Consider the following 72,089-nt stretch of genomic DNA (forward strand, 5'->3'; position numbering starts at 1 on the left):
TGAATCATAGAATTTTGAATCAAATTATTTTTGAAGCATATGGTTTTGGATCAATAATATATTCAATTAAATAAAGTTTTTGTTTAAAAAGAAAATTTTGGATCATTATATATTTTGAACTATTTAGTATTGAATCATAAAAGATATAATTAAGGATTATAAAATATTTGATTTAAAATATTTTTAGATCATAATAAATTAAGGATCATGAACAAGATATAATTAAGGATTATAAAATATTTGATTCAAACAACATATTTTCCTTATTATTCTCATAGCATACGATATCCGCACAATAATTAGTTAGAATATAATAACCTAAGCCTATATATATATATATATATATATATATATATATATATATATATATATGTGTGTGTGTGTGTTTTGTTGTATCTGAAATATACAACTAGTTGATATATAAATTTTATATTATAAATATCTAATGTATTTAGATGTATGTTTCACTTGGAATAAATAACTAGGTGCATTAGATAGGTGTGATATTAAGAAAAAAAGTTTTTGTTAACTAAAATGTTGAATCCATACTAATATATATTTGTAGAGGATAAAAATTAATAACCTTACTATAATTTCTAAAACTTTTGACACTAGAACACAGTTATAAATTAAAATAACTTATAAATGTTATAGTTTAGTATTAAAACTATTATACTAGCACGATTAACATACATTAATGCTGTTACTCTAAATTGATGGTTTGAATAGGTACCAACATACCTTTAGGGCTTAAAATCCTTATCTAAAACTTTGAAACACATGAAAATATCATTCTTAATAAATGAAGTTTTTTTTTGCCACATGTTCTATTCTTTTTCATTTGGACACATGATATTTTCTAGAATTTTTTAATTTTCTATTTTTCACTTGTCATTTTATTGTAATTTTCATTTTATTAAATTAAAATTTCACATTTAATATATAAGGTAATATATATATATATATATATATATATATATATATATATATATATATATATATATATATATATAAGGTATTTACTAGAAATGATTTATATATGTAATGTATTCAATGTATTAAAGTCTTATTAATTTTAATAATTTAAATTTTTTCTCATTTTTTTTATAAATTCAAACTTCTCAAATTGTTAAAATTTTATTTTTTTTAAATAAAACCATGTAATACATGGGTCTCACACCTAGTTACGAATATGATCTAAGATGTATGGAATTTTTTTAAATATAAGTAATCAAAAACTAATATTTACATTTATCATAAATCAATATGTATTTTTCTTATAACATTGAAGCATTATTTTGCATATTATTTTATGTCATATTGCATTTATCAGATAATTTAGTGGCTGTATTTTACCAAGCAATAATTATTGTATTTTACCAAACGATAATTATTATCAAATGTTGCTTAAAGACAACGTGTTTGTAAATAAGAGTAGTAGAGTTGACAACCTAATTAAGTGAGAGATGCTAAACTACAAACAAAAGCCTACGATAGTCTAAAGTAGGATTTTCGACCAAAAATACTTCAAATAAATAATTTCTAAATGGAAAATAAAATAAAAATATATTTCCAAACCATTTGATAAATCAAATATCTCAAATTTTGTAAATTACTATCCGAACCAACATTTGAACAATTGGAATCTAAAGTTCGTAAATATGGTATTACAAATTGTACAAATAATATAAAATTGTATTTTTCAAATTCGTATATTTTTCAACACCCTTGCTAACTATCCTCCAAAACACCACAAATACATCTTTGAAATATCCCCAAAAATATTACTTATGCCAAAAGATTCTATATTTTTTAGGGTGGGCTCCTTTCTTATGACATCTCTTTCCTTGGTTTTAATTATAAAAGAACAACATTTTATGAAAAATCTCTGTTAGTCCAAAAAGAGTTGACCTTCTCTATCAACTATCAAATATCATTAAATTCTTTTAAATAATTAGAAAGCAGAGGTAACTTTGGGTAATTTATTACAAAATTAACTATCATAACTTTGACTCCATATTTTATGTATTTATATATTTGTCCCTTGTAATTATTATATGGGTAAATTGTATATAAAAATGTATCTATTTATTTAATCTTATTTTGGAATATATATTTTAAAAATCTTTCTATTCTAATAAAAAAAAGTTTTATTTTTCTTTTGCCAAGTGTCCCACTATTAGCCCTCTTATTTTACGTCAGCCCATTTGTCAACCTATTGATTCTCAGTTTCAAATGTAAAATTTCTCATTCAAATTAAATAAAATTAATAACATTAAAATTAAAATTAAAATAACATTAATACATAATATAAGGTGATATAATTTTACATATTTATTTATATCAACGATTATAATTTTATATAACTAGATAAATATCTTTTAATTAATAATTTATTTAAGATAATTGATTAATAATTTTCAATTTTTACTATGAAAGTTTAATTAATTTTATAACCATGATTTTCACAGTTTATAAACTAGTTAATCATAAATATATATATATATATATATATATATATATATATATATATATATATATATATATATATATATATATATCAAGTTAAAAATTTATAAAATAAAGGACTTGATTAATTATGATAACTTTCTTTTGGTAGCCAGGGTCTTCATGCTAGAAAGTAGAAACAATAATTTACTTTTGTAATTTATGTTCTGTGGATGTGTGAGATGTGATAGTTTTAAAATTGAAAATAATGTCTAAGGTTTTATGACTTTGCTTCTTAAAACACCATTATATACAGGAGCTCTATGTTGGTTGATTTTTTTAAATAGTCAAAATTGCCTTGGAATTTAAATTTATTTTTAATTGGACTGTGGTGTAGATCAAGTAGAATTGGTTCAGTAGAAACAACTCCATTTTATAGAAAGGTATATCGAAATTTTATTTTAAATACAATTGACAACTAAATTGTCTTCTTTGAAAAAAAAACTTTATTAATGTAAATAATAATAAAAACTATAAATCCATATTTATTTTTAAAATCATATATATATATATATATATATATATATATATATATATATATATATATATATATATATATATATATAATGTTGCAGAAGATGCTAATCATTTTCGTATCGATCGACTAGCGAGTAAGTAGAAGTCTGATTAACGGGGAGTACTCAAATTGGGTAAATTATAATTTTTTTTGATAAAATTATATATATATATATATATATATATATATATATATATATATATATATATATATATATATATATATATATATATATATATATATATATAACAAATATCATAAGTTCATTAATTTTTATAACAAGTAGACAAGTATTAATAACAATTATAATTTTTTATAGAAAAATAAAACAAAATTCTTGAGTTTGGTCGGATTTAACTGAGTTTCACCGAGGATTTCCAAATTTGACTGAGTTTTTCCGAATTGAATGAGTTTGACTGTTCCCGAGCTTTTATCCGATGTTTAGAAAACCTCTCGGCATATGCAAAATCTGTCGACCATTTATATGAAATATATTAAAAAATCACATCAAACTTCTCAGTTAAAAAAAAAAAAAAAACTTTCAACTTTTTTAAATAAAATATTACATGATTAAAAGTATTTAATTAAAAGAGTATTATTAAATAAGTATTTCTAGAAACAGTATTGTAACAAAAATGCCAAAAATAAAAAATATAGTTTTTTCAAGATTTATTTTTCGAACATACTATAGATGTTAAAATTTTACATATATATAATTATAAAAAAAATATAAATGTACTATATTATAAATAAGAAAGATTAGCTGTGTTATTCTCCCACAAACTACATTATATTTAATGGTAAAAAGTTAATTTGAGTATTCAACCTCTCATTAACAACAACGAGGTCCTAAGTTTCTATTCCAGACGTATACACTAATCCGCCGATTAAAAAAAAGATTTTTTTTAATATATATAACTAGAAAAAAATATAATAAAAAACAATAATAATAATAATAATAACAAAATCTACACGACATGCTTGCCAGCTATACTACTTTGGACACGCTACAGAAACCATTCCAGGTGTCAACTGTAATGAAGACTATACGAAGACCGAAAGAGAAGTACACAAGGTTGACTTTAGGGTAAAAAATGAAAAAAAAAAAAAAAAAAAAAAAAGTAGTGGGGAAGTGTAATAAGTTGTAGGGTTATCCGTTTGGGAATTGTAATTTGTAAATACAATTAAGACTCGTAGGACCAAAATTGATTAGAAAATTTAATGTGGAGGGAGACACGAATCAACGTTACCGACCTCCATGCTTTCTCGCTTGCTTTCTACTACTTGGACGGTGTGTACGTTCTTGCTTCTACTTTCTTCTTTTTCAAACATATCTATTATACATAAACAACACATTACGTAATCATTTTACAATCCACCTTAAGGATTGCAATCGAGTATCTTTCAATAGGATATTCGGTTTAAATTTTATAATCTCTCTCTCTATATAATATATGGGATTTGATATATAACTTTTTATACCCAATACCAAATTATGGATAAAATGGGTTTTGTCATAATTTAAGACATCCATTATCTAAATTAAAAAAAAATATTTTTTATTCCTAAACTACTTTTAAAACCACTTATGCTCATAACGAGACTTGATCCATAAAAAAAAAACAAAAAAAAAAAACATTAGATACCATTAGGATAAAATAAGTTTTGTTAATTTGATTTCGTTTGACGAAACAAACATTTATTTCCATTCTAATAGACAATTCATTTGGTTTTTTTCTTTTTTTTTTTTTAAAAAAAAAGCACAAAACAAGTACACCTAGTATGTTAAGAAATAATTTATACACATATTGAGTTTGACACAAAATGTTTGAAAACTTTTAGCGTTTGATAAAATATTATATTAACAAAAAGTCTTGTTTAGCACAAAAAGTTTTTACAGTTTAGTTTAGAGAAAATGCTTTAAAATTAAAAGTTATTTCACATAGCGTTTAACAAAATACAAAACGCTAGCAGTTACTTTTGCTCAACGATATGACATTATTCATCAACAAATATACGAACAATCAAAAATTAATATTCACATTAAAATTTTGTACGTACAACTTTATGACATTATTCATCACTGAATATATGAACAATCACATATTTAATGTTCACATTAGAATTTACTAAATTACTATATATATATATATATATATATATATATATATATATATATATATATATATATATATATATATATATATATAGAGAGAGAGAGAGAGAGAGAGAGAGAGAGAATAGCAATATAAAATTGAATATATTTATATTATAATTACTACAATACTATACATATTAAATTCATAATAGAATAGTAATATAAATTAGTGTTTTCACGTTCTCACATTAAATAGTGTTCTCATTTGAACTTAACCGTATATATATATATATATATATATATATATATATATATATATATATATATATATATATATATATATATGAATGAGTTCTATGAAAAACAAATAACTAGGGCAACATCTACCGGAACCAATAATCAAATGACACGTGTCCATTTCTTTCTTCACAAGTAATGTATTATGGAAGTTATTGTGAAAGTGATGCGTTGTTATGTTTTCATTGGTTCAAATATGTGTTGCCCTAATCATTTATTTTCCATATAACTCTTCCTTATATATATATATATATATATATATATATATATATATATATATATATATATATATATATATATAGGAATGAGTTCTATGGAAAACAAATAACTAGGGCAACATCTACTGGAACCAATAATCAAATGACACGTGTCCATTTCTTTCTTCACAAGTAATGTATTGTGGAAGTTATTGTGGAAGTGATGTGTTGTCATGTTTTCATTGGTTCAAATATGTGTTGCCCTAATCATTCATTTTCCATATAACTCTTCCCTATATATATATATATATATATATATATATATATATATATATATATATATATATATATAGTCCGGTTCATGTGAGGACTCATTTTAAAGTTTGGACTCGTGAAGACATTTTTAAAAAAATTGAAAAAAAAATTTTAAAAAAAAATACAAATCATAAAATTGAGCATAGATTTATGTCTGAGAGATTGGAAAAAAAATTGCATCATTAAAATTGATCTATGATTTGATTTTAATTTTAATTATAATGATCCTTTATATATATATATATATATATATATATATATATATATATATATATATATATATATATATATATATGTAGACACACACACACAAAGAGAGAGAGAGAGAGAGAGAGAGAGAATCAAATGAGAACACCAAAAAGGTTGAGAATGCGAGAATAGTTCTGGATCAACCAATTTATGAGATTAATTTACTAATTTAATATTTATATTAAATTGCAACTCCTAAAATCTAGGGATAATGATTTTAGTTACTTAAAATTTTCATATAATTTAAATGTTTTCGGTATTTAAAATATAAAAAAAGATATTAAGGTAATTTTGTCAGCTTGATCCTTAAAATCAGCCACCATCATCTCTCACGTCTCTATACCTATGCTCATGTCCTTTTGAAAAGAACCCTAATTCATACATCTTCTTCACCGATCAAGCAACCCTACATTCGTTAAAAATAGTGAACCACCACCATAGCCATCATCATCGTCCCAACGCACCGCCACTACCACTTACCATCTCCGAACAACCACCACCACCAAAGATGTCGTCGTTCATGTCCGTCAAACCAATGGTCTATCCTTCTTCGCCGCCAGATCGTTCTTCCAAAGCATCATTGGCAACCTTTTTCGGGTGATTATGTCCACTACACTTTCTAATATTACCCCAATTCATCTTCATATTTATTTATTTATTTTTTTCCTGAAATTAGGGTTTTTTAACCATCGATTTTTGGTCCATTAAGGATTTTGTAGATCGATTTTGTCATCAATGAGTTAATGAAGTGCTCCACCATAAATTGCCTAATAATCAACGAAAGAGATAACCATGCAAACTAGAAATTGTATTCAAAGGAAAAGGTTGTGCATGAAACATGTTTGCTGAACTTCGTGAGAGAGGCTTGGTATTATGGGACTCAACGATTTATGGGTTTTCCTAGGGTCCTTGGTGAAGGATTTGAGTCAGATGAGAATGAAAAACACATATTATGTTCTATCTTTTGCTTAGATGTAAATTATATTACATGTAACTATATTCATTAGTGATTAATTGTATATTCATTTGTGAATAAGAGTATTCATTTGTGATTACATATATTCATTTTTGAAAAAATGATAAAATTTTAGACAATTTTTTATTTTAAATTGATGAAAAACACATTGGATTCATATTTATGTGTACTATTTGTGAATAGAAGTATATATTCATTTGTGATTGTGAATAGAAGTTTAATCATTTGTGATGGAGCACGAACCTGTTTTCTATATTAGTTTTTGAACAAAAATTATATTTGTAAATACAAGTGTATTTATTTGTGATTAAAGTTGTATTCACTTCTTTTAGAAGAGAGAAAAACGTAGGTTATTAATTTTGGAAAAAAGTGATAAAAACTAATTTTTTTTGTTTCGTGAACTATTTTTTTTTTTTTTTTAATTTTTTAAGTAATTAAAATCATTATTCCTAGATTTTAGGAGTTGCAATTTAATTTAAATATTCAATTAGTAACTTAACCTTATAAATTGATTGGTCCATAACTGTTTTTTCATTCTCAACCTTTTAAATGTTCTCATTTGATTATTTCCATATATATATATATATATATATATATATATATATATATATATATATATATATATATATATATATATATATATATATATATATATATATATATATATCACTTCATTAGCATGTCTCTTCTAAACATTTTGTCTAGAGATGGCAAATCGGATAATCAGGTCGTATTCTTGTCTGACACGACCCAACACGATAATATTTTATGTAACACGAACACGACACGACACAATATCATGTTTTTTTAAAATAATATAAAAACGAACTAATTAAAAAACAAAAAACATGACACGACGTGACAAATATAATATAAAATAATAATTTGTTTATTTAATTAATATCTAATCATATATACACGGGTAGACCCAAGAATTTTCCAAAAAAGGGGCAAATATTTTTGAAGAGTAAAAATATAATTTTGGATGGTTAAAATATAATATTTTTTTTGAAAAAAAACTTATTTTTTTAATTATTTTTTTTGTTGTGGGGGCAGTTACCCCCACTGTAGGACCGCCAGTCTGCCACTACATATATAGTATAATAAACATGACAAACAAATGTTAAATAGTGTCAGTTAACGTGAACACGACACAACACGACTTCATGTTTTTTACACTTGATATGAACGCAAATTCAAATTTCAATACCATCTAATTTCACTTGGTGTCGTATAGTTTTGTTGTGTATTGTTATCGATTACTATCCTTAATTTCGTCATCAACAATTCTCTTCTAGACATTTTGTCCAAGAACGCTATGCCAATTCGAAAATGTTAGCTGACCCAACATTTAAAAAGCACTATATTCAAACATTTCTTTTTCTTAAACTTTCACTTGCATATGCATCCTATCCGAAAACATTTCTTTTGAAAAATCAAATCACTTCATTTGAGGCACATGAATCAACATATTTCGTTTTGTTCAAGATTGTTCTTTTTTGGATATACCGATTTAAGTGAATTTTGTCGATCAAGACGTATTTTAGCTAATGATTATCTGTTATATTTTTGTTTATTGTCATTTTTTTTCCAAATTCGGTTGTACCTATCAAAACTATGAGTTACTTTAAAATTATATTCTTTTTGAAAGACTAAGGATTAATTTTATTAGGATCCTAGTGCTAGAAAATGATCCAATGGATCAATTACAAAAAAAAAAAAAGGAAAACATATGAGTGAACAATTGAAACATGGGAAACGCACAAAGTACTCTAATGAGTAATCGATATACCTAGACCTGACAATGGGGCGGGTTTGGAGCGAATCGACCTTGATCCAAACCCTTTTAACAAATTTCAAAATCCGATCCAAACCCGCTCCGTAACCCGCAGGGTTTTAAATAATCAAACCCATACCCTTATCCATCAAATCAGCAGATATCCAAACCCGCCCCGTAACCCGTAAGTTTTTTTGAATAATCAAACACATTTTACTTAAATCATAAAATCACATTTATTAAATAAAACTAAGTTTTAATTTAGAAAACACATTATGTACTCGAGGACTTTGTATTGGAATTAAAATCATTATTTTAGTTACTTCCAATTGGTTTTTGATCGTCGATTGCATTGATAGAGAATAGCAATTACAAACTTTCTTTCGGTTGATAAACGACCTTATTGATTTATAAATGAAATTGGTGATTACATGATGAAATATAAACGAAATAAAATCATGACTTTTGGGAGAAGACTGAAAGTCTAGAAGTTGAGTCCTCGAGTCATATGTAAAAACAATTTAGTCTTTGGTCTTTTCTCTTTGGACTTCTGATTGGAATTTAATGTAAACTTTAAGCAATATAAAATATAAATTTATATTTCCAAAATTTATATGGGGCGGGTTATAAACGGAGCGGATCGGTGATGATCCATACCCGACCCTTTTAATAAAATGGTTAGCAGGTACGGGTCATTAACGGGTAAACGGATCAAAAACCATGCTCCAAACCCACATAATTGTTAAGGGTTTTGATCGGATCAGGGTCAAAACCCGCTCCATTGCCAGGCCTAGATATACCTCTATTTTCTTATCGATAAAAAAAAATTTGTTTTTATCTCATTAATCACGGTAGTAGTAGAAAAGAATTTGTTGTTGAACCATATGGTTGATAGGAAGAATCGATATACCCCTTTTTTTTATAGAAAAAAAGAATTTGTTTTTATCTCATCAATCACGGTAGTAGTAGAAAAGAATTTCTTGTTGGAATCATATGGTTGATACTTGATAGGAAGAATTTGTTGATTTTATCTCATTAATTTTTCTCGAGTAAGATGATCTCCCGATGTGATTTTCTTTTCGATACTAGAATTTTATTAAAGAAAGAGTAAAACCTAGCAAAGAAACAATTACAAGAAAATAGCTAAAAGATGATTTTGTAGCCAAACACTCCCAGTTTTTTATCTTTTTTGTGTCTATTGACATACCACAAAAAAGAGAACTCCACTATACTATCAAATAAAAATTCTTTACAGAAATATTTATCATTAAAAATATTAAATCATGAAAATGACCCTCTTGAACTTAGTTACCGCAACCATTTCTCTACCGCAACCTCATCAGCACCCGGAGTCAGCTACCGCAGTCATTAGCTAGATTGCTTTATTTGTCTTTTATGTAATACACTCTATTATCCAGTATGCCTTGCACGACTACTTATAGAGTTGTAATCTAGTGTAGTTCTAAGTCTATAAATAGAGACTTATTCTCTAGTATTGAATACCTCTTGATCACCGATAACTTATGCATTTCATCTGAATACAATTTCTAAAGTTATCATTCTATCACTCTTCACTCTCCACTTCTTACTTAAACATATCTGATTATAATCACTCTTCGGAGCAAGTCTTTGTGACTTACTCACTAAGTTTGATCTCACTTACTAACTTTGGTTTGAATGCATTCCAAGTTATGAATCAACTTACGTGTATACTTGATATAACAATTGCTGTCATTTATATTACTTTACTTTCTGCATCTAACTCACTAACTTCTAACTATTAATATTATTTTTGAGCTAACAGATCCTTCGAGATTAACTATTCTGCTATATACTTGTTCTAACCATTTTGTTCAAGTGCGTCTCAAAGTTTTTCTCTCAACAATTGGTATCAGAGTTATAGTGGTTGCTTTTTGAAAATTGGAACTCTGATTTTTCAAAGAGCCCTCTATACCACTGAAGCTTATTTCTAAACAAAAAAAAAAAACTTCTAAATGGCACAATCGTTATCACTGAATGTTTCCAACAATGTTGGTAGTTCCAATCGAGCCCGAATACTAGTTGCAAATGAGTATCATCACTGGTCTCAAAGGACGGAAAGATATCTCAAACGACTTGGTAGAGATATCTGGAGATCCATAGAAGAAGGACCCCATGTCCCAGTCCTTACCCCAGTTCAAACTGACGGAGCGACAACAAGGCTAGGAGGAGGTCAACCAGCCTTGAACCGTCCCACAAAAGATGATCTAGACAAGATGGAAAATGATGCTATTGCCTTTTATGAAATCTCTTGTGGAGTTGCCCCTGACAAGTTCGACATCATCATAAATTGCAAATTGGCAAAGGAGATTTGGGATGTTCTCAAGAACTTGTACAAAGGTTCAGAGCAGGCTCAAGACAAAAAGCTCACTACAGCACTCAACGAATTCAATAACTTCAAAGCCCACTCCGGTGAAAGTTTGGAAGACTCATTTAAAAGGTTCAACTTGATTGTAACAAAACTGTCCAATGCGGGTACCATCCGCAGCAATCATGAAACAAATCTGCAGTTTCTTAATGGCTTAGGAAGACACTGGACAACAACCAAAATGATTGTACAAGGTGACAGGAAGATTCACTCATTATCTCTTTATAAGCTTTATGGAGAATTGCAAGCTCAAGAGTCCACTGTACTCAAGGACTATTCAGACTTCGGAGGTCCACTCGCATAAGTAGCTCAATCACCTCACACTCAAACCTATCCCACCTCGTATGACTCTCCACCGCAATCATATGAAGCTGACTCAGAATATGACGATGAAGAAGAGTTTTAGAATGCCATTGATCTTATCAGTCAAAAATTCAATCACTTACCACCTTCATTTCGCAAAACCAACAATTCAATCGACCACCTTTCAACCGCAACTTTCAAAACAATCACTTCCGTTCCACCAAAAACCCTCACCCTCCACCATAGTCTCAGCAAACTCAGTCCAAAGAAGTACCACCGCAGTCCCAATCAACTAACTCTGGTACCTCTATAGAAGACAAGAGTGACATTATCATATGTCACAAGTGCAACAAGGAAAACCATTTTGCTAAGGATTGCAAGGCAAACGTAGTGAAAGATAGAGCCTTCTATCTCAGAATGGCTCAAGAACTGGAAGCTAAAGAAAAAGGAAAGGCCTACGTTGCTCAAGTGAAGAGGAATCATCAAGTGTGGTCATTAGGAGATGAAGATGAAGATGATCTCAGCAAAGGGAAAGGCAAGATCTGTATTGTAGCAACTGCTGATGAAGACGGCTCAACCAATCTAAAGAAGAACCATTGCTATATGGCTAAAGATGGAACTCTCAGCATTGTGGAACATGTAAAACTCATGATTTAAACTTTAAATTACAACATGCATGATTGTCAACCTTTCATAGACACACTCAATGACACTTGTGCTGCCGTCCTTACAGACTACAATAAAGCCCTAGATGAGAAGAACATCGCTTCGCAGGAGATGTTCCATGTTTGAGGACGTTTGGACAATAAGAGACTCAAAATGGAAATGTTAGAGAAGGATTTAATGTTAGAAATAGATGCTAGAATGCTTAGTGAAACCCAATTAGAAATAGCCTTAAATCAGAGAGATCTAGCATAGAATGAAATTGTACGATTAAATCTTTTAATTGAAAAGCTGTTTAATGAAACTGAGGCCATTGAGAATCTTGTTAATAATGGGAATGTTGATAACACCTTTAACCGGGGTTGGTCCAATGGTTACCCAACCGCAACGGACTCCTCACCTCGGTTCACACCAGAACGTCCTGATGTCCCACCAGACCGCAACTTCTCGTTTCCGGTCAATGACAAAACATTTCATGAGGATATCCAAGCCCACTTTGGAAAACTTCATGATCTGAGTAATAATTGTGTTATAGAAGAAATTCTTCCTGAATTTTCTACTCATGTTGACAACACAGATTCTCAGACATCGTCCGTAGTCGATGAGGAAATTGTTATTGAAAGTCCTGAAGTCTCTTTAGATTTCCCATCCTTACAGTCTGACCGCAGTCACGTACTGCAATCTGTCCCATTGCCTAATATCAATTGTCCCAAAGAAATATCCACCAAGACTTACTCTGCGGTAGTCTAAAGCACTACACCGCTGATCGAAGTCAAAAGTTCTGTGACCATTGAGCCAATTAATCATGAATTACCAATTGAAAATTTTGAATTTGGTCAATGTTCTCAAAGTCCTGATTTCTCAAGTTCGGATGAATCGAGTCACTATTTTTCAAAATCATCAAAAGATTCTAGGAAACCGCAATTAAATATCACTGACTGCGGTTCTCCTAAGACCGAAGCAAAAAGAGTTTTTAAAGAAGAATTTCGTTCTCGTGGCAAGCAACGGGAAGTTTGCTCAAAACCTAAGAAATCTGTGAAATGTCCTAAATCAAAAAGTCCTGAAAATTTTGTTTTCTCAAATTATCATTTCAAGAAAACTGTTTCCAAGAAAACAAAAAGGAATGAGTTCACTATTTCTGACAATACTCGAAAAATATCCAAACCTAAGGATAAGTCTTTTCGATCAAATGATTTTCAAATCTATTCTCTCAATGATCTGAAAAGGAAAGGTATCCTACCTACTCCAACCTTTCCAGTGTCAGTTTCAAAATCTCAAAAGTGGAAAGGAATTTTTCCAACTCCGACACTAAAAAGGTCATCTCGAGTGTTTAAGAAATCACATCACAAAAGCTCGGCACGTGCCTTCACACCTGCAAGACCTGCACAAAACAAATTTTCAAAACACACAAACCCAAGGGTCAAATCTCACAATCATCGGAATGGACAAAAGCATACTTTTTCTTCAAAATCACAGACCAGGTCAAATGTCGGGGAAAATGACAAAAAGTTCTCATGTCAATGTCAATGTAAAAAATTCCAAAGAACTTCAAACACCCAGGATTTCAGGGTCACTTCTAATCTCTCCAAAAGTACTCGTGATTATTCACAATCTCACAAAACTCCAAAGAACTTCGAACACCCAGGACTAGGCTTGAAAGTTGACTTAAAACCTGTCCCTGCCACCTCGCATCATGCATCGATTAACACATCGTATGTGACCCCGGGCTTCAAACTCGCTTGGGTGCCGAAATTAACAACTTAGTTTTTGTAGGCTTTGTGCAAGGAGGATCAAGAAGAAGAATGGTTGATCGACAGTGCCTGCTCCTTGCACATGATCGGAAGGTTAGAGTACCTTCGGGATTTCAGGCCTATATGCAATGGTGGAAATGTCACTTTTGGAAACAATGCTAATGGCATCATACAAGGCTATGGTGTTCTCACCACGGGGAACTTTTCCATTCAGAAGGTTGCTTACGTAGAAAGCCTTAAACACAATCTCATCAGTGTTGGCCAACTATGTAAAGCAGGACATCGAGTGGAGTTTGATGATCAATTCTGTTACATAATGACAAGTGACAGAAGCACTTGCTTAATCAAGTCACGATCCGAATGCACAATGTATCCTCTGGATGTCTCTCTCATCATTGGTAAACCGCGGCTGTGCTTTCTTTCTAAAGCCGTATCCGAAGTCAGCTGGCTATGGCACCGCAAGCTAGCTCATCTCAACTTCCGGTACATCAACAATTTAGTCACTGGAGAACTAGTCTGCGGTCTCCCTATTCTCAAATTCAGCAACGATACTCTTTGTGCAGCCTGTGAATGTGGAAAACAAGTCAAAGCAAGTCACCCTCTGATAATGGACTCGTCTATTTCTGAACCACTGGAGTTATTGAACATTGATCTCTACGGTCCTTCAACTGTAGCCAGTCTCCACCACAAGAAATACATATTAGTTATTGTTGAGGACTTCACTCGCTTCACATGGGTCTTCTTCCTTAGACTCAAATCTGAAACACCGCAGATTCTCATAAACTTCATCAAAGAAATATAACTTCAGATCAAGCTTCCAGTAAGACGCATCCATAGTGATAATGGAACCGAGTTCACTAATCATCTCCTCAACAGTTTCTTGGTGTCCAAGGGTATTTCTCACAATTTCTCAGCACCCTACACATCGCAACAAAATGGTGTCATAGAAAGAAGAAACCGAACATTAGTAGAAGCAGCCAGATCCATGCTTAACTTCGCCCACCTTCCTCTCTACTTCTAGGCTGAAGCTGTAGCAACCGCATGCTTTGTCCAAAACCGAAGCATTGTGTGCAAACGCCTCAACAAGACACCATATGAGCACCTTAACAACCGCAAGCCAAATGTTCGTTTCTTTCATATTTTTGGGTGTAGATGCTTCGTGATCAACAACAGAGACCAGCTTAACAAGTTTGCACCTAAGTCTGATGAAGGCATGTTCCTTGGTTATTCCACTAACAAGGTTACTTATCGAGTGCTTATCAGGCGTACAAGGCTAATCATTGAAAGCTTCGATGTGAAATTCGATGATTCTCACATCCGCGATGCCCCTCCATCCACTGAAACCACCACAATCTTGGAATGTGACATTCCTGCCTCTTCCTGTCCTTTAAATCTAGTTGAAGTTAATTATGATGATCTCTTCGATCCTGTTGAAACGGAAAAACTATTCGAAGTTCTTGTGTCTCTCGCAGCTCAACAACAACACACTGATATTTCTGGACCATCTCCATCCGAAGTAGTATCTATCAATACTTCCACCTCTCCGGTTGAGGGGGAAAGCCCTACTCCAGATCTAGCCGCAACCATCAAGGTTCCAGTACTTAATGTTGTTCAAATTCCTTCTCGCAGAGAAACATTACCATCAAATGTATCTTCGGATTCGGATGATGAACTCATAGAAAATATTGACACTAGAACCGATCCAAGAATTGTCACTCTCCCATCCGCAGTCCAGGGGGAACCCTCTTAGGTTCCAGATAGACCCCCTTCAACAATCCAGGGGGGAACCTATCAAAGAAAATGTCTCTCTCGCTCCAACAAGTCAAGATGATTCAGCAAGCTGTTCATAAATCCAGGGGGAACTTCTTTCCCAATCCGAAGCAACCTCTGATATTGAAAACATTCCTTCAATCGCAACTGCTGATCATCTGATGCCTCGTCTACATGTATGGACGAAGGATCACCCACCAAGCCAAATTATTGGCAACCCATCCGCAGGTATCCAAACTCGATCTGCCAAAGATTTGTCTGATCATTGTCACTATGCAACATTTATGTCCGCAATCGAGCCTCGATCTATCAATGAAGCATTATTGGAACCAGATTGGATTTCTACAATGCAAGAAGAACTGGAAGAATTTGAAAGAAACAAAGTGTGGCAACTTGTTCCCATTCCACAAGGTCACACTATTGTTGGTACAAGATGGGTTTTCAAGAACAAGCTAGATGAATCTGGTGCGGTTATCAGAAATAAGGCAAGGCTAGTTGCTAAAGGCTATAGTCAACTGGAAGGTGTTGACTACGATGAAACATATGCTCCGGTAGCAAGAATGGAAGCAATCGGAATCTTCTTAGCATATGCTTTTCACAAAAACTTCAAAGTACACCAAATGGACGTTAAAAGTGCTTTTCTAAATGGGGAACTAAAAGAAGAGGTTTATCTTCAACAACCTCCCGTATTTGAAAGTATCGAGTTCCCTGATCACTGCTACAAGCTTCAGAAAGCAGTCTACGGTCTGAAGCAAGCCCCTAGAGCTTGGTATGAAACTCTCTCTGAATTCTTAGTCTCTTCAGGCTACAAAAGAGGAGTGATTGATCCACATATATTTGTACAAGCATAAGGTGAGACCCGTTTGCTTTTCTAAATCTGGCTTCGTATGAGGAAGTTATAATTTTCTAAGTTTCGACTTAGCAGTATGCAACCTAAAACTCAAAATTTAGATCGAGTGATTTTTAGCCGAAACAATCTAAACGAGAATCGAAGATCTCTTCGATAGTAGTTCAACGGTAAAATGACAGACAAAAACGGAAGTTGGATGAAGAATTTATGAGTTTTTAACGGACTTTCTTGTCCCGGTCTGTTAAAAATATAACTTTAAAATAAAGTCAAAATTAGCCGATGGAATCTAAACGAAAGTTGGAGAGCACAGTCGCACCTACGCGTGGATATAAAGAACGTGAAAAATGGAGTTCGTATGCGAAAGTTATGAAATTTTGAAGTTTGGACAATGGGAGTACGCCCAACGTACTTGTGTTGGTGTTCCGGGGTCCGTCATCCATCCATATTCCTTCGCATGAGAGACACGTGTCATAGCTTTTCCGCGTCCGAAGTTATCCCTTAGTACGCCCAGCGTACACCACCGCCACGCAGTACGCCCAACGTATACAAAATTTACGCCCATCGTAATCTGGGGCTTCGCATAGTATAAATAGGGGTGCAAGGCTGCTGATTTATGTTTACAATTTCTATCCTCCCACCCTATACTTTTTTCTATATTGCAAAATTACCCCCTAAGCCTATTATATCATCCTAGCATCATAAGCAAGCCCCGAAGAGCCCGAAGATCCCGAGAAAAAGAGTTATCGAGGCGAAACTCTGCCCAAGTGAAGCCCGGTTTTTGAGAAAAACACCCAGGTTTAATCTGAAAAGATTATTTTAAGAAATGAGGTGCTGCCTAATCATCGTCTTATCAAGTGAGTGTATAGTCACTTTCTTATTACACATAGATATGAAGTATTTTCTATAAAATACGTGCTGTGTGTAATTATATTGTTTGTTTATTTGAGATGGTTGTTGAATAGATATTTTATACAAGTTTTAAACTATATATGTATTTTATCTACAAATATGTTAGGAAAGACATGGGTAGTTGAAATAGTTGATTTGTGTTAAAAAATGATGAGAGACCTCGATTTTGTTATTGTTTCAGTCATCTAGTGGAGTATAGATGACGACCACGGATCTTTCTAGATAGTCTAGTGGAACACTAGCAGGCTCGCAACTTGTAGGTGTTTGTGAACTTAGTGCTCAATGGTAAACTCCACCCCCCACATGGTTGCCTTTTTTGACATAAATTGCTGAGGAATCCCCTAAAGCAGTGTTGTCACTCCGATGAAAATCCTTAGGCTGGGTCCCTTATGAAAGGTGTTTAGGGACATAAAGTGAGAACGGGTAATCAGGGTTATTGTTGTTTGATAAAATTAATAAATTTATTGTTGGTTGTTGAAAATTAATAAATTTATTATTTGTGGGTTTAAAACCGTATATGCTTACCAGGCTCCCAAGCCTGACCCGTTCATATTTTTGTATTACAGGTAGTGGACCCATAGCATAGTTTGGAGGTTGAAGAGAGATTTTTGGATTATAGGCCAGTAGATGTAAATATTTGTTGTAAGGCTTATAAGTACTATTTATGCTTTTGGTCTGTATCAGAACATGACATCCCGAGGTTATGTTATATAATGAAAACATATTTCTTTAAGAAATGTTTTGATAAATTTTAATTATATTTTGTTTTGGGAACAAATTCCACAACATCGATTGGAAAATTAATCTGATTTTATTTTAAAAGAATAAACTAAATCGGTTTTTTCTGGCCGAGAAAATTGGGGATGACACAGTTGGTATCAGAGCATTAGTTTAAGCGAACAAGGAATTTGTAAGATTTCTAGACTTAAACTTAGAATGTTAAGTGATGATCGTGAGATGAGTGTCTACCATATTTTAGACACGAGCACTAGTATATTTTAGGAAAGATGCCTAAAATACTTTTATGTGCTAAATGCTATATGTTTACCATATATGCCATTATTTTTTCAGATCTATGGTCTGTTGCCGACCAGATCTGGAAACCTTATGTGTTTAGGATTCTAAGCGTACGACTACGATATTAGAACTAGCATGTAAACATTTCGGGGTAATAAGGAGAATTTAAATGTCTATCATGAATAAAGATCTAAATTCACCTAATTTTGTGTATAGATCAAATGGCGAGAACCCGAAGTGGAGCTGGAAATGCAAATAGAAACCAACAACCTCAACCCTAAGTGGTGGAATAGGTGCCGATAGCAGGAGTTGCACCAGAACCCATCACCATGGCTGGAGTACAAGCCATGATTCATGAAATGATGGCTGAACAAAGGGAGGAAATGAGGCAACTATTGCTGAACAACAGGAGTGAACCTTTAATGCCTGTTGAACAACCTGACTTAAATGACTGACAGTCAAAGGATGGAAATTATAGTTGTACTGTCAGTCAAGTTGAACCTACAGTGGTAGAAAGGAATAACCCGGAGAGGGAAATCGACAGAGATGGGCGTATGTATAAGAATTTATTGGGAGCCAAACCGCCAAGTCTTTCTGGAAGCCCAAAGCCTATAGAAATTATGGACTGGATCTCCGAAATGGAGATGATATTTGAAAGTTGCAACTGTAGCGATAAGCAGAAAACTGTTTTTGCAGTCAGACAACTGAAGACCAGAGTTTTAAGCTGGTGGAGGTTATTGGTAGACACGATGCCACATGGAGAAGCCCTGAAAATGTCTTGGGAAATGTTCTTGGAGAATTTAAAGATGCAGTACTGCTCAAAGATAGACCTGATAGATCTAAACAATGAATTTCAGAACGTGAAGAAAAGGAAAATGAGCATAGACGACTATGCTACTACATTTACTGAAAAGATGAAGTTATTTCCATACTTGGTGCCAACTGAACTCGCAAAAATTGAGAGGTTCGCAAAAGGACTGCCAGCGAAATTTGGCCCAACGGTCAAGATGGCAGCTACTCTGAAGACAATAGTCCGAGTAGCTAAAAATGTAGAAACCCAGTTAAAAGGAAGGAATCAGGAGAGGGCAGAGGTTGGTGAGAAAAGAAAGTTCGATGGATCATCTAGGTCCAATAAGAAAAGTAAGTTCTCGAAGTCTGATTCGAGAGGAAGAAGAGGCGAAGTAGAATGGTGTGATAAATGTAAGAAGAAACATTTTGGGAAATGTGGCGAGGGGGTCACTTGTTTTAAATGTGGAAAGTCAGAGCACTACGCTAGCAAGTGCACAACCAACAAAAGGGTGTGCTATGGATGCCATGAAGAAGGGTAGATTTTAATGGATTTCTAGAAGAAGATAGAGGTAGCGAAGCCCAATCTCCCACCAAACCCAAAAGCCAGAGCTTTCTAAATAACATTGGAAGCTGCAAAGGATGCAACAGATGTCGCTTCAGGTACTTTTCTAGTAAACGGATTGCCTGCCAATTTATTGTTTGATTCCGGAGCGAATTACTCCTTTATATCACATAAAATTGGTGAAAGACTGGCATTGCCTATAGAAAAGCTAGATGATGACCTAATTGTAGAAGTTGCTAGTGGAAAATTCATACCTGTTAGCGATTATATTAGGAATATCGTCATTGACCTGAATGGAAACGATTTCCAAGAAAAGTTGTTACCCATCGAGTTAAATGGTTTCGACATCGTTCTGGGGATGGATTGGCTTAGCGCCAATGATGCTGAAATATTGTGCAAGTAAAAGATAGTAAGGGTACACCCTCCTGGAAAGGAGTCGTTTATGGTATACGGAGATAACCGCAGAGTAAATTGTGGAATCATTTCCCTAATGAAAGCCAGAAAATGTTTATCTAAAGGTTGCACTTCATACTTGGCATTCGTAATCGATGCTAAGAATGAGAAAAAGGATATGCAAAGTATACCAGTGGTGTGTGACTATCCGAAAGTTTTTCCTGAGAATCTTCCTATATTGCCCCCTGATAAACAAGTGGAGTTTAGAATAGACTTGTTACCAGAAACAACACCAATAGCAAAATCCCCATATCGATTAGCACCGACAGAGATGAAGGAGCTTATGAAGAAGCTTCAGGAGTTGTTGGACAACGGTTTTATTAGACCTAGTTCATCACCTTGGGGTGCTCCGGTGTTATTCGTGAAGAAGAAAGATGGGAGCATAAGAATGTGTATAGATTATAGGGAGCTGAACAAGGCAACAATAAAGAACAAGTACCCGTTGCCAAGAATTGATGACCTGTTCGATCAGTTGAAAGGTCCAAGATATTTCTTGAACATTGATCTTAGGTCAGGATATCATCAACTAAAGGTAAGAGAGCAGGATATTGAGAAGACTACGTTAAGAACAAGATATGGACACTACGAGTTGTTGGTTATGTCATTTAGACTAACCAATGCTCCAGCAGCCTTCATTGATTTAATGAACAAGGTTTGTAAACCATTCCTAGATAAATCCGTGATAGTGTTTGTAGATGACATTCTGATTTACACGAAAAGCCAGGAGGAGCATGGCAGACACTTGCAAGAAGTGTTAGAAGTATTAAAGAAGGAGAAATTGTATGAGAAGTTCTTTAAATGTGATTTTTTGGATTTAAGAAGCCCAATTTTTTGGTCATGTGGTTAAACAAGAAGGGATTATGGTTGACCCAGCTAAGATTGAAGCTATAACAAAGTGGGAACAACCAAAGAGTCCTACGGAGATCCGAAGTTTTCTAGGATTAGCTGGATATTGTTGAAGATTTATCCAAGGCTTTTCTTCGATAGCTGCTTCATTGACAACTTTGACCCACAAGGGAGCTACTTATGCTTGGAGTGAGAAGCATAAGGAAGCATTCGAGAAGCTAAAGAAGAAATTATGTGAAGCACCGATTCTTTCTCTACCCGATGGAGTTGAAGACTTCGCAGTGTATAGCGATGTGTCAGGAGCCGGGTTGGGATGTGTTCTAACTCAAAGAGAAAATGTGATAGCATATGCATCTCGACAATTGAAAGAACATGAAAAGAACTATCCCACTCATGATTTGGAGTTGGCAGAGGTAGTATTCGCCCGAAAGATATGGAGGCATTATCTTTATGGCACAAAGTGCAAACTTTTCACTGAGCATAAAAGTCTTTAATATCTCTTTAATCAGAAGGAATTGAACATGAGGCAACGACGCTAGCTAGAGTTACTCTAGGACTACGACTGTGAGATACTTTACCACCTTGGTAAAGCAAATTTTTTCGTTGATGCTCTCAGTCGGAAGGTAAACCTTGAAAAGAAAATGTCAAAAGCATTGAGAATTGAAGTTGTCTCGGTAATTGTGGAAAGTATAAAGAAAGCTCAGGAGGAAGCTTCAGAGAAAAATGACCGAAAGGAAGAACGTTTGGGCAAAACGTTAGTGTTCGGTACAAACAACCAAAGGTTGAAGGTATTCCAAGATAGGATTTGGGTACCTAAGATGGGAGGAATGAGAAATCTTTTGATGGAGGAAGCTCACAAGACCATGTACTCGATTCATCCCGGTAACACAAAGATGTATATGGATTTGAAACCCTACTACTGGTGGCGGATGATGAAGCTCAACGTTGCAAAGTATATGGCCGAGTGTGTGACATGTGCGTGGGTTAAGGCACAACATTAGAAACCATATGGGAGTTTAGAACCTTTACCTATACACATGGGTAAATGGGAAGACATCACTATCGATTTTGTAACTAAACTGCCCAGAACAAAAAGCGGTCACGACGTGATTTGGGTTGTTGTTGATTGATTTACAAAAAGTTCACATTTCATAGCCGCCAATGAGAAGTGGTCTATGGAAAAGCTTGCAAAGGCTTACGTGAAAGAGATAGTAAAAGGTCATGGTGTTCTTATGACGATTGTGTCAGACCGTGATAGTCGTTTCACGTCGAGGTTTTGGAGAAGTCTACAAGAAGAATTGGGTACGAAATTATGTTTAAGTACAGCTTACCATCCGCAAACTAATGGTCAGAACGAACGAACAATTCAAACATTGGAAGATATGCTAAGAGCATGTACCCTGGAATTCCAAGGTAATTGGGATGAACAGTTACCTCTGGTAGAATATTCGTATAATAATAGTTTCCACTCAAGCATTAAGATGGCACCTTACCAAGCTTTGTATGGAGAAAAGTGTCGAACGTCTTCGTGTTGGCTGGAAGCTAGGGAAAAGCAGTTTATGGGGCCTACAATAGTCCATCAGGCTGCTGAAAAGTTGAAAGTGATTAGGGAAAGGATGTTAGCAGGTCAAGATCGTTAAAAGAGCTATGTTGACAAGAAAAGACAACCGATATCATTCGAAGTTGGTGATTCGGTTTTACTTAAAGTCTCTCCATGGAAGGGACTTATAAGATTTGGTAAAAGGGAAAAGTTGAGTCCAAGGTTTATTGGACCGTTTAAAGTTCTTCAGAGGATCGGGAATCAAGCTTACAAGATAGAATTACCAGAAGAACTAGATGGTATTCATAACACTTTCCATGTGTGTTATTTGAGGAAGTTCATGGGAGAAGTTCCTGACATCATTCCAATTTTTGAATTAAGGTTGGATGAAAGCAAGAGGTTAATTGAAGAACCGGAGGCAATCGTTGACCGTAAGACTAGGAAGTTGCGATGCAAGATGGTCGAATTAGTGCTTGTGCGATGGAAACATACGAATGGGCCGACTATCACCTGAGAAACGGAGAGTGACACGATGAGTCGCTACCCACATCTGTTTGCTGATGCATGATTCCGGGACGGAATCATCTAAGGGGCAGAGAATTGTAACGCCCGTGTTTCTAGGCTAGGCATTAATGATGAGGTAATAGTCTAGCTTAACCTTTGTAACTTGTTTTGAAATAATAAAGATGTATTATTTGAATATTATGTGAATTATGAGCTTATTTACTTAATTATTATGATTTAATAAGTTGAGAATAAAAAATACGCGTCGAAAATAAATATTAAATAAACCCAATATCTATGAAGGAAATTGTAGTGGTCGTGACAAAGATTCCGGATACATAAAGAATGCCGAAATCCGAGTTATAACGAAGAAGTTATGAACTGTTGAAGTTTCGCGACAGAACCGGTACGACACTGCGTGACGTAAATAGTGAATTTACGAAATAACGATTTTTAGCCTTAGTGATCTAGAGAAAACTCGTAGACGTCGTTAAACCGAGAGCGTGCATAAAAAGAATGCCCAAATCTGACTTCTTATGAGGAAGTTATGATTTTTCGAAGTTTCGACTTTGAAGTATGCAACCCAAAACTCGAAATTTAGATCAAGTGATTTTTAGCCGAAACAATCTAAATGTGAATCGAAGATCTCGTCGATAGTTGTTCAACGGTAAAATGACAGACAAAAACGGAAGTCGGATGAAGAAGTCATGAATTTTGAACGGACTTTTCCAGTCCCGTCCTGTTAAAAACTATAACTTTAAAAATAAAATGAAAACTAGCCGATGGAGTCTAAACAAAAGTTATAGAGCACATCGTACTCGTGTAGGTGTTCCGGGGTCCATCATCCATCCCTATTCCTTCACATGAGAGACACGTGTCATAGCTTTGCCGCGTCCGGAGTTATCCCTTAGTACGCCCAGCATACAAAGTTACGTTCAACGTACACCACCGCCACGCAGTACGCCCAGCGTACACCTAATTTATGCCCAGCGTAATCTGGGGCTTCGCATAGTATAAATAGGGGTGCAAGGCTGCCGATTTATGTTTACAATTTCTATCCTCCCACTCTATACTTTCTTCTATATTGCAAAAATTACCCCCAAGCCTATTATATTATCCTAGCATCATAAGCAAGCCCCGGAGAGCCCGAAGATCCGGGAGATCCCGAGAAAAAGAGTTATCGAGCTGAAACTCTACCCAAGTGAAGCCTGATTTTTGAGGAAAAACACCCCGATTTCATTTGACAAGATTATTTTTAGAAACGAGGTGCTTCCCAATCATCGTCTTATCAAGTGAGTGTATAGCCACTTTCTTCTTACACATAGATATGAAGTATTTTCTATAAAATATGTGCTATGTGTAATTATATTGTTTGTTTATTTGAGATGGTTTTTGAATAGATATTTTATACAAGTTTTAAACTGTATATGTATTTTATCTACAAATATGTTGGGTAAGATATGTGTAGATTAAATAGTTGATGTGTGTTAAAAAATGATGAGAGGCCTCAATGTTGTTATTATTTCAGTCATCTAGTGGAGTATAGATGACGACCACGCACCTTTCTAGACAGTCCAGTGGAATGCTAGCTGGCTCGCAACCTGTAGGTGTTTGTGAACTTAGTGTTCAATGGTATAGTCCATCCCCCACATGGTTGCCTTATTTGACATAAATTGCCGAGGAATCCCCTAAAGCAGTGTTGTCACCCCGATGAAAATCCTTAGGCTAGGTCCCTTATGAAAGGCGTTTAGGGTCTTAAAGTGAGGATAACGGGAACGGGTAATCAGGGTTATTGTTGTTTGATGAAATTAATAAATTTATTGTTGGTTGTTGAAAATTAATAAATTTATTATTTGTGGGTTGACAACCCTATATACTCACCAGGCTCCCAAGCCCGACCCACCTAGATTTTTATATTACATGTAGTGGACCCAGAGCATAGTTTGGAGGTTGAAGGGAGATTTTTAGATTATAGGCCAGTAGATGCAAATATCTGTTGTAAGGCTTATAAAGTACTGTTTATGCTTTTGGTCTGTATCGGAACATGACATCTCGAGGTTTTGTTATATAATGAAAACATATTTCTTTAAGAAATGTTTTGATAAATATTTATTATATTTTGTTTTGGGAACAAATTCTTCAACATCTTTTGGAAAATTACTCTGATTTATTTTAAAAGCATAAACTAAATTGGTCTTTTCTGGCCGTGAATATTGGGGAGCATCCCAAGGATTCTTACTTGGATTTCATATAGACCCGGTGCTTTTAGTAGTACGGGCTCGATACTAGCTTCCACACCCCACCTGTAGTCACCCAAAGTCCTCCTCCTAGGATTCTAATTCACAAAATTGTTCATACGTAGGCTTCTCTGGTACGAAATGAGCCACTTCAAATATATTCATTGCTCCGGCCCAGAATACGATTAATCCGGCATGGGCTACATGAGCCCCTACTAGTTTACCAAATAAATTGATAAGCCAGGCATTCCTGGCCCACCAAGCAGAACCAGTGGTTTCTTGGTCACAACCAGCTAAACCTAAAGTTCCATTAAAGAGCGTTTCCACAGGGTAGAACCTCCTCAGGGAATATAAGGTTTTCATGAGGCTGATCTTCAGCCGCCATCCATGCATGAATACCTTCATTTAAGAGAATATTTTTGGTGCAAAATGTTTCAAATTCAGGATCTTCCGCTGCGCGAATTTCTTGAGAAACAAAGTAATAGACACGTAGTTTCAAGGCCAGACCGACTACTCCAAGAGCACTCATCCATAAAACAGTTACTGGTACAAATAACATAAAGAAATGTAACCAACGTTTATTGGAAAAAGAAACCCCAAAGATTTAGGACCAAAAGCGATTAATAGTGACCATTGAATAAGTTTCTTTAGCTTGAGTTGGGTTAAAAGCACGAAATGTATTTGCCCCATCACCATCTTCAAATAAAGTATTTTCTACGGTAGCACCATGAATAGCGCATAGCAAAGCAGCGCCCAATACTCCCGCAACTCCCATCATATGAAATAGGTTCAATGTCCAGCTATGAAATCCTTGAAAAAAGAGGATAAATCGAGGGGCAAAAAAACAACCAGACTGACCTAGTGGATAAATCAGGAATACAGAAACAAAAACGACAATTGGACCAGAGAATGCAATTGCATTATAAGGTCGCAATTGAACAAATCGCGCAAGTTCGAATTCACACAACATGAAACCTATTAGTCCGAAAGCGTTGTGGAGAGCAACAAAAGTCCACAGACCGCCTAATTAACACCAACGAGTAAAATATCCTTGTGCTTCTGGACCCCATAGTAATAACTTAGAATGTGATAATCTATTTGCAGGAGTAGAAACTGTGACATTTAAGAAATTGCAGCCTTGTAAATAGGAACTGGCCAATCCATGGGTATTCCATGAAGTTACAAAGGTTGTACCTGTGAACCAACCCCTTGCAGCGAAATAGGCATAAGGAAAGAGCAATAGGCCGGACCAGCCTACAAAAACGAAATGGTCCCTCCGTAACCAGTCATCCATAATATCAAACAAATCATTTTCGTCTTTGGTAACTTTACCAAGTACTATAGTCATTGTAATCATCCTATTCAACTACTTTAACCATTTCCGAACACCACATAGTATTTTCGGGGCGTCTAAAGAGTCGATCATTTCTGCATGATTTTTTTCTCGTGCACTACCCCTTCCAATGGGTTTCGAAGATAAAAATCCTTTATTGGCCCATAAATTGACCACCCAGGTAAATCGATGAATTCAATTTGATTATTCCTTCTTATTATTAAGCATATGAATCATGAATTGTCTTCTTATGACTCATCAATCAGATAGATTCGTTTTTTGAAAGAACTGTTCAAGGAATAAGCAACCCCCTCGCCCACTACCGGTTGATCCGCAGGCTTTCCTCCCCCCCTTCTTCCATCAACTAAATGAATTCTTAGATCTTGTTCATGAGATTAAGAAAAAGAACTCTCTTTCTAAATTCTTCTAATTTTTATGTTATGTATAGTAAATTACAATTTTTTACTTCACTTCAATACTTAATACAATAACAATATTCACTACAATAAATAGGAAACTAGGAATGAGAGTCTTTTTCTCGCATCCATTCTTCATACGATTGTGAGAACAAAAATCTTGGATGCAACAAAATGGAAATTTTTAACAAGCCGCGATCTCATAGCTATAAATCTAAATATATATAGAAATATTATATAGGTATAAATTATTCTTGATCCTGTAATCAAAGAAAGATAGTGAAAAATTTTCTTATCTTTTGAATTAGAATAGAAGGTTCTCCATGAAGGAATGAAATGACAATTTATTCATATAGAACATCTAGGAAGAAGATGATTGAATTGGAAATATCAACAAATTCTTGCGGAGTCCAAAGAAATGAAAATAAATAAAAGGTCAACTTGTTCCAATTTCATCTCTATTGAATTTGAATATCATAATAGCAGATATAGTAATGATTCAATGGGTCGGGTCCACTTATTTTTCTTTGATTGATCTATAATCTTTACAATAGATTTCATTGGCCTAATTGAAAATAGGAAGATTTGATGATTCAATAGATAACTTATCATTATTCGTGATAACTATAACTAATATACTCTAACAACTAATATACTATAACTCACTAGACGATAATATTATACAGTTGGTTACTTTTTATTACTATTTTTTATTACTATTAATAATATCGCTATTCTTCTTTCAAATATGAATACTATGACTGAAAAAAAATACAAAGCCCCTTATCGGATTTGAACCGAGGGCTTACGCCTTACCATGTCATTACTCTACCACTGTGTTAAAAGAAAAGGGCTTAGTTCATGGAATTCCTAAACGGGTCACTTTACTATCTAGGTAAAATATATCTATATAACTAGATATATACATACTTCTTATATAAGTATAAGAAGTCCATCTAGACATAGACAGAAGCGCCTCGACAAAAGGTCCATTTATATATAATAATTTTCACTGTAGCGGGTATAGTTTAGTGGTAAAAGTGTGATTCGTTCTATTCACCCCCTTAATAGTTAAAGGGTATTTCGGTTTGATTCATATTCCGATCAAAAACTTTATTTCATTAAAAGGATTCAATCCTTTACCTTTCAATGACACATTCAAGGAAAAATATAAATTTTTGGGATTTTTATCCAAAGGTCAATTAAAAAATAAAAACTTGGATTATAAAATTGCAAAACAAAATTTTAAAATTAGATCAATACTTCCAATTGAATTAGTATGAATAAAGAATCCATGGATGAAAATAGAAAAGTAGATTTCTAATTTCTAATCGTAACTAAATCTTCAATTTTTGTTTGCATTTGTAGCGAATAAATTGAAGCAAAATAGCTATTAAAGAATATCTTTAGTTTACTAGAGACATTGACATATTATTTTAGCTCGGTGGAAATAAAATCATTTTCCTTAGGACCCTCTCAAATAGAAATAAAGAATGAAGTAACTAGAAAGATTGTTAGAATTGCCTTCTTCTAGAGGGATCATCTAAAAAGCAAGTCGTTTTGAATTGAATATATTCAAACAAAAAGCTGACATAGATGTTATGGGTATCATTTTTTTTTTTTTTTTTGTAAATTGGTTGACATCTGAAATCTAGCAATTTATCCATTTTCCATAAAGGAGCCGAATGAAACCAAAGTTTCATGTTCGGTTTTGAATTAGAGACGTTAAAAATGATGAATCGACGTCGACTATAACCCCTAGCCTTCCAAGTTAATGATGCGGGTTCGATTCCCGCTACCCTCTTTATAGCCTCTACTTATAGATTTATTCAATTATCTTACTATATTTGTATATTATTAAGTACTCTAATAGACTCCAGTTAATACATCATTCATCATTGAATATGCAATTCCAAGAATTTTCTTATAGAAATCCTACTATATTAGATTCGTATTTTTTCAAATAAAAGATCAGAAAGTAAAACTACTAAAAAATCGGAATGAAAAGCATCCATTGTCTAATGGATAGGATAGAGGTCTTCTAAACCTTTGGTATAGGTTCAAATACTATTGGACGCAATTTTTTCCAGATATTTTTGTAGATTTAGATATAAAAAAATAAATTTTGAATGATTTGACTCCGAAATGCTTGAGTACCCTTTTTATTTTATTTAAAAAATTATTGAAAAGGGTGATCAATTTGTTTAGGCTGCTTGTTCTTGAAGTATAAAATGTTCCCTCTGTTCCTTAATAGCTTCCTTCAAAATGGCTTCTGCTTCCTCGGTGAATGTCTTGGTAGAAGATATTATTTCTTGAAACTGCGGTTTATTGGTTTTTAAGTAAGTACGTAACTCAACAAGAAGTTTCCTTACCTGTCCAATTTCTAATGAATCAAGATAACCATTTGTTCCGGTATAAATCGTCAATACCTTTTCTTCTACCCCGAGTGGGGCGGATTGGGATTGTTTAAGCAATTCACGTAAGCGTTGACCTCTTGCCAATTGATTATGAGTAGCTTTATCGAAATCAGAAGCAAATTGTGCAAAAGCTTCTAATTCTGCAAATTGTGCCAGTTCCAATTTTAATTTACCAGCTACTTGTTTCATAGCTTTAATTTGAGCTGCAGACCCCACTCTGGAAACAGAGATCCCCACATTAATAGCGGGTCGGATTCCAGCATTGAATAGATCAACATATAAAAATATTTGTCCATCTATAATCGAAATGACATTAGTAGGAATATAAGCCAAAACATCTCCCGATTGGGTTTCCACTATTGGTAAAGCGATCATACTTCCTTCACCTAAAAGAGAATTTAATTTAGCAGCTCTTTCCAAAAGGCGTGAATGTAAATAAAAAACATCCCATGGATAAGCTTTGTGCCCAGGCGGTCTTCGTAATAGAAGAGACATTTGGTGATAAGCTTGGGCTTGTTTAGAGGGATCATCATAAATAATTGAAGTGTGTCGTTCACGATACGTAAAATATTATCACAAACCACAAGCAACTCTCTCAGTAGACCCCTCTCTTAACTCATCTAATCCTAAGGATCCATAGGATTAATTGTGGATCCAACCAGCACAAAAATAGAAAGATTTGAGTTGTTTAGTCTTCGAGTTTTTAGTTGAAATTTTCTATATCTATATAAGTATGTATCTATCTAAAATATATACTTGAGGTCGGACGATTACGTGAAATGCATTCTCCCCCTTTTTCTTACAAAATTGTTTTCAAGAAATTAAACTTTGGTTTCTTTTTGAAAATCAATTATTACCATTCCCTCAGTTTGAGTTCTGACTCACCCAGAAGTGTGTTTTGAATCTCTCAAACCAAGGCTCTGATACCAACTTGTAACACCCTAATAGTATCTCTTCCTAGATCATCTCCCGATTCAGAACTCAGTGTATACCCAAGAAAATAACAGATAACACTGATCAAAACATCTCCTAGGCTAAGGCATCACAAATCAGGCGACTCTAGCCCTAGAATATGGAATACCTAGCCTACCCTCTAGCATGTAATGTTCATAAATATCTTACAACACAAATGTAAGGGTATTTTAGGAAATCCGCATTCAGGCTCTGGCTGATTGTACACACCGCTTCAACTTGTTTTCTCTTAAAACTCCTTATTTTGGAAAAATTATTTTCTTTTGAAAATTCTTCTCAAATCCTCAGTTTGAGTCCAAACACACCTGGAGGTGCATTCGAATCCCTCAAACCAAGGCTCTGATACCAACTTGTAACACCGTAAATTTTCAAACCAAAATTTTAATTTTCAATCACACAAAACTCATATATTATATTTCATAAAACCATAAGTGTCTCAAATGTCAACATAAATCCCCAACAGAAGTCAAATCCCAGAATCCTCAACATAATCATTAACAAATGCGTACAATCAAGCCGACGCCTTCCCGTGATCTTGAGAAGTACCTGAAACACATAACACATCACACGGTAATCACAAAGCTTGTGAGTTGCCCAAAATACCACACACAGCTCATTAGCCACTCTAGGCCATAACTCAATAAGACCCTCCGGTCGATGTGTCTTAGTGGGACCCTTCGGTCCCAACTCTTTAAAGTCATAATGACAATATTCAGCATAAATCACAAAGACATAATGCAAAATATTACAATACACAGATAAGCAAATAAGACAGCTCAATCAGATAAAGATACCACTCTTTGTAAGTATAGTGAGAAGACTTACGTCGTAAACTAGCAAGTAACAGTCACGTACTCGGAAATCCCGAACTAGCCTCCGCCTAACACATTAGATAATCATCTCTAATCAGTACCCCACTCTTACTCAAATACACCAAAAGTTTCTCTTACTCTCTCTCTAACTCTTGGAATGGGTAAAAGACCATTTAACCCTCCACGGTCTCCATTACTTATGTTGAGTAAACCCTAAAGTCAACAAAAGTCAACTTGAGTCAACAGTCCTAGTTTGACTTGACTCGCCGAGTGCACTCATGTGACTTGTCGAGTCCAGTCGTTACTCATAGGTCTTTATGAGGGTCCAGCTCGTCGAGTTAACCCCTAACTCGCCAAGTAAAAGCATGGCCAGCTTATCGGGACATATCTTAACCGACCCGTCGAGTCGGCTCTACGACTCGGCGTGTCCATTCAGACTCTTTTCCCATTCAGACAATTTTAAGGCAGAAAACCTTCCCAAACTCTAGATCTACACTCTCAAGGCTCATTTATCACGTAAAGTCACAAACTTTACTTCCATGCTTGGCACTTTCGGCTAGAAATGCCAAGAACATGCTCTAATAAGGATTTTTCACTCAAGAGTTCCATTAAGGTTGAATAAAGCAGGGACCTTTGGATGCTAGGGACCTCACAAGGTCCAGATCTGAAGTCTAAAACTCCATATGAAGTCAATACCCTCAAAGTCCCAACAATAGGTTGAAAGAAGCCCTAATCTCAAAAAATATGAGATCTACCCAAACAAATGAGAAAGGTACAAACTTTATACCTTTAACAGGAGCTCTTGGATGAATGCCAACATATCTAACAGCCTTCTCTTGATTCTTGCTTGAAATCCTTCTCTTCTCTTCCAAAGATACACCAAAATACTCAATGTTAGTTCACACACTCTCTCTATAAGCTCAAAGGGCGATTAGGGTTTCTCTCAGGGAAGTATAGCCGCAAATGAGGCTATAAGTGCCTTTAAATAGGCCCCAAACCTAGGGATTTAGGGTTTCTCATCCCAGCATCTACTCGGCGAGTCGGCTCTCGCACTTGTCGAGTAGGTCATTAACCCCATGTGGCACATCGCGACTCTACTCGATGAGTGGTAGCACCAGCTCGTCGAGTAGCTCAATAGTCCTCAAAATAAATAAATAAACAATATACATAGAAGTCCGGATGTTACACCTTTTGTGTGCTGGTAGGCTAAGATACTCAAGCGGGCCAAATGATGCTAAAAGCCTAGGGGTACTATTTTATGGTATATGTATGAGAGGCGGACCAGCCATGGACTGAAGGACGATGTGTGCATCTGTGAGGGGCGGACCAGTCACTGAATGAAGGCTGATACGTGGTTGCTTGTATGTATGTTGTGGTCTGTGATATTTAGGTGGGACTCACTAAGCTTTGGCATATAGTTGTGGATTTAATGATTTATAGGTACTTCCGATGGTCGTGGGAAGACAAAGGCATCACTGTAGACATTCATAAGCAACATTGCAGTTCCACATTTATTTTATATCATCCCGAATGTCATATAATTGTATTTCAGCCAAATGAGTTTTCTTGTAACACCTCGTTTGCACATTCCAAGGGTATTCGATATAAGCATTATTTATAAAAGTTGAAATAGAAATATATTACTTTTTAGCCAAAGTAATCATTATAAACACATAGAAAACATCAATACAATTTCCGTAGATATATAGAACGCTTGAATCTAACTTTTTAATAAGAAGTTATGATTCTTTAAAGTTTTACGTTCAGCTCTGTCCGACAAAGTGTGTCATAAAATATGAATCAGTGATAGATTGATTATTATCCTAAGTAATCTAAACGAAAATCATAATAGTCATAAAAATGAGAGTGTGCATATAGAGAACGTCCAAATCGGTCTTCGTATGAGGAAGTTATTATTTTTAGAAGTTAAGCGTAGCACCGTGCGACACAGAAACCAAAATTCAGTTTTTATGAAGAAGTTATGATTCTTTATAGTTTTACGTTCAACTCTATAGTACAAAGCATGTCTTAAAATATGAATCAATGATAGATTGATTATTATCCTAAGTAATCTAAACAAAAATCATAATAGTCATAAAAGTGAGCATGTGCATATAGAGAACATCCAAATCTGACTTCGTATGAGGAAGTTTTTGATTTTTAGAAGTTAAGCGTAGCACCGTGCAACACAGAAACCGAAATTAAGTTTTGGTCAATTGTTTGGAAAACTATCTAGATGAGAGTTGATGATCTGTTCAATATGATTCTGTTGATATAAAGACAGTCGAGAACGGAGTCTGTATGAAAGAGTTATGAATTTTACATGGTCGTTAGCAGTATAATCTTCTCAGATGGTTAAATTTAGAATAAAGTGAGAATTAGCAATAGAGTCTAAATGAAAGTTGTAGTACTCGTCGAGAGCTACGCGTGGATATAAAGAACGTTGAAAACGGAGATCATATAAGAAAACTATGATTTTTTAAAAAAATTAGAAAACTATACACACATAGTGGCGAGAAGCAACCTTCTAGAAGCTAGCAAGAAAAGCACCCATGAGATGAAAGGTGGCAGAATAGGCTCTACCCAACTCACCTACCAAAAGGGGCGGCACGCCTGGTACGTGGTGCGGCGCGCCCTACCCGAGATTGCACTATAAAAACCCCATTAAGCCTCTTCACTCTTCATACCTATCTCTCTTTCTCCCTGAAGTATTATGAGGTTATAAGCTTGAATTCGTCTAGTTATTAGGCGCATTTTACAAGGATTTGAGAAACCTAGGGTTCTGGAGAAATTAAAATGCTCGGTATCAAAGTTCTGCCTGCGAACTTCCCGGTTTTTACTAGAAACTCCTGTAAGGTAACTATACTTACTACGCTTTAAGTGTAACTTATATTTATATTCATCATCATTGTTATGAGTGTATAAATAAGATTTATTAGAAATTTCAATTATAATACTGATTAATCTACTTATAGGAGAGGTGTCTAGAATGGTTACATTGGTTTGGATGTTTGATTTCAGAAAGAATATACGCTGAAACGGTCCTGCCTCTGAAATTTCTTATCTTGTTGGTCCTTATTTAACAGAGATCTCATTATTCATTAGGTTTAATGAAAGATCTAGCATTAAGTACCAAATTTTCATAGAGATTAATAATTTATGGTATTGTAGGCACGTTACCCTCATGTTGGATCGCCAGTAGGATCACCCACATAACTGCCAACCGTCTGAGTAATTGTCAAGGTGAGTTGTCTCACTATACTATGTATTACAATATATGTCCATGTATGTTAGGATAGAGAACTAGTAGAGTAGATTTGATAGTAAAATCTCTATGTGCTTAAATGTACTTGACACTGGTAAGAGTATAAAGTATAAATGTGTCAGTACTAGGAGAGTCTAAAGAGTAGTGTCTATGTGTGCAATTGTTATTAGATTTAGTTAGGGGATGATGGCGGAATGAAAAAGTGGTTAGGAGCCTATAGGATCACGTTCTAATGAAATGGTGTGTAGGACGTAAGTACACACAGATCCATGTTAACTAAATGGCATGTTGGTCGTAAGTACATGTAGTCCCATGTTAACAAAATGATGTGGAGGCCGTAAGTACACATAGTATTAATAGATAACGAGTCATTGGTTGTATGAATGTATATGTATTATGGAATATAGTATTTTGGGGGACTCACTAAGCTTCGTGCTTACCTAGTTGAATATAATGTTTTTCAAGTACTGCATTGTTTCATGATAAGGGCAAGGTTCGGTTGCACACTTGCACATTGGCAACATGTTTCCACATGATGTATTTATACTTTGATATATTTTAATAAATAAAAATGTAAATTTTGTGTTGAAATCGAGACATTACAAGTTGGTATCAGAACCCTGGTTTGAGTGAACTGGATGAACACTCGTGTGATTCCAGACTCAAACTAAGGATCTGAATATCTTAACAACTCTTTTTAAGAAAAAGAATTTTATTCAAAAGAAAAGAATGGGATGCGTGTAGTCAGCCGAAGATCAAAAAGGAAAATGATTCCTAAAATATCCATGTTTTTTATGTTTATAAATGCATCCTAGTACGTAGGCTAAGGATATTTTTAGGAATTGTCGTTTAGAATTGCCTGATACTTAAGATGCATTATAGCCTAGGGATTTTCTTGTTAATTGCTGCTTAGATCCTATACTAATGTTAATTAGTTATTTGACAAGTATGTTAGGATGCATGCACCTAGAAGTAAATAGTTTTAGATTACTTGATTTGGTGCTATTGCGGAACTCTCGTATGAGTCTAACCATCGTAGCATTAAATCTTTTGGTTAACAGGTTGTTTGATTTTAGCAGCATGCAATTGTATTCATCCAATAATTATTTAGTATTGGTAGAAGTTCTTGCTCAGCCAATAGTCGAGAGGAGTGGATGGAATCCTAGAACGAGAGCCTAGGAAATCTAATATATGCTTGATAGGCATATATTCATAAGGTAGGGTGGCGGTTGAGACGCATGATCTTAGTGAAGTCTAGTAAAGTAATAATTAGGTCCTTGTAACATTGTGTGTGTGTGTGTGTGTGAAAAGACCAATCAATAGTAGAGCGTAGTGAATTGGAAACCATGGAGCAATTCTTGGATCTAGTATGGATAGGTGTGGAAGGTAGTATGGGCTTGTACTACTATAAGCACAGTATCCATTTAGAATCAAGAACTGGCACAAAGTTGCTAAGTAAATAGAGAGGACTCCAATATAGTTTTGGAGTAATTCTGATTAGTATTAACCTATTCCTGTTACACCTTCAACATGATGATGATCACAAGAGCAAGCGGGTTAGGTTCTGGATCAGAAGGGTCAGGACCAAGCGAGACTTTTATACACGATTGGATTATAACAACAGTATTAATGGCTGTAAGATAGATTATTCTAGAAATGTTCAGAATTATTAAGAGTATATTGATAGCCCTATTTGATGAACGGTATGCTGTCTTTGCTAATATTGCTGCCGTTGCAGCCACTACCGCGGTTGCTGCTACAACCCCATCTAGAGAAATGGAAATGGCCTATCGAGAGTTCAATAACACCAAGCCTCTTGATTTTGATGATGTCATGGATCCAATTGTTACCATGATATGGATCTCGAATGTAGAAGGACTCGTTTACATTTGTGCTTGTTCAGAAAACCTAAAATTCAGATATGTACAGAAACTTCTATGTCTAGGAGCAAAAGACTGGTGGAACCTTATCACCAATAACTATTCACATGCCGAGAAGAGCGTGGTGACATGGAAACAGTTAGTCGAAAAGTTCAAGGAAGAGTATGTTCCACCGGTAGAGAGGGAGCGACTTGCTCATGAATATCTATCATTCAAACAGAGCACCTAATTGGTGACATGAATCGCCAAGATGCTCAAGATCTTATCTTGTTTTAGTTGTGCTATGTGAAAATCACTTACATTGGCACAAGCAAGTAGTACTTTGATAAGAATATCGACGGTCATTGGATAAGAAAAACATGAGTTTCTTCAAAGTCAAAAGAAACTACATATTGTATAAACAAAGCCAATTTGGGCTTTGATTAATGACAAGTTGCAACAGATGATGGATTGAACCCAAGTAGGGGAGAACCGTCCCATAAGACAAAACTGTGAAGAGAACTTCGACTTTCCGTCACTACGTTGAGGACTATAATGATACAACACAAGTAGATAGAGGTTACTTGTTTAGGTTCAATTGTTCAGGGTAAAAGAAGAAGGAATTCTTCTGCTAAGATTACCCATAGGCTATGCATTTCTTGCTTCTCAAGGAGTCATGAGCTGATATAGAAATAAATTACTCGAGCAATAGTTATACCATGATACAGGTAAAGTAGTTAATGCCCCGCGAGAAGTCTATTAGTGACCTAATGTTCATTATAATCTAGTAAGTTTAAAAAGGAGCAAACCTTACAATGAGTCCGTTACTGATATTAGAGTAGTTGTTCCTGAGTTCCAAACCAATTAATCCATTATAGTAGCCTTGGTTAAGCTTTAGGATGTTGGAACACCTTAACTAGGTAGAGAAACCACCTGCAACCTAGATTTGTGTGTTTTAAGGATATTTCATAAGCCTTTTTAGAGGCATATTCCAGAAAGTAGATTCCGTTGGGTTGTCGTGGATAAAATTCCATAATGAATCACTTCATAACAAGCCGACTGTATCAACATTATGTATGAAGGCGATGGTCTGTCGTAGAACAAAGAATCTGGAAGTCCAGACCAATGAGTTCCCGATTTTGGAAGATCGCAGGGAGTTAAGGCATATGACTAAGAGAGAAAATGAAGTTCTATGGGGAATATCGAAGCGGCAGCGTCGGCTAGATCACAAGTTGACATTAGTAAACTCCAATAAGCCGACATCTAAGAGCATTAGGAGTTGGATTTAGAGGAGGAAATCTTTTTAGGTGGAGTAGAGTTGTAACACCTCATTTGCACATTCCGGTAGAATTCGATATAAACTGCTGTTTATAAAATTTGAAATAGAAATATACTAATTTTTAGCCAAAGTAATCATTATAAACACATAGAAAACGTCAATACAATTTCCATAGATATATGGATTGCTTGAATCGAAATTTGTATGAAGAAATTATGATTCTTCATAGTTTGCGTTTAGGCCAATACGGCAAAGCGCATCATAAAATACAAGTCTGAGATAGATTGGTTATTACCCTATGTAATCTAAATGAAATTCGTAGTTGTCATAAAAGCGAGAGCGTGTGTAACATCCCGAGTTCAGGAGTGCAAGTTCAGGGTTCGAAGTGTAAATGTGAAAGGGCAACTCTGTGAGTCCATGGGTGGACTCGGCGAGTAGGGTCACGATTCTGGATGCATGTTTAGTGGCCAACTCGGCGAGTCGGTGGCTGGACTCGACGAGTTGGTGCTGAGTGGAGAAGAACCTAATTCGGGGGTTGAGCCCTATATAAAGAACATGATGTCCTCTCCCCCAGCCTCTCTACCTTCCCCTTGAGTTCCAGAAGCCCTAGATTCGTGTGATCTTTCCTTGTGAGAGATTGGAGCCTTTGTGGAGGGAATGTTGGGGAGAAATCGAAGAGCAAGAAGGTTAGAGAAAGGGGCTTTGCATAGATTCAACTTATTCTTCAGTTGGAGCTTTCATTTGAGGTAATAATCTGCTGATTAAGCTTTTGTGCATCCAGATCTATCATTTGTGGGGTTTTTGGGGCATAAATGAGGTCCATATCAAGTTTGGTGTAAGATCTGAGGTTGCTAACTTAGATCTAGGTTGTTATGAATCCAGAAAGCCATAAAGTCTATGCACAAGAGTTGTGGGTGAAGTCCTTTTGTCCCAAACCCTAGCCCTAGAGTGTAAAATGCTTAGATCTACATGGATTCACGTAAGGTTTGCCACTTTACGTGATGGATGGGTTGTAGAAGGGTAGATCTATGGCTTGGATCATCTGCATGGCCTGGAAAGCTTCTGTGTGGATTAAGATCTAGGGGTACTCGGCGAGTCACAAAGGTGTACTCGGCGAGTTGCTTTAAGATGGGCAGGAACTCGGCGAGTTGGAAGAACAACTCGGCGAGTTGGTTGAAGATAGCCTTGGACTCGGCGAGTCTGTTCTTGGACTCAGCGAGTCTGGTCGTGAGGTCCTAACCTTCTTCTGGTTGAGCCATGAATCGGTGAGTCAAGGGAGGACTCGGCTAGTTGAGTCGCGGATTGGGGAAGTTCTGAGCATTGGGACTCGACGAGTCATCGGGTTGACTCGGCGAGTAGAGTCAGTCAGGAGGTTGACTTTGACTTTGAATTTGACCAAGGGTTGACCAGTTGACTTCCAGGGACATTTTGGTAATTGTTGGCATTTGTTTTGAGTTCAGTGTTGGTGTTGGCTAGTGGTGGAGATTGTATCAGTGGTCGGAGCATCTTGGTCTTATCTTTCAGTCGGCAGTTGCGAGGTAAGTTATCCTCACTATATCAACAGGGTTTGAGGCACCAAGGCCGACCCTTTATCGGATTGTGATCCGGGTATCGTTGTTATGTTATTGCTTTGCTATGTTTGCATCTTGGCAGTTAGGTTGGTATTATGCTAGTGACCGGTTTGGTCGGTATCCTGGTTAGGATGATGTTATGTTATGTGATCTGCTAGATCGGCTTGATTGAATGTGAATTGTTATATGATTGAATGTTTATGTGCACATGGTTGTTGGACTGGGTTTGGGTTGAGGCGGGCCCTGCTTTGTGCTGTAGGCCAACATACCCAGGGCGGACCGGTTGTCCCGAAGGCCCAATGAGCGGTCCGGATAGGCTGTAGGCTCCAAGAGGGCGGACCAGACGTGTCGAGGCTCGGAGAGTGGACCAGGCCAAATGAAGGCTCAGTGCAGGCGGACCAGTCATACTATAGACTTAGAGAGTGGACCTGGCCGACTGAAGGCCCAATGCGGGCGGACCAGTCATATTGTAGACTCAGAGAGTGGACCAGGTGGATTGAAGGCTCGGTGCGGGCAGACCAATCACACTGTAGACTCGATATGTATGGCTAGACTCGGAGGGTGGACCAGGTGGACTGAAGGTCGGTGCGGCGGACCAGTCACACAGTAGACCCGAAGTGCATGGCTGTTATGTGTTCTGTTATGATATGGCATGTTGTGCGTGTATGGTATATGCGATTGGTATTTTAGGGGTATCTCACTAAGCTTTCGTGATTACAGTTGTGGTTTAATGTTTTTCAGGTTCTTTAGGAGACCGTGGCAAGGCAAAGGCGTGATCGTACCGCTCCTCATGATTTTGTTTTATGTTGTGGTTCTGGGAACACTACTAGAAAAACAGCCTTTTACGATGCTCATTGCGCGTTGTAAAGGGCTCAGACGACGCGCAAATGCGCGTCAAGGAAGGCCCTGTCATAAAGAGAGACGACGCGCATTTACGACGCGCATTTATGACGTGCATTTACGACGCGCGGTTATGATACGCAATGCGTATCAAGGAAGGCCCTGTCATAAAGGAAGACGACATGCATTTGCGTGTTGTAACCTTAGGACGCGCGTGTTTGTAACATGCAATGCGTATCAAGGAAGCCCTGTCAAGAAAGGCCATGTCATAAATGAAGATGACACACATTCTTGCGTATCATAATTTTAAATGTTCAAAAAAAATATATTTATATATTTATTAATTTTTAAATTACATTTGCATTTAATGTCTCATAATAGAAATAAAATATCATATACAAAAAATACAATCCATTGCATAAAATTTAATGTCATACAATTCTATTTTTTACAATATCTAAACTTGCATCTAATCTACTCTACATCAAATTCCTACTAAGTAAAGTTGCATTTGCCTTTCATAATTCTTTAAGACTGATGCTCCAAGCAGCTGATTATATGGATAAGCAGTTGTACATTGGCCCATCTCACTCAAGAATGACTTAGCCAAATTCAACTCCAAGTCTTTACTGCATTTTGCTGATAATGCTGCAAGATTTGAATCAAGTGGCTTCATATTCCTTTCTTCCATCAACTTTACCTAATGCACAAAATACACAGAAACAAAAAAACATTGCAGAGGAAGGGGTAATTTGGGAAAATATGATGGGTATCCTCTGCAAAACAAAACAAAAAATATATATCAAAAAATGAAATTTTTTATACTTTTATATTATAATTATGCCTAGAGTATTGCATACCTGAAGAACCATTTGTTAGCTCTACCAGAACTAACATACATCTCCCATTTTCTCTTTCTCAAGTTTGGTTTCTCCTTCAGAACCCTGCATGATGAACATGCCCCAATACTATTGAAAATAGCCACAACTTTAAACAATCAAAGACAAAAAAATGTATGTTCTGTCTTATGATCATTGTCCTTATGGGCTCTAGGTTAATTGGATGTCTGAGGATAAAATTTTGTTAAAGGCTCCATCACTTCATCACTAAGCAGCCTAAACCTTTTCTTCATTGACATCTCCAAGAAATACCATTTATTTCAGTAATTAATTTAACATCTTACTTTTATTTCTTTCTATTAAGGTTTTGTAGAATTTTCAAAGTAGAATACTATAATAGGAAAAAGTGAAGTGAAAGTATATAATAAAGAAATAGATGATAGTAGATTGTTGTATATAAAATATAATATACCTGAACAATTGAGAGAAGGGAGTCAAGACCATCTAATGCTGAAGCACGCGCAGGAACTCCAATGACAGGTAAGGGTGTCAATGCAGCTAGCATACCTAATCACAAATTTTGGAAAAAAATGAAAAAAAAATTGAAATTGTTGTATTTGGAAGAAATAAAAATAAAGTAGAGAATAAAACATGGAAAATAGGTTGCACCCCCTGAACTAGCAATAATAACTTGGATGCCTCTGCAGCTACCATACCTAATCACAAATTTTGGAAAAAAATGAAAAATAAAAAAAATGAAATTGTTGTATTTAGAAGAAATAAAAGTAAAGTAGAGAATAAAACCTAGCAAATAGGCTGCACCCCCTGCACCAGCAATAATAACTTGGATGCCTCGTTCTCCAGCAGATGAAGCATAACAAAACATCAATTCACCTGTTCTGTGTGTTGATACTATTCTAACATGAACTTTATTTTTCTTATTTAATTACCCAAGTATTGCTTTGTATTTGGATTTAAATGACTTTCAAAGCACAATGTTGTAATAAATAAATAACAAATAATGAGAATATTAACCATGTTGACCATGAGTTAGCGATTAAATATGAAACTGACCCTGGTGTGGAAGACTTTGCATATGCTGTTTTGATGATGCCTGCTGATGTTCATCATCTTGTGGATGTGGCTGAAAATAATTATTCACCAAATATTATTATCATAATTATTCAAAATTATATAATCAATAAAATGGTCAAAAGTAAAAGATTTTACTTCAGTAAAAGAGCGGTATCCTTGAGCAACAGACATTGGAGAAGAATTATCAGCACCAGGAAAAGTCTAAACTCAAAACAATAATATGTCATCATTATTCATTATCTTCAATATTAATATAAATAAATAAAATTAGCATAGAAAACTTACAGAAAAACCAGAAATGCTTGAAACAGAATTGGATGAAGAACGCCTATACTTATGTCTTGGAGCATAAAACTTATAGTAACGAGGTGAAACTGCCACATCACTTCTACCAGTCAACCTTTTGAACCTACATACATAAAAAAAATCGAATCATCATCTATAATAATAATAATAATAATAATAATAATAATAATAATAATAATAATACTAATAATAATATAAACGTATTACTATTAATTATTTTTAAAATGATAATGAACATTGTTACCACTCTGCGTCATATATATGTGTAATAGTTGGCATCTCCGTGATATCCAAACCATTGACTACAACAAAAAGAACTCGTTTCTAAACACTAACTCATCCGGAGACTTAGATATGTATCCATGAATTAGTGATTACCCATATTTGTATAGAATAACAACCACCCACACATCAGATGGAGCTTGTGATACCTCACGCACAAAACCGAATCCTGAAATGGGAATACCTGACCCAAACTTTGCAACTTTCACTTGGGAGGTAAGTTCCCAAGTTTTCTTTGAATATCATCCTATTGAGTTGATGCCCCTTCAACATATTTGTAGACAAAGTGGTAGTATGCCATTGTTGCTAACTATTGATCCTTGACTTGTGAAGATCAGCTTTATCACTTGGCTCCCAAGATCTCTGCAAGCATAACGAATAATGGGTATTAAGACTTAAGAGATTACTAGAATATGTCCAAACATGTTGTGTAAATGGATAAACCGATCACAAAGCAAGGTAAAGACTCGAGACTCAAGAGATATTTCATGTTTGTTGTTTACCTTCCAGATGCAGCTGCATCAAAGAATTTCTTTGTTCTACATATGGATCAGGGACAATGAAATGAGTTGCCTGATATGTTCCAAAAATCAGCAACATTAGTAATGATAATACCAAAAAACACTTATTACATATACTATAATAAAAACTACAAAAATGATTACAATTTTAAATTTCAGGCGTATTGAACCTTTATTATCAAATAACATTTCAACAGCAACAGTTACAGCTGCAAGCAAGACCTGAGCTTCCTTGTGGCTTCTCTATTTTCTCCCCTAATCCTTGACTTCTCTAACCTTAGAAAGATATTGGCTCACCAATGCAGTTCCTTATAAGTTATTAACTCTAACGAATCCTTGGTTCAAGCATTTCATCGAACAGTTGGACTGCATAGTAAAACACCCTTTCAAATCTCAATATAAAATGGGCAAGACAAAGTAATGTAAAAACAAACCAAAAACATAATCGACACATAAACCCTTGGAAAAAAAATAAATATCTGGTGGGAAAACATCTGAATAACCACTGCCATCGGCCCATGAATAAGCTCTAATCTCAAGCTTTGTGCGCACCGAGCGGGGTATAGTGGAGGTCTTCAAACAACAAAAGAAGTGTGATGAAAGAGTCATGGTAACGGAAGAGAAAAACAGGAGAAACTTTAGGAAAGATAATTGGCTGAAGAAATATTCAATGAAGCAAATAATTCTTACCATATGTTTGGGACAAAGAAAAGCTTGTCTCTACTCTTTGAAACCTTCATCATACGTGTGTCACCCTAAATCTTCCTGTTCGTCTTTCTCCTTCCCTCTCACTTTCTGGTAACGATGGGTTCAATAAAAATAGAAATTCATGTGAGAACAGATATAAACATTAAACATATATTAAAAATGGGGATTAGGTTTTGAGAGTGAAAGAAGGGGGGATCATGCTGGTAAACGACAGAGAGGCGGACCAACCAACGTCTATTGTGGCCGACTCCATCTCCATCTTCTCTGGTTGTCACCTGGTGTTGATCAGTGGAAGAAAGTGGCCCCAATCGATTAGAAGATGTGGAGGTTAGACTGGATGAGGGTTTTCCACAAGGAGATGGAGATAATTGTGAATGGGCGGTGGATTATCAGAAGAGGTTTGACATCGATCGGCAGAAGGTGTAAGGATTAATCCATGTCAGTTGGATGAGGCGGTGAATGAAAGAAGGCGGTGAGGTTAGTCTAGTAATTTGGAAGATAGATGGTGATGGGGAAGACCGGTCGTCTTTCATTGGAAGTCGACGGCGGTGAGAGACAATCAGAAGGGTCGAAGAAGCAGCATATGGCGGAAGGTGAATGGAAGTTTGAGAAGTGAGAGATAAGAAAGAAAGAAAGGGGGTTTTCGGCGGGGATGAGCTAGGGTTTTCAGCCGGTGGAAACAAAGCGGGCTTTTTAATTTTTGGGTTTCATTTCCCCCTCAAAATGAAACGCGCGTTTCATTAAAATTTATAAAGCGACATGGTTAGACGACACACATTTTATTTAAGGTGCCCTCCGTGTTTTTTATTTTTATTTTTTATTAGACACTAATTTTAGGGCGCGCAAAAATGCGTGCCCTCTATGCTTCATATTTTGGAAAACTGACATCAATTTTTAGAGCACGCTCAAATGCGTGTCCTCTATCAGCGCGTGTCATTGATTGCGCGTCGTAAAAGGCTGTTTTTCTAGTAGTGGAAGACTCTGATAATAATTGTATTGAAAACCTTTTTGTAATGACTTTATGAAACTGGGTTGTTTTCGAAAAGTTTAAATTGGTTGAAATTCTTAGAGTGTTACAAGTTGGTATCAAAGCCATTGGTTTGAGTGAATTGGAGGAACATTCATGTGAATCCAGTCTCAAATCAGGGAGAGTTTTCAAAAGAGAATTTAAAAGGGTTTTGAAAATGAGTAAAGGAGGACACGGAGGTACGATCAGCCGGAGCCAGTAAGTAACCCCAAAATACCATACATGATATTTGTTTTTGAGCTTTGATAGAACAACATGCTAGTACTAGGCAATAGATCTTCAGGATCTCATGATAATGTTGCCTGATTTATGATGCCTGCTAGCCTAGGGTTCCTCTGTGGGAGATTTCCGGTGTTCCTCTAGGAGTGACGGTTGAGCGCTTGTTATGTATGTTTTTCACTAGGGTGTTGTGGTAATACTTGATACAAATATAGATAGGTGTGGAAGGTAGTATGGGCCCGTACTACTGAAAGCACAAGACCCATACGCGTATCAAAGAAACCATGACCTCTAGGGTTGGGTTGGGAGTTGGTTCCTGGGTTTGTGGGAAGTATCTGAGATCTTGCGGTGTTTTATCAGTATTGTGGTTACGAGGCATGCTGGGAGCAGATCCGGGTCAGGATCGGGAGCAGGAGAGGGCGGTTGGGGCGGGTCAGTACCACCCGAGGTTATTGGTCAGATGAGCACAGGCGAGTTGGACGCTAGGATTCGTGAGATCCTGCATGATGAGGTTTGTACCGGGCCGAGTTTCCGGAACTGTTCGGGTCGATCAAGACCGCCATGATTGAGTATTTTGATGATCGCTATGTGGCTCTCACAGAGACGGCTTCCGTAGCGGCTACAGCGGCTGTACCAGCAACAGGGGGAGGAGCCGGTCGAGGTTTTCAGTATTGGGATTTCGATAATACGAAGCCTACTACCTTCAATGGGGTTCAGGACCCGATTGTTGCTATGAGATGGTTGTCGGACATGGAAGGGTGTTTCTTTACATGTTCATGCCCTGCTGATCAGAGGGTGAGGTGTGCTCTGAACCTGTTGAGGCTCGGGGCGAAGGATTGGTGGAGATTGACCACGAGGTCATATTCGGATGCGCAGAGAGCTGCGGTTTCATGGGATCAGTTCCGGCAGATGTTCAGCACTCGTTATGTACCGCGAGTTGAGAGGGAGAGATTGGCTCAGGAGTTCCTTGAGCTGAAGCAGGATTCGGAGTCGGTGACGAAGATCACCAGGATGTTCACTGAGAGGGCGATGTTTTGCCCTGAGTTCGCTTTGGAGCAGGCTCAGATGTCCCGATATCTAAGTATGCTCAAGAGGGATATCAAACAATTTGTGTCTACGTAGAGGTGTGAGACCTTGTTAGAGTTGCAGGAGGCCGCCAGACGGCATGAGTTGGAGATTGAGTTGCAGTTGCGAGAGCAGAGGCAGGCTCCGGTGAAGTCGCAGCCGGCGCCGAAACGGTCTAAGACCGTTGATTCTAGATTGGGAGATCAGAGCAGTCACACTTGTGGGAAGTTTGGGAAGGGTCACACCGGAGTTTGTAGGTCTGGTAGTGCATGCCGTAAGTGTGGAAAGGAGGGGCACTATGCGAGGGATTGTCGGCAGACAGCCCCGGTTCGGGATTTGAGGATTTGTTATCATTGCCATCAGGTTGGACACTTGAGGGTCAACTGTCCACAACTTGTTGCAGGACTGGTGCAGGCTCCAGCACCGGCCACTTTGAGGATTATGGGTGGAGGTCAGGGTGGAGCGGAGGCCCCAAGGGCTCAGGGTCGTGCTTTTCAGCTTACAGCGGAGGACGTCAGGACAGTGCCGGATGCAGCTGCGGGTATGTTTGTTTCTTGATGTCTTGTTATTTGGTGATTATTGTGGAGTATTGTTTATTTGCTAGTCTCGCTGTGTGATTTTTGGTATTGTATCCGTTGTTCTTTGAGGGTTGTGGTATGGTTATGGGTTTGGTGATGGAAATTTTGTTGGTTGTCATTCATGAGGATTATTAGTGGGAATCTGGCTTTTGGTCGGAATGTCGGGTAGCATCTATAGTCTGAGGAGTGGTTAGCTGAAGATCGAGTTTCTTTCGAGCCCGGGATGATCAGTGTTGTTATGTAAATTTGTGAAGTTTGGTCGTTCTGGTGGGAATCAGTTCGTGTGTAAGGGTTTATGTTGTGTAGGGTTGTTGAGGGAGGTCGGTGATGGCGACTGGTGGTTGATAGTCAGTGCTCTATGTGGGGGAGAATTGGAGAATTCTCCGGAAGATCGATAAGCATGTGAAGTTGTTTAGCTGTTGGGATTCAACAGTGGTTCTGTCGGCCGAGCGTAGGCTGGTATGAGCAAATGTCAGACAGGCGGGGTGGCATGCAGACCAAGGGTGATTGATTGTGGAAGGCCTGGGATCAGGCCTGGTTTGAGTATGTAGGGTGGAGATAGAGTTCGGAACCCATAGAGGGCAAGAACAGTATGCATGGGAGAGTTTTCTGGAGGGATAGTGCGGGATGATGAATGCTAGATGAGCGGTCCGGATAGACTGAAGGCCGGTGGGCGTACCAGTCAGGCCGAAGGCTCGGAGAACGGTCCAGACAGGCTGAAGGCACTGGAGGGCACTCCAGACCTGTTGAAGGTTCTGAGAGTGGTCCAGATGGGCTAAAGGCCTGGTAAGGCGGTCTAGTCATGCTGAAGACTCTGCATGTGTTGATAGATCTGTATGAGGATATGGAATGAGTATGTCGTGATGTGATAACATCAGAAGGTCTGGCCCCGGATATTGATCACGATTAGTGGAGGTAATGCATGGACTCAAGAGTCCCTGCGAGCGGATTCAGAGTATGTGTAGTGCATGGGATAGCGGTTATGCTATAAGGAAATGGTTTAGTATTGGGTGAGCACCGAGGCACTTGTGGTAGTGTCAAGGCAGCCAAGTGGTTTTCCTTGGTAAGGAAAGGGAAAAGAATGTAGCTTCAAGAGGGAGTGTACATTCACGAAAGTAAAAGCAGTAGTGTGGAGTTATGATTGAGGTGTTCCAATTATGGTCATTGAGCAGCGGGTTTGCGGCAGTGGTATGGAATCACATCCGGATCGGATGTCTGCTGAGGTCACGGAAGGAATTCTGAGGGTGTAGAGCCAAGAGGCTCGGAATGGATGCAAGGATGGAGTCATGGATTCCCAGCTTGATTTTGATCAAGGAATGGTGTATGTAGTAGTAATTCATCCTGGGGGATGTTTGGAGGTGTCGTCAGTTTGACTGGTATTCCCAACTTGAGGATACTAGAGCCAGTTCAGCATGGGTATGAGATTGCGGAGGAGAACTCATGGGAGTTGCACTAAGACTGAGGGATGTGTCATCCTGTCAGCATGGAGTGGATAAAGTTGGACTCAAATCGGGATTCCGGTGGTTCAGGATTATCACTAGCTCGTATGAGTCAAGTGGTTGTTGTGATTTGGAGCGAGTGAAGTATCATGGAGTGGTACTCGGCTGATAAATGTGGTTATCAGAGGATGAGGCCAATGGCCGGCTGGAAGCGGTGGACAGAACACCGCAAGAAGGGGAAAGTTGGGTTTTGGGTTTCAGTAGTTGTGTCTTGAAGAACCTAGTCTGCTTAATGCTAGGTGGTGCATTGCGGGAGTAGTTCTGGAGTTGAGTTGCCGCAGGCTTCGAGGACGAAGCCTAATTTAAGTGGGGGAGAATTGTAACATCCCAAGTTCAGGAGTGCAAGTTTAGGGTTCAAAGTGAAAATGTGAAAGGGCAACTCGGTGAGTCCATGGGTGGACTCGGCGAGTAGGGTCGCGATTCTGGATGCGTGTTTAGTGGCCAACTCGGCGAGTCGGTGGCTGGACTCGGCGAGTTGGTGCTGAGTGGAGAAAACCCTAATTCGGGGGTTAAGCCCTATATAAAGAACATGATGTCCTCTCCCCCAGCCTCTTTACCTTCCCCTTGAGTTCCAGAAGCCCTAGATTCGTGTGAGCTTTCCTTGTGAGAGATTGGAGCCTTTGTGGAGGGAATCTTAAGGAGAAGTCAAGAGCAAGAAGGTTAGAGCAAGGGGCTTTGCATAGATTCAGCTTATTCTTCAGTTGGAGCTTTCATTTGAGGTAATTATCTGCTGATGGAGATATTGTGCATCTAGATCTATCATTTGTGGGGTTTTTGGGGCATAAATGAGGTCCATCTCAAGTTTGGTGTAAGATCTGAGGTTGCTACCTCAAATCTAGGTTGTCATTAATCCAGAAAGCCATAAAGTCTATGCACAAGAGTTGTGGGTGAAGTCCTTTTGTCCCAAACCCTAGCCCTAGAGTGTAAAATGCTTAGATCTACTTGGATTCACGTAAAGTTTGCCACTTTACGTGATGGATGGGTTGTAGAAGGGTAGATCTATGGTTTGGATCATCTGCATGACCTGGAAAGCTTTTGTATGGATTAACATCTAGGGGTACTCAGCGAGTCACAAAGGTGTACTCGGCGAGTTGCTTGAAGATGGGCAGGAACTCGACGAGTTGGAAGAACAACTCGGCGAGTTGGTTGAAGATAGCCTTGGACTCGGCGAGTCTGGTCGTGAGGTCCTCACCTTCTTCTGGTTGAGCCATGAATCAGCGAGTCAAGGGAGGACTCGGCGAGTTGAGTCGCGGATTGGGAAGGTTCTGAGCATGGGGACTCGACGAGTCATCGGGTTGACTCGGCGAGTAGAGTCAGTCAGGAGGTTGACTTTGACTTTGAATTTGACCAAGGGTTGACCAGTTGACTTCCAGTGACATTTTGGTAATTATTGGCATTTGTTTTGAGTTCAGTGTTGGTGTTGGCTAGTGGTGGAGATCGTATAAGTGGTCGGAGCATCTTGGTCTTATCTTTCAGTCGACAGTTGTGAGGTGAGTTGTCCTCACTATATCAACAGGGTCTGAGGCACCAAGGCCGACCCTTTATCGGATTGTGATCCGGGTATCGTTGTTATGTTATTGCTTTGCTATGTTTGCATCTTGGCAGTTAGGTTGGTATTATGCTAGTGACCGGTTTGGTCGGTATCCTGGTTAGGATGATGTTATGTTATGTGATTTTCTAGATCGGCTTGATTGAATGTGAATTGTTATATGATTGAATGTTTATGTGCACATGGTTGTTGGACTGGGTTTGGGTTGAATGTGAATTGTTATATGATTGAATGTTTAAATTGGTTGAAAATTTTAGAGCGTTACAGCGTGCATATAGAGAACGTCCAAATCTGACTTCATATGAGGAAGTTATGGCTTTTAGAAGTTAAGTGTAGCAATCTGCGAAACAAAAATCAAAATTAAGATCGATCGATTGTTAGAAAAAAATCTAATTGAGAATTGAAGATATCGTCAATATAATTTCGTCGATAAAAAGATTGTATAGAACTGAGTCTGTATGAAAGGGTTATGAATTTTACACGGTCTTTATTGTTGGATTAGGTGTCTAAGCCCATAACTATAATTGGTATATACATGTATTGATAGTAGCACAATCCTTTTGGGTTGCCTTCATACTAGCAACTTGACAGGATGATTAATTGAGAAAGAGGAAGAATTTATTATTTGGAATAATAAATTGAAATAAATGATTTATTAATGTATTATGAAAATAATATATTATTTAGAAACCATATAATTAATTAATATTTAATTAGAAATTATCGAATTAATTTTGGGATTAAAGGAATTAATTAATAGTGTAGGGGTTGTTTTGCAATTTATTGATAGCTGTGGAATTTGGCTCTTGGACCATACTAGGAGGGATGGACAAAATTCTCTAGGGAAGGCCCTAGAGATTTCGTTCATGGCCTTAAGGATGAGAATCCATGAGCTGCTTCGGCCTTAGGTTAAGGGATTAGGGTTTCCTTATCTTAACCCTAGTTTTGGCCCTATGCAACCAACAATTATATAAAGGGAATAGCCCCTTATGGATTTAAGCTATGTTAGGCTTCCTAAACCTTAAGAAGAGCCGAAAATCATAGCACCCCTCCTTATCTCTCATATCATTCTCTTGATTACTATGTTTGTGAGCCATTAGAGGTGTTACACTTGTGACACTTGCACTCAAAGTTAAAGATCTTCAAGGAATCTGTTCTTATTACAATATAACAATAAAGTTATGTTTCTTAAATTTATTTTATAGCCAATTTCGAAAATTATGCATACCTTCTAGGGTTTCTTGTTGTTGTGCTCAATGATTGTATGTCTAATAGTGAAACATAGATCTTCAAATTAGGGTTGCATGCACATATTAGGTTGTTTGCTATGTATAAAACCCATCAGTGGAATCAGAGAGTATGGTTTTTGTTTTCAATTAGATTTGATGAAATTGATTGAACTCGATAAAATTAGAGTTTATGGCAATTAAACCCTAAGCCATGTAGGGTTTGTAACCCTAGATTTTTCGAAAATTGCAACGGGCTTTTAAACCCTTTCCTTTGGCCACCTTGGAGTCGAAATCTAGGGTTTCCTAACCCTAGGGTTTTTGATTATTAGGCAAGGTTGAAAGCCTTGCCTTCCACTCCAAGCAATAGATTTCAAAAATCTAAGAGATAAGCAAGTAGGTTGTTATTTTTGGTAATTATCTTGTTAATTTTTTTATTGGATAATTATGGATATCCCTACCCATTAGTTTCAAAATCCATTAATTAGGGTTAGATTAAGTTAATCTATTTAATGTAATAGATAATTCTTATGTGATTTAATAATTTAATTAATTGTTTAATTTTTGGATAATTATTAAATCAAGGTTTTAATTATTTAAAATTTTAAATTATATAGTTTTAATTTTTGAAAATTTTAATTAAAATTAAAAATCCTAGTATTTTGAAAAGTTTAAAATACATCATTATGGATGTTATTAATATTTTAATTAAGTGATAATGAAAAGATAATTAATAAATCCATAGAAGGTTTAAAGTTAATTAATTAAATTAAAAGTTTGATTTATTAAATGACTAAACCCTTGTTATTTTAACATGTTTCAAAATACATCTTATAATATATATATATATATATATATATATATATATATATATATATATATATATATATAATTAAATGTTTAATAATTATATGTATAAGACTAAGTCAGTCAAACCGCTAGTACACCTCATTCACGAAGTCATTCTATAAAGGGAGTTTAAGGAAGCAACCTATAAAATCATCACCATTGGGTATCCACTCTTACCCACCACTCCCTTGGTTGGTGGTGGGTCGTTAGCCAAACATGTTTGATAGGACATAATCTCATTAAAAGTGTAACGCCTCGTTCCTGGTACGCAATTAAATTATTAAAGTATTTATTTTTGAGCTACTCGACCAGTTGGTAGCCCTAACTCGTCGAGTAGATGCCAGATTGGACGCGTGGTTTAAGGGTTCTACTCGACGAGTCCAAGCATGGACTCAACAAGTAGGTTTGCTAGGAGGAAACCCTTTTTTCGGGGTTTTGTACCCTATTTAAACCACTTAAACCCGCTTTGGCCCTCCCTTACCAGCCTCCCTGTCCTCTAGAAACCCTAATCCGATTGAGAGCTTCACCTTTGTGATTTTGAGTGTGTTTTTGTGTTATAGAAGATAGTTGGAAGAGCTTGGAGCTATCAAGCTTGTGGAAGAGGATCAAGATCCGGGATTGCATTCACCTTTGACAGCCTTCTGAGGTAAAAAGCTCTTAGCTTAATAAACCATATCTTAGATTTCCTCTAATGTTGATTTGTGGGTCTTTTTGACCCTTTTGAGTAGGATAAGTTGCTTCTCATGGGTTGTATGCCATGCAATACCTCTTCCCTGTGATATTTAGCCTCTAGAGTCATAAAAGGAGTCTTGAACACGTTTCCATCCAAGCCATGGTCATGTTAATGGAAGTAGGTAGCTATAACTTGAGTTTGGGTCCATTTAAGGTGTGTAAAGCCATCAAGTCTCCAACTTTATAGAAATGGACCTTGGAAACAACCTAGATCTGGATTTTGGTGCTGTAGAAGTGTGGAACCAGCTAATTAGGTTAGATCTACAAGGGGCTCGACGAGTTCATGAGGGAACTCGGCGAGTCCAATGAAGAAACTCCGATGATGTTCATAGAACTCGGCTAGTAGATGGATATTGTTCCCTTTCTGATTATGCCAGGACTCGGTGAGTCTGAGGAAGACTCGACGAGCCAGTTTGAGAAATCGCGATGACAAATTAGTTTGGGAACTCGACGAGTCATGGGGTGACTCAGCAAGTCGAGTTGTGATTACAGGGTTCTGAGTTCTAGGACTCGGCTAGTCACAAGGCTGACTCGACGAGTTCGGTCAACCTGGAAGGTTGACTTTGACTAGGATGTGGACTTTGTCCAGGTTTAAAATGGTAATTTTACACTAAGAATAATTATCAGTTTTTGACTCAGTGTCATTACGGAATTTATAGCCGGAGAGTCGTCGGAGCAGTAGAAAGGGATTCCTCACCCAAATTTTCAGTAGTCAGTCATACAAGGTGAGTTTCCTTTCATTAGGGACGGGGCGAAGGCACCAAGGTCAACCTGTCTATATGATATGTTAGTAGCTGAGTGTGGGCGGGGCCTGAATCTCATGGCATTCTTGTATGGGCGGGGCCCAGTTATCGTAGTATTACTTGGGAATAGATAGGCGATTACTTGGCAGATATACTTGTTGTCTGTGTGATACTTGTATGCATGTTAGTAGTGGAGTGTGGGCGGGGCCCAAATCTCCTAGATAGTGGAGTGTGGTTGGGGCCCGAATCTCCTAGACAACAGAGTGTGGGTGGGGCCCGAATATCCTAGACAGCGGAGTGTAGGCGGGGCGTGAATCTCCATGAGAGTGGGCGGGGCCCATGTCTCCTACTTGTATGATATTTGTATGGTATGTGGTAGCTTGGGGAGACTCACTAAGCTTCGTGCTTACAGTTTCAGTTTTGGTTTCTGGTACTTCCGGCAGCAACGGGAAGGGCTTGGGATGATCGCATGGCACAAACCACAACATTCAGCCTGCGATTGTTTTGGGACTTTGATATTTTATCATATGTTTTGTCACAATATTTGATAGACATTTTGAGATACATTATGTATGGTTTTCTTTATGACTATGGGTGATTGATGGTTTTATAATAAAATTTCAAAACGAAATTTTTGGACCGTGTTTTTGGGATGTTTCAAGTTGGTATCAGAGTCTTGGTTTGAGGGATTCGGGCACATTTTCGGGTATGTCTGGACTCAAACTAAGGAAGTGGTATAAAATTTTCAAAAGAAAATCATTTTTTTACAAAAAGGATTTTGAAAATAGAAAATGAATTTTGAAAAGAGATAATGGGTGTGGTGCATGCAATAATCCGAGATTAAGTAAGTACTCCTAGTTTACCCATACAAGTTTATGTTATGATATGTTTTTCAGCTTTATGAGAACAACATGCTTGGTTAGGACTAAGTATCTAGGAAGGATGCCTTGTGTGCCTGTTATATGTGTATCAACTTTATGAACTGCATGCTAGTACAAATTAGACAGTATGATAGCTGATTAGTATATGCTTGATTATGTATACTCAATGTCCGAATGATGCTTACTTTGTGCTTTTTAGGAGTTCTAGTTGTGTTTTCACTGACTAGTAAACGAATATTTTACATTACATATTACAAGGACTAAATAATTTCAGAAGGTTAGGTCTAGCTCAATTTCGTAGCTCTTGTTTGAGTCTAACCGATGTAGGGTAGGATCTCTCATTGGAAGAATTATCTAGTTTGAGTAATATGTAATAGTATTCGCGAGTTAGTTAAGGGAAGGTAGTAGGGACTTCTTATGCAGCTGATGGCGGAGAGTGGGATGGTGATTACCCTAGGGCAGGCCTAGGAAGACAGTAGCATGTGAGGCAGTAGTAGTAGAAGGGACATGGTGGAGTCAAGGAAGTTCTTGAGGAAAGTACGGATAGATGTGGAAGGTAGTATGGGCCCATACTACTAAAAGTAGAGGATCTATACTCGAATCAAGGAAGGATGAGATAAAGCTAGGGAACTTGTAGAATTTGAGATCCCTCCAGTTACGTTCAGTATCCCGAGGTTTGTTATGATATGTTTTCAGAATGGTGGTTTTACGACCTAGACCAGCAGTCGGCGGTTCAGATGCCGATGAGGGATCATGCTCAGGCTCTGGAGCTGAGCAGCTAGACGAGCAGACCATGGAGTTCATCTCCTCCGAGATCACGCGCAACATACTAGACCAGACTCCTGTGATCTTTGTCATGATCAATGAGGACATTCTTGAGCTTTTGGATGAGAGGTTGAGTGCCTTTCGCACTGAGGTGGCGACTATGATGGGGTCGCACAACTGACTTTCAGGGAGTTCAGGGATTATGGAGCTCCCGACTATCATGGGGACCGAGACCCCATTGCGAGTACCAGATGGTTGGCGGATGTCGCCAACGTATTCCGCACTAGCAGATGTCCCGAAGGGCACAAGGTTAGGGTTGCATCATGTCTTCTGAAGGACAGGGCACGTGTTTGGTGGGAGGAGGTTGGGAGAGCCATTGGTGATGATATAGTCTTGGATGCGATGACCTAGTGTGATTTCACAACCAGGTTCAGGGCCGAGTTCACACCTATTATTGAGGTGCAATAGCTTGCTAGGGAGTTCCAGGATCTCCACAGACGATAGAGACAGTGGCGGAGATTACCGCCAAGTTTAGAGAGAGGGTCCTTCTCATTCCACAGTATGTGGAGGACGAGGAGATGAAAAAGGCTCGATATCATGAGATGCTGAGGAGTGATATCAGACAGTTGAGAGCCGGTCTAGCTACAAGACGCTAGAGGATATGATAGTGAGGGCTCGTGAGAGGGAGATTGATTTAGAGATGGAGAGGAAGAGGAAGCCAGAGGCAGTGTCTGGCATGAAGGGCTTAGGTAAGAAGCCCAAGGTAGATTCCTGAGTGAAGGGCCAGCAGGGTCGAGGCAGCTGTGGCAAGTGCAACAGGGAGCATGAGGGACCGTGTAGGGCGGGTAGTTCGGGCTGCTTCAAGTGCGGCTGAACTGGACATGTCAGCAGGGATTATACTGCTACTACCACCACCACTATAGCAACTGATGTGATTTGATTTCAGTGCAATCAGAGGGGACACAAGAAATCCTAGTGTCCGAGTCTAGCAGCACTAGGACAGGTGATGGCACCCGCTCCTACCACTTTGTGGATTATAGACGGCCGACAGGGTTGGGCTGAGGCGCTAATGGCGAAGAGCAGAGCCTTGCAGTTGACAGCAGAGGGGACATTGCAGCCCCTGATGTGATTACTGGTATGTACCTTCTTCATTATCTCTTTATGTTCTGTGTTTTTGTTTATAGGATCATTCTTAGTGAACGGTATATCAGCTATGGTATTGCAGCCACAATCCCGGGATCCTCGATCCCCTACCTCGACACTAAGGTCCTACCAGGTCCCACCTGTGCTGCCAAAACTCTCGGGCCTCGCCCACGGGTCCCACACGCCTCTAACTTCCCAGTCCCACTAGTCTAACCACTCTCCCGCTCGGGTCTCACCCAACCATACTACTGAGCAACCTTGCCCTCAGGTCTCACCTACACTGCTAATCTCATACGGGCCTCGCCCACGGGTCTCACCCAACTATATCCTGGAGCGGCCTCTCCCAAGGTCTCACCTCTCTAGGGCTATACAGGCAACTCCCTATCATTCTCATCCACTACTCAATCCTGATCCCTACCTGATCACTAGGAGATAAGGGCCTCGCCCCAACTCCACTAACGAAACTACTAAGGAATGCTACGGCTTACCCATAGGCTTACATCACCATCCATTGCTGACCGCTAGTGAATGCTACAGCTGCTCTGTAGTCTTACAACACTTCCACTACTGACTGCTAATACGAAGGCACCCATGTGCCACTAGCTTCTCAAGATCCTTATTCCGACTCCCGCGAGTCCTTCGGGCGATCCTCGACCTGAATTCCCATCCACGCACTACCATCACCATCGTACGCGCTAGCTGCCGAAGAGTTTCCCAAACTCCCAATCCTGAATCCTCAATCCATCAAACGCTGAACTACTTCTTTTCCTCCTCGGAGGTCATGTACTCAATTTGGGTCTGCGTGCTCCTCCCTGGGCACACTCGGAGGATTCTCCCCCACTTCGATCCTGCTTACCCTTTGCTGCTCAATACTCAAAAGAGATCCTGATCATCCCTACCAACCCATAATCCATCTACTGAGGAACCCAAGCCAGCCATAGCTAGGGATTTCACCAATCCAGCTCTATCACTGAACCACTCCGAACTAACAAGACGCACCAAATCCCTTCCACGCATGCTACAACTACTACTTCCTTTGAAACCTTCTTCAATAGAGCACATCCCCTACTACCATACAAATATCCAAGGTATGCAGATGGCATATAACTTGATCACAATCAACCACTCAAAACAAAATACTCATACCAATAATGATGTAGGACCATAACAACATAATCATGCACAAAATAAAAGAACTGAAAATGGAAATTGCATACCTGCAACGTCCGGCGTCGCTCGCGTCTCCAAGGTCGTCATCTGAAAAGCCCTGCTCCCTGCTGCAGGTGCCTCCACCCGGCCCTGACGGCCATCCGTGATCCTCAAGGTTGCAGGGGCGGGTGCCATCACCCGTCCTGCCGAAAACAAACTGGGACACTGGGCCTTCTTATGGCCCCGCTGATGGCAATGAAAACATAACAAATCGGATCCCTGTGCGGTGGTAGCAGTACAATCCCTACTAAAATGACCAGTCCGACCGCACTTGAAACAACCAGACTCACCACCGCTACCACTCCTGCACGCGCCCCCGTGCGTCTTGCCACACTTCTCGCATCGACTGCGGTCCTGATAGTCCCTCGATCTCGAATCCGATCCCTTGGGCCTTTTGCCCGAACCTGTAGCTACCTGAACCTTTTCCGGCTTCCTCTTCCGGATCTGCTCCAAATCAATTTCCCTCTCTCTAGCCCGAGAAATCATATCTTCCAGCGTCTTACAGCCGGACCTGCTCACGAACTCCCTGATGTCGGCTCTCAACATCTCATGGTATCGGGCCTTCTTCATCTCCTCATCCGCGACATACTACGGTACAAGAAGAGCCCTCTCCCTAAACTTGGTGGTAATGTCCGCCACAGTCTCAGTAGTTTGCGTCAAATCCTGAAACTCTCGCGCCAGCTGCTGCACCTCAATAGTCGGTGAGAACTCCGCTTTAAACCTGGCCGAGAAATCACTCCAAGTCATCGCGTCCAACGCGGCATCATCTCCCAGGGCATGACCAATCTCTTCCCACCAATCCCTCGCTCTGTCCTTCAGAAGACAGGAGGCGAGTCTAACCTTGTCCCCCTCGGGACACTTGCTTGTACGAAAAGCGTTGGCAACATCGGCCAACCATCTGCTGCTAGCAATGGGGTCCCTACCCCATGATAATCTGGTGCCCCGCAGGCTCTGAACTCTCGAAATGTTAGAGTACGTGCTCTCATCAATGCCATCATCTCAGTACGGAAGGCTCCCAGCCTCTCATCCAAGGTCTCCAGTATACCCTCCTTGACCGTACCAAAGATCACAGGAGTCTGAGCTAGAATACTGCGCGTAACCTCAACTGATATCAACTCTCTCATCCGCTCCTCGAGCTGCTCGGCCCCTAAACCCGAGCCTGATGCCTCTCCGGCGCCTGATCCGCCCGCTGGTCTCTCTCGCAATGTCACCATGCTGAAAATATAACACAACCACTATCTGAATACTCATCACTGATGCGAGACCAAACATACCCTACCAAGTTCCCGGTCTTGTCTCGGCCTTTCCCGAATCGAGTACGGATCCTCTGCTGTTAGTAATACGAGCCCATACTACCTTCCACATCTATCCGTACTTTCCTCAGTAATTGCTTTGACTCCACCAGGTCCCTTATCCACTAATACTGCTCCCAGCACTATCTCATCCTAGGGTTACCCTAGGGAAACCTCTGACTCAACTCAAACCAGTCCTCAGCTGCTGAAGGTCTCCTTGTGATGCCAATTAGCCATCACCTGGATACCATCACATGCAACGAGGCTCAGATAATCCTTCAAGTAAAATACTCGTCCCTACAACGGTTGGACTCAAACAAGAGCTGCGCAATAGGACCAAATCCACCACTCTGAGATTATTCAACCCTGATCGCATGTGACGTGTCGTATCCACCTAATGGCTAACTCCCATCACTCAGAATCCCACAATGCACAAAGCAAGCAACATTCGAACAAGGGAAAATCTAACCATAACATACTCAAGCAATTATATCCACATAGCAAGAATCTGAACTAGCATGCAACACAAACTCATAACTCAGGCATAACCTAAACAGGCTATCCTACTACTGTCTAATCAGCACTACTATGCAGCTCAAAAGCACAAATAACAGGCACATAAGGCATCATCCCTAGATCCTTAGTCCTATTCTAGCATGCTGTTCTACCAACTGATAATCATAACATAAACTTGTATGGGTATTTTGGGGTACTTACTTGAGCACGGTTGATTGCATGCACCACACCCTTTTCTCTTTTCAAAGCTCTTCTCTTTCTGGATTCTTTTTGTTCTTCTAAAACTGTTTTTCATTCTCAAAATTCTTTTTACAAAACTGTCTTTTCGCTTTTGAAAACTTTTTATCCGATCCCTTAGTTTGAGTTCAGGCACACCCGAGAGTATGCCCGAATCCCTCAAACCAAGGCTCTGATACCAACTTGTAACGACCCAAAATTCAAGACCAAAAATTTCTTTTAATAAAACATTACTTTAAACAAAGTCATCATTCCAAAACATAATTTGAGTATAAGTTTTCAAAACACATGTTCATTATCAGAGTAAACATTCCCAGGCTGACTACTCTATGGTGTGTGCCATGCGATCACCCTGAGCTCCTCCCTCCGCTACCGAAAGTACCTGAAAACAAAACTGAAAACCGTAGGCACGAAGCTTAGTGAGTTCCCCACCTTACCACATACCATGCATAACCACATACTGCACATACTGGGCCACACCCGCTATCCGGGGCCTCGCCCCCTACTTCGGGCCTCGCCCGCTACAACGGCCCCGCCGCTCCAGGCCCCGCCTGGCTTCGAGCCCCGCTCGGATACAGATCTGTTTCACTTAGGCCTCGCCTGTCACAGGGCCCCGCCCACTAACATATAATAGCACATACACATATCACAAAACATCACATAAGCTAAACGTATGCTAACAGCTCTTGCTCTAAGGCCTCGCCTATCTCTGGGCCCCGCCCGTGTCCTGCTACTGATGAGTCATGGAACCTCGTCCATACTCCTGCTGATAGTGAGATACGGGCCCAACCCACTCTCACTCATTTCCTAACTTGGGCCTCGCCCCTAGGCTGCTGCTACTGAGATGTGGAACACCATCCACACTCTGCTATTGGTGAGCTACGGGACCTCGCCCACACTCACCTCCCTACCAGGCACATACAAGTATCACACAGACAACAAGTATAAACTATCACATAAACCATCTCTTGGGTACCCGCCCTCTATCATTGGACCTCGTCCGAATATCATACTAGCATACTGTGCCTAGGGCTAACCCCCAGGTCTTCTACTCATAACTACATGGGCCGGCATTATGACCGTAGACCCATTCATACAAAGGGAAACTCACCTGCACTGGCTGAACTTGCTGATGATCCCACTAGCTGCTGCCCGACCACTCACTGAACTCCGGCTCTACTAGCTTCCCGAACTATCTATATCAATGCAACACTTAGTCTAACTGACCCCCGACAGTCAACCAAGTCAACTCTAGTCCAAGTCAAAGTCCTGGTCAAAGTCAACCTTCCAGGTCAACCCTACTCGCCGAGTCCACCTACTGACTCGCCGAGTTCTTATGCTCAAAGTCCTTCTAATCGTGACTTGACTCGCCGAGTCAGCCCCTGACTCGCCGAGTCTACTGATTCCCGAATCCTGACCTGATCAACTCATTGAGTCCTGGCTCGACTCGCTGACTCGAGTCTTAACTCGAAGGGTTTGGGACCATGCGACCTGACTCGTCGAGTCCAATAACAGACTCGCCGAGCACAAGGCAATCTCCAACCAACTCGCCGAGTTGTTCATCCAACTCGCCGAGTTCATGCCCATCTTCATCCGACTCGACGCGTTGTTCATCCCACTCGTTGAGTTCCTCCTCATCTTCAAGCTACTCGCCGAGTCCACTTGAAGGACTCGCCGAGTCCATTCGGTTCCACAACATGCAGAGGACTTTCGAGTCATGCAGGGACTCCAAACCGTAGATCTACTCTTCCCAAGCCTACTCCTCACGTAAAGTTGCAAACTTTACATGTAGAGAAGGAGGTCTAGGCAAAATGCACCATAAACTAAGGTTTAAGACCAAGAGGCTCCATAATCCACTCAATGACTGATACTTTACGGGATTCTAAACCAAAACAAGCATGGATCTGAGGTAGCAACCTCAGATCTGGACCTCAAGCTCGAGATTGATCATAAACATGGCTTAAAAGCCCCAAAACTCATAACCAAGGAAAATATGGAGGAGAGAAACGACTTAGTACCTTCAAATGCTCTGAAATGATCCCCAAACTTCGGATCCAAAGCCACTCCTTGATGCTTCAAAGCTTCCCACTTCTTCTTCTTCCTCAAAATCACTCAAAAATGGCCAAAAGCATGAATGATCACAATGGGGGCTTAGGGTGCGGCGTTCTGGGTGTGAGAGACAGTAAAGGAGCACTAGGAAGAAGAATGAGGCGATTAAATAGGCTCTAATCCCTGGATTTAGGGTTTTCCTCGCACAGACCCTACTCGCCGAGTCGCCTTGGCCGACTTGCCGAGTTGGTCACTTATTCCTCAACTCGGATCCCGCTTGGACTCGTCGAGTTCCTCCTTGGAATCACCGAGTCCCTCCTAAATTTAGGGTTTCCTTTACTTTCTTGGCTTTCAAAATCTTGGGTGTAATAGGGGAGCCCCAATCCTATTTGTGAAGAAGAAGGACGGGTCGCATCTTATGTGCATAGATTACTGAGAGGTGAACAAGGTGACAGTGAAGAACCGTTACGTACCCACTCCTGAGGATAGATAATTTATTTGACCAGCTTCAGGGAGCATCTTGGTTCTCCAAGATTGATCTGCGGTCAGGATATCACCAAATGCGGGTTAGAGACGATTATGTGCAGAAGACCGCTTTTCGGACCCGCTATGGTCACTATGAGTTTGTCGTGATGCTGTTTGGGCTCACCAATGCTCCAGCCGCGTTCATGGACCTCCTTAACCATGTGTGCCGACCAATGCTGGATCAGTTTGTAATAATATTCATTGTTGACATCTTGGTTTACTCCAAGACTCAGGACCAGCATGAGGAGCACCTGAGAGAAGTACTAGAGACACTGAGGAGGGAGAGACTTTATGCGAAGTTCTCCAAGTGTGACTTCTGGTTGTGCGAGGTCCAATTCCTTGGGTACCTTCTCAACCAAAAGGGTATTTTAGTAGATCCGGCCAAGATAGAGGCCGTGATAGAGTGGGAGACTCCAAGGTCTCCAACTGAGATTCAGATCTTCCTGGGTCTGGTAGGGTATTACAAGAGATTTATTCAGGACGTCTCCAAGACAGCAGTTCCATTGACTCAACTGACCAAGAAGTCGGTGGTTTTTCGTTGGGGTCTTGAGCAACAGACAGCCTTTGAGACGCTCATGCAGCGATTGTGTGAGGTGCCAATTGTCACCCTGCCAGAGGGAGTAGATGACTTCGTAGTCTACTGTGCCGCTTCGATCATAGGTATGGGAGCAGTGTTGATGCAGTGAGGTCAGGTGATAGCTTCTGCGTCAAGGCAGTTGAAGCCTCACGAGGCTAACTATCCGACACACGATTTAGAGTTGGGGGGAAGTGATGTTCGCCCTCAAGATTTGGTGGCATTACCTCTATGGGGTCCGGTGTACCATTTACACGGATCACAAGAGTTTAAGGTAGCTCATGGATTAGCAGAATCTGAACACGAGGCAGCTTTGGTGGTTGGATGTGGTGAAGGACTATGATTGTGAGATCCTTTACCACCTGGGCAAGGCCAATGTAGTGGACGATTCCCTGAGCTGCAAGGCAGTGGCAACCCTGATCCGAAATATCTGTCTGGAGATGGCAGTGATTACTCCACTGTTGGAGTAGATTAGGGAGGCGTAGGTCGAGGGCCTGAAGGAGGAGCGCTAGAAGTGCGAGAGGATTATGGGCCGAGTAGCTTTGTTTCATTAAGATAGCTGAGGGTTGTTGACGCTACATGGGAGGGTCTGGGTACCGTATTGGGGTGGAGTAGGAAGGGTATTAACGGATGAAGATGTCCAGAGATCTTTGACCCGATTACTGGTGGCCCTGCATGAAGCGGGATGTAACTTGGTACATGGAGAGATGCCTGACCTGTAGGAAGGTCAAGGCAGACCACAAAAGGCCTCATGAAAAGATGTAGCCGTTAGACATTCTCGTGTGGAAATGGTAGGACATCACCATGGATTTCATTACTAAGCTTCCCAGGACTGCACGCGGGATCGATTGGATATGGGTCATCATGGATCGATTAACCAAGAGCGCTCACTTTATACCAATCCAGGAGAGCATCTTCGCCGAGAAGCTGGCTGAGATTTACATGCAAGAGATAGTGGCACATCATGGAATGCTTGTCTCGGTAGTGTCAGACCGAGATGTCCGTTTCACTTCTAGATTTTGGAAGCATCTTCACAAGGAGATGGGTACTCGTCTCCACTTTAGCACCTTTTTCCACCCCCAGACGGACGGATAGAGCGAGAGGACAATTCAAACTCTCGAGGACATGCTTCAAGCACGCATGCTAGATTTCGGTGGCAGTTCGTATATGTATCTTCCTTTAGTGGAATTTTCATATAACAACAGCTACCACTCCAGTTTAGATCAGCCTCCCTTCGAGATGCTTTATGGGAGGAAGTGTAGGACCCCGATCTATTGGGGTGAGGTCGGTCAGAGGGTCATGGAGAGTATGGAGGTAGCACTCAAGACTACGGAGTGGATCCAGCAGGTCCGAAGCAGGCTCCAAACGGCTCAGAGCCGACAAAAGAGCTACGCCGACAAGCGGCGTTCGAATTTGGAGTTTCAGGTGGGCGACATGGTCCTCCTGAAGGTGTCACACTGCAAAGGTGTCATCAAATTTTGGAAGCGAGGCAAGCTGGGCCTTAGGTTCATTGGTTTGTTTAAGGTTTTGGCCCGGGTGGGTTGGGTTGCTTACCGGTTAGACCTTCCTGTTGGATAAGGTGTCTAAGTCCATAACTATATTTAGTATGTACTTGACCCGGCTTGACATGGTCCATTTGGGTTGCATCGACATCTCAACTGTTGGATAGACAAAATGAGAAAAGGACACTTACCATTTGTTAATATATTATAAGTTCTAATATATTAATATGAAATCATATTATTGATCAATAATTAATTTGGAATTAATTTTGTGATAAAAAAGCGACTAACTAAATATATGGGGATTGATTTGTAAATCATTCATAGTAGGCTTATGGTTCATGATTCACTATATTGGGCTAGGACCCATTGGGTGCTCCATGGATACTCAATGGAGGTTATAGCCCATGGATCATGGGGGAAATGAAAAGCCTGTTGGATTAATGTCTAAGTCCATAACTATAATTGGTAAGACTTGACCCGACCCGGCATGGTCCATTTGGGTTGCATACCATCATGTACTTGGATAGACTATAATGAGAGAAATAAGACACTTATGGTTATTAATATATTATAAGTTCTAGTATATTAATAATAAGAATAATAAGATTATTTAATTAGTATTGATCAAGAATTAATCTAGGATTAATTGAGTGATCAAAAGAAGACTAATTAAATATATGGGTTGATTGTGTAAATCATCCATACTTGTATAGTGGGCTAATGCTCCATGGTTTATCTAGTTGGGCCAAAACCCATATGATGCTCCATGGTGTATTTGAACCCATGGATCCAAGGAAATGGAAAGTCATGACAATTAGGATTTACCCTAATTGTATAACTATATAAGCATCTTATTATTGAGAAAAAATCGGCCACTAGAGAGACTAGTGTGTGAAAAAAAAGGGCTAGCCGATTTCATGAAGTGTAGAATTCTCTCTAAGTTATTCTAAGTGTTTTGATGATTGTGATTCCATTTGAGGTGTCACACTTGGGGCACTAGGCACTCAAGCTTCATGAAGACTTTCTACACCAAAGAGGTATGTATTCTATCTTGCTATAGTTATTGTTTTGTATGCTAGATTAGGATAATACCTTGGAAGTTCTTATTTGCATGTATAATAGAGAAAACATAGATACAAGGTATTTAGGGTTGCATGTACACTTAGGAGTGTTAGAATGCTCAAAACCCAACAGTGGTATCAGAGCCTAGGCTTGTTTTCTTGTTATACCTGCAATAGAAGCTAAAAAATCGAGTTTTGTTGCTGTCTGCCCAGCAGACTCGCCGAGTCCATGAATGGACTCGCCGAGTCCAAGGCAAAATGCATCCAACTCGCCAAGTTGGTTGATGCCACTCGCCGAGTAGGAGCCCCAGACAGCATATATTCGAGGTTTTTGGCTAGAAATGGACTAGGAACATTACCCTAAGTTGTTTTTGAACTTATAAACTTGTTTTTGATGTGGTAATGTTCATGCTAATCCATTTTCAAAGATAATTGTCAATAGATTCATGTTTTGTATTAGTTTAAAGGTTTAGACTAATTACATGAAAAAGTTTGATTTGAATTATCTTGTTCTTATGAGTTGCTTAGATTAATAGAAATGTTGAGTGAAATAGTTGTTTTCAATCCATTTTAATCTAAGAGTTGAGTATAAAATGTGTTTGTGTAACTTGTCCTCAAGTTACATGAAGAGTCACATTAAAGACTCATAAAATTCATAAAAGTTGGCAATGGTTACAAAATGAAGAGTCTTGTGTCATTGAATAATTTTTTATGACTCCATAACTTGTCCTCAAGTTATGGAAGTTCAAGAGTTACTTCATTAAAAGAAAAATATGTAACCATAATTAAATCCATAAGTTATAAAATAAAGAAAAAGTTACTTCTTTTGTTAGTTTAAAGTCTTCCATAACTTGTCCTCAAGTTATGGAACTTGAAGAGTTTTTGGATTAAAACTACTTTAAACACATAAGTTATGGAATTAATTAGTTTTGAATAGTTTCAAAACTTGCCCTCAAGTTTTGGAATTTGAAAAGTTTTCCTTATGAATACTTTAATTCCAAGTTAGCCCTTAGAATTTTAAAAGTTAAAATTCAACCCTTATACTTTATAATATTATAAGTTAATAATATATATATATATATATATATATATATATATATATATATATATATATATATGTATAAGTGTAAAGTCAGTCTTACCGCTAGTACGCCTCATTCACGAAGCCGGTCTATAAGGTGGGTATAAGGGTGTTGCCTATAAAATGGCAACTTAATGGGTGTCCACTCTCACCCACCGCTTGCTTGACCGGTGGAGGGTCGTTAGCCGAACGGGTTTGACAGGACTAGAATTCTCCCTTCATTAAAAGTATTAATGATAATACTAAGTAACTAAACTCTTAATAATACCCAATCTTAGTTACTTAGGAAAAATGTGAATAAGGTGCTAACCCATGAAATTACACTTTACACTTTGTCTAAGTCGTTAGTGGAGCGTGTGTGGTTAACCGGCACACTAACTTGGACTTAACAAGGTAGGTAAAGGGTGACTTAATATTTATCATAGTATCGATGGAGCGTGTGTGGTTAACCGGCACATCGATTGAGGGGTAATTTATTAAGGGTACCAAGTGATTTGCATGGTTACTTCACACCTTGTTTTGTGATCCTCGGCATCCCAGTCACAAAACCTGAAGGGCACACTCGAGATTGAAACATGCCTTTGAAAAGTTCAATGAATCTCAAAGATCTAGGAGTTTCAAAACCAATTAAAACCTAATAATACATTTCGTTTATCTTGGTGGAAATTGGTGAATCGTCATTCACCTACCTTCAAATATTTTATAGCTTGGATTACGGCATACCTCTTCTAAGTTATAAAATAGTTTGTTGGGTCCTAGCCTTAATATTTCATATTGGGTGTCATATTAAGGACTTTAAATCAACTATCTTGAATATCTCCCAAAAGATGTCTGGTTTAGACACCTATAATCTTCCCAAATCTTTTGAAACAAGGTTTCCTAAATGAAGATGATGTCCTTTGGAAATCATACTTCTTTCACCTCCTCCAATTATTCTCCCCAACCCACAAGTTCTTGAAAAGTTTAAGGTCACTCAAGCCCTATTGGCAAGGCAAGGTCTAGGTGTGATCACATCTTGGAGATGTAGTCACACATTGACAAGCCGGGAGAGTTGGGTGTCAAAGTCTTGAGAAAGTTGGTGGTTCAATCACTTTCTAAGGCACATAGTGAGTTCTTTTGGAACACCTATGAAACAAACTATGACAAGACCCTTAATGGTCTTATCTATTTGCTAAGATCAACTTCCTAAAATTTTATGGACATTGACAATGATGACATTGGATATCTAGTAAAGCTCTCTCTTCCCGGTGGAAAGGGATCGGCCATAGTCAACTCGGTTGACCAAATGGTAAAGAGAAAAGCTAAGTCTATGATAGTCCTGTGTACCTTTATCAAAGGGTCCATATGTTTATATTGCCAAAGGAAGGGGCATTGGTCACGAAGCTGCCAAATTTACCTAAGGATGTTAAAGTCAATAAGTTTGACTCTACTTCAGGTAAAGTCCACTATCTAACTCTGTTAAGTTTCTATTATGAGATTCTTGATACATGATGTGACTGGGTCACATGGTGATGTTTAAGAATCAAAGAAAAGTAAAGGAACTAAAAGAAAGAATATGCTGAATCTGATCGTGTAGATGGATTTCTATCGCATAGTTTGAAGATCGGATTCTTGAGCTACTTCTTAGGAGTTATGAGATATTGCTTAGGAGTAGATAACAACAAGTTTTCATATGGATTGTAAGGATAAGTTTTTCCGCAAAGTTTTAAAATAAAAGAAAATTTTTGATTTTATTTATTTTAAAATATCCTTACAATGGCATTTGAGGAAAAATTGTTGCTTATATGATTCCAATAATAGCAAGAGTGGAAATATGAAATTGATTCTTTCATTTGTGGTAATGTCTAGATTTACCAAATAAGGAAAGATTCTCATCACTCAAGTTTCAATTGGACCGGAACTTGGAATCATGCAAGTTGTATAGCATGATGAATGAGAACTTTCAAGTTTTGGAAAATTAAGACTAATTACTCGGTCACATGGATGTGTGAGTCAAGTAAAGGACTAAGGGATCGAGTACACATTCTTGTGGACTGATTAAGTCCACCACAAAAGATTGATAAGACTATTCGTCATAGTTTACTAAAGCTCAGTAAACATGATTATACTTACAAGCTTAAGTGTAACTCTGAGACATTGGAAAAGGTTCCAATGTATGGCAGAGCGAATAAGAAGAATCAAAATGGCAGAAGGATAAAAGTTTCTCGAATTTGAAAAGATGGGAGAGTACTTTAGTATCAGTTTTGTGATCATCTTAATGATTAAGAGACCATAGCACAGTTAGTTCTCTAAGGAAATCTTAGTACATTCTTATGACTAAGAAGAGGGATCTTGAATTGTTGAAATGGTTAAATCAAGAAGATGAGTCATACTACAAGTCTTAGAGTCATACTCCAAGATTGTAATTTGAGTGACATGTCTTAAAGAAGGTATAAAACACTTGTCAAATGTAAGAGTAAAAGTTTCCTACTCTTGTACATTTGAAATTGGTAAGTTGTGATGTTTTGGATAAAACAAAGACCAACTTAGGCCAATGTTGCGAAGTGTTTGTCTTGATTAGAATCCACACTATCTCTTGGATGTTTGACAAGGGAGTCTTATAGGTCAAGAGGACAGTGGGAGTCTTAAAGGTCTTGAAAGTCTCAAGAACTAATCAAGAATAAAACCTAAAGTTCTTCACTAGCACACGACTTGAGGTTCATAACCTATCATGTTGACATATTCTATGCCCATTCTAGTAAAGTTGGCTATGCATATGAGTTCTTAGAGTTCTCAATTTGTTGCACAACAACTTGGAAGCAATGGTAGGCCCTTAAGCTGCCAGGTGGCAAGAAATTAAGATTGAGTTCAATCCATATGAGCTTGGATTTGTCATTATCCTTGTCTTGTGATTATGGTTTTGACAAATTCACATGGATAAGAACACATACACCATTAAATCTAAGTGTCATAAGGTTTCTCTTCGATTCATGAAAATGATGGTGAGGAAACACTTTCACTAAGTAGATTTTAGCTAGATAGCAATTGTGATATTTGCATTCTCAAAGTCGTTAGTGGAGCGCGTGTGGTTAACCGGCACACTAACATGGACTTGTGAAAAGTGGCAAAAAGGTCTAAACATTATGATTACGGCATCCCTCTTCATAATTGTTTAGATACACAAGTGTGCTATCTAAAGGGAAGGTGTATGATTTTGATAAAGTTTTATCAAAACAATCTAGCATCAGAAATCTGAACTTTGGTAAGAAAGTCAATGAAGTATTGATTTCTAGAAGTCCAGATGATTTCTGAGTACATGTCAAAGCTAGTGGGAGCATAAGTGTTATGCTAATAATGATCATGTTAGTGGGAGCATGATAATTATGATAAGTATTGCAAGTTAGCAATGTTAATTATAGAAAACAAAAGTTTCAATTGGGAAAAGGTTGTTTTGCTATAATTAAGGGAGAGGAAATTATACTTCATCTCAAATCTATAAGCTTAGATCGTGAGGTTTTAATCATTTAGTCAAGGATATATATGAATTTCATGTTGGAATGGCTCAACATAAGGAAATTCTGTATACGGGTCCATTATTTGCGTTCTAAAATTCGATTATGATTACGGCATCCCTTTTCATAATCTGAATTATGAGAACTTGGCAAATAGAAATGGAAATGTTATAGCAAAAGACTGGTTTAGTCTTTATGTGAGACATCATGTGCTATATTCATCCGTTCTAAAATTTTCCAAATGCCTGGGGCATTAAGAAGGGAAAAGGTTTAGAACTGGATATGACTAAAAGGATTAAACAATTGTCAAGGACAATATAAGGTTTACCAAAGATTGGTTACTCAAGGACAGTTGGAAGTGTAGTGATAATTCTGGAAGGACCATATTGACATAATCTGGAAGGAGGCAACTCTTGTTCAGAAGTGATAGTCAAAATGGAATCTGGAAATTTTTAAAGTTAGAAATTTCAATCTGTGTAAGATTAAGGAAACTTAATGCAAGAAGGATATTTCCAAGGAGTTGATCTCCTTTGGAATACTCTGTAATGATTGTTGCCAAGTCTTTGTGAGTTTGTGCATAATCGTTACAAGAGGATCAATGCATATAAGTTTAGAATCTAACAGATTTCAGTAAATGGCATGAATTTGGAATTCTTGCATAACTATAATTGGTAAGACTTGACCCGACCCGACATGGTCCATTTGGGTTGCATACCATCATGTACTTGGATAGACTATAATGAGAGAAATAAGACACTTATGGTTATTAATATATTATAAGTTCTAGTATATTAATAATAAGAATAATAAGATTATTTAATTAGTATTGATCAAGAATTAATCTAGGATTAATTGAGTGATCAAAAGAAGACTAATTAAATATATGGGTTGATTGTGTAAATCATCCATACTTGTATAGTGGGCTAATGCTCCATGGATTATCTAGTTGGGCCAAAACCCATATGATGCTCCATGGATGCTCCATGGTGTATTTGAACCCATGGATCCAAGGAAATGGAAAGTCATGACAATTAGGATTTACCCTAATTGTATAACTATATAAGCATCTTATTATTGAGAAAAAATCGGCCACTAGAGAGACTAGTGTGTGAAAAAAAAGGGCTAGCCGATTTCATGAAGTGTAGAATTCTCTCTAAGTTATTCTAAGTGTTTTGATGATTGTGATTCCATTTGAGGTGTCACACTTGGGGCACTAGGCACTCAAGCTTCATGAAGACTTTCTACACCAAAGAGGTATGTATTCTATCTTGCTATAGTTATTGTTTTGTATGCTAGATTAGGATAATACCTTGGAAGTTCTTATTTGCATGTATAATAGAGAAAACATAGATCCAAGGTATTTAGGGTTGCATGTACACTTAGGAGTGTCAGAATTCTCAAAACCTAACAAAGCCATGCACATTAGGGTTTACATGGTGTAACCCTACATGTGGCACACTATATAAAGAGCTCCATAGGTAGCAAAATCGGCTACTATTATTGCAAGACAAGGAGGGCTAGCCGATTTTGTGATCAAAGTGTTCTTCTCTCAAGTTATTCCAAGAGTTGTGGTGTTGTGTGAAACATTTGAGGTATCACATTTGAGGTGCTAGGCTCACAAAGTCTTAAGGAATCCAAGAAATTAGAAAGGTATATCATTCTACTGGTTTTTATATTACAAATACCCATGCCATGCTAGTTAGGATGTAAACCTTGGAAAATTCTTATTTGCATGAATATTAGAGAAAAAAAAAGATCCAACGTTTCTCGAGTTGCATGTACACCAAAGGAGTGTTAGAATGCTCAAAACCCATCAATGGTATCAGAGCCTAGGCTTGTTTTCTTTGTATTTGATGCAAACTGCTTGAAAAAGTTGAGACTTCTGCAATCTGGACAGTGAACTCACCGATTCCATGGAAAAATGCATCCTACTCGTCGAGTAGGTTCTTGCACTCGACGAGTAGGAGCCCCTGTGTGCAGAATTTCGAGTTTTGCTGCTGGAAATGGACTAGAAACATTACCCTAAACTGTTTTCGACTTATAAAACCTGTTTTTGATGGTGTAATGACTATGTTAATCCATTTTCAATGGTTATTATCAAAATTTCAAGTTTTGATATGTGTTTATACGTGGCCATGGAGGTTCGTCTACAGTGACTCCAGGGCATGAGGCAAAGCTTTATGTTTGCAGCGGGGGATTAGTCGGTGCGCGAAAGCTGGCCCG

The 72,089-nt window shown here is 38.0% G+C and overlaps 2 protein-coding genes and 1 long non-coding RNA gene across 3 annotated transcripts; 1 reads left to right on the top strand and 2 right to left on the bottom strand.

Moving 5' to 3' along the window:
* The first annotated feature begins 19,242 nt into the window (after positions 1-19,242).
* On the top strand, positions 19,243-19,932 carry LOC111911773 (uncharacterized). Its single transcript, XM_023907518.1, has one exon. The coding sequence runs from the start codon at positions 19,243-19,245 to the stop codon at positions 19,930-19,932; it is 690 nt and encodes a 229-aa protein (XP_023763286.1).
* Positions 19,933-29,488: 9,556 nt separating this feature from the next.
* LOC122194822 (ATP synthase subunit alpha, chloroplastic) lies at positions 29,489-30,265 on the bottom strand (the record flags this gene model as incomplete). The annotated part of the gene is made up of 1 exon (XM_052764919.1): positions 29,489-30,265. A coding segment is annotated over one exon (777 nt), but the record flags the coding sequence as incomplete, so codon positions are not given.
* Positions 30,266-42,220: 11,955 nt separating this feature from the next.
* LOC122195807 (uncharacterized) lies at positions 42,221-42,572 on the bottom strand. Its single transcript, XR_006186622.2, has 3 exons — positions 42,519-42,572; positions 42,369-42,434; positions 42,221-42,282 (listed from the first exon to the last, which is right to left on the bottom strand). It is a non-coding gene; the product is annotated as an uncharacterized LOC122195807 (long non-coding RNA).
* Positions 42,573-72,089: the final 29,517 nt, after the last annotated feature.

The sequence above is a fragment of the Lactuca sativa genome, chromosome 1 (assembly GCF_002870075.4).
Source record: "Lactuca sativa cultivar Salinas chromosome 1, Lsat_Salinas_v11, whole genome shotgun sequence".
Lineage (NCBI taxonomy): Eukaryota > Viridiplantae > Streptophyta > Magnoliopsida > Asterales > Asteraceae > Lactuca > Lactuca sativa.

Excerpts from the sequence above, each read along its gene's own strand:
- LOC111911773 (XM_023907518.1), top strand. The coding sequence starts at position 19,243 with ATGGAGATGATATTTGAAAGTTGCAACTGTAGCGATAAGCAGAAAACT.